Raw genomic sequence first — 72,089 nt, forward strand, 5'->3', positions numbered from 1 at the left:
TGTGTGTGTGTGTGTGTGTGTGTGTGTGTGTGTGTGTGAATGGTGACAGGGTAGGGGAGTGGAGTTAGCCTGAGTGCAGCGGTGGTGAATGGAGTGGATTGATCCTGGATTCTGTTTGCAGCAACAGAAAAAAAAACAATTTAAAGTTCAAACTGTGAACTTATAAATTTCTGTAAAGGTAAAAAGATAGTCAAAAACTAATTGAAAAAAAATAATGAAATATGACAGCTCAGTAAGCTTACAGAACATTAAGTGTGGGTTTATTACCGACAGCTAATCTAATATGCAGGCTGGAGAAAATATACAGTGAATAAGAAAAGGGGGGGGGGGGTGCCAGAGGTGTCCCAGTGATGTGCTGCATTTTTTAAAGAAACACACACATTGAGATTTGGTCAAAAAGCAGCAGCAGGATTTTCCCAAGGTACCATGGAGTACTTCTACTTCAGAGTCGAAATTTCACTCAGACTAACAGGGGGTTTTGCAGATATGTATACTTTATATATTTTTTTTCTGGCTGGAGACCTGCAAAGAGGGAGAGAGAGAGAAAAGGTTAGGTCAGTTTTAGTGAACAGGATATTAAATGAGTAAGACATAGGAGAAACAAGGAGAAAATAAAGACAGCAGTGAGGACTACTGGGCAGTAATGTATTTTAAAGTAGCAGTGAGGAATTTAGAGCTGTGCTGAGTCAAAAAGAGCAAGAGCAGGTGAAGTCCCTGGATAGGGGGAATGAAAAACAGAAAGAAGAGAGTGTACTACATCCCTTAAAATCCAACATAAACACTTAAAAACGAGATTAGATGGAGGGTCTTCTTAAGACTGACTAGGAGGCAATATTTTCAGCACCACAATTGTAATGCATGCTCAGTATGTGCAGTAGTAATAATTTCAAAAACATAAGCTTAATGTATACAAAACTTTCAGCAACACATAATTCAGTGTGTTAGAAGAAACGATATTTACAATAACATAGGCTTTACGACTTCAGTGTGAGAGAGACAAAAGCATTCAATAGTTTCTCAAGTGCGGAATTCAACTTGATGGTGCAATGCCTCGTGTATAAACTTATGACTTTGAGCCTTAGAGTAGTCGAATACGCACGGTCTAGTTACATATTATATACAAAGAACACACTACTGTGCAAAAACAACCACTTGTGTTGGTGAAAAGTTACCGAAAGTACACAATTTACAGTTAAACCGTTTTTAAATGAAAGTTTAAATAAAAAAAGAGTACCGAAGGAATTAAGACTTTTTAAATTTCGTAATGGACTACAGAGGAACAGTACTGAATTCAATGAGCTAATTAGCATGTTTGATAGGAATGGATTAGAGCTCATGAATATTAAATGGCATTCAACTCAGATTGTTTATTTGATTAAATTACTGTTTTAAATAATAAGATTGTTGATAATTTACTTTCTGATTTAAATAAATATAGGTAAGGTCAAATTGTTTAAATGTAGAAGATAAATATAAATCTATTACAAATCATAAGGAGAAACTTCTGAGGAACTATAATGGCTAAACTCTACATCATACCATATACCTAAAAATTTTCATTTCTCAGATTTACCTACTAGATGTCAACAGATGAATATGTTACCACATCACCCTGACTCTGGTACAGATGTAGAAGTAGGCCACATGTAAGATAATCTGGGTACTAAATTCCAGCAATCAAATGGGCAGTTTTCTAATGATTTGAATGAATCCCCCCCCTCACCCTATAGATCTGAATGTTTGGGTGCCAGACCCAAAGAACAGAACCCACAATTATTTTCAGGATGATCGTCACTATTGAAGTGACACCCTGACTGCTGCAAAAATGGGAAAAGGGGGGTTTGGATGAGTAGATAGCTATATAAACCTGATTTTTTATGTTTTGCATGTGGGGTTGGGGTGTCACATCAACAGTGATAATCTCCTAGAGCCAATATTCACATCAACAGTTAACTGTAGGAATTTTGTCTCATTTATGTGGGACCTTCCAATATAAATATCACTGTATTGCTGTCACCCCTTCTAAATAACCCCCTAGCTCATGTCAGAAAGCTTAAGGAATAGTATCCACAGACTGAACTGTAGTTACAATGCTCCTATATTACAATAGGCCTCTGTACCACACTAAGTTCACCCATCCAAGACAAGGACATCCACAGTGACTGTCATTTAGTTGCAAGTATGCCCCATTACAGCAACCACATGTATAGGGCCAGCCATAACAAAAACAGTAATTTAGGTGAAGGGTTTTCATGGCACCCTGATGTCTACTGCTTACTTCGCACACATCCTGAAGACCTCCCCATTTACCCCACCCTTGCCTCCCCACACCATAAAACAAAAAAACTTTTTTCTTCCTTTTCTCTCATTTGGCCGTACCCTTCAGATTTTTCTAGAAGCCATGGTTTTCTAGATGCTTTGAAGTATATTTTAGAGGATTTTTTTTTTACGACTTTTCATCCAATGATGACCAAAACAACAATCATAACTAAGAAATTAAATTCAGTGGGTTACTGTTCAGCTTTACTTCTCTTGGCATCCTTTTAACACATAATAATGGGCCAAGACTGCACAGTAATAACTGTATAGGAAATAAAAGAATTAAGTTGGAGGTAGTGTGGCCACCAGAAGTCATGGGGTTGTAGATGCTCTGAGGTGAATTTTAGTGCATTTTCCATCCTTTTGATTCAGTGATTGATTGAACAAAAATCATGAATAAGAAAAGAAATTTGGCTTTACATTTTTCTTTCAAGAAATAAGTAAGTTGTACCAAGACTTAATATCCAAAGCCGATAAAGCGGTAGCTTATAATAAACTAAGAAAGCAAATATTTGTCAGAATACATAAATCCTCTGCATCTCTCTGATGTTCAATTAAGATGAAAACAAATCCACAAATGCCAGTCATGCATTTCAAGAGGCTGCTGTCACATATACACGCAGCATGCCTCCTCATACCTACCCAAAAGGTAGCTTTCTTCTGATGTTAGGCTGGGACAAAACTGAAAGACAAATAGAATACGGTGACATATTTCAACCTGTTGCAGTCAGGTGTATATTAACATGTCTTCTAACCACTGCCCAAGATAGTTGTCTGTCTGTCTGTGTGTGCATGTTGAATGTTTGAAGAAAGAGAAAAAATAATGATCAAAATAATGTATTCAAACTTATTGTACCTAGACAGCACACTGCCCTCACACAAGCTATAGTGACCTTGCTTATACACAATATGTGCGAGAAAAGTAAAATAAATGACAACCCCACTGCCCATGACCCCAACACAAACTAGGGCAACCTTCTTTGCACACCTCTGAGCAGGGCTGGTTTGATAAAGGTGTGACTGAAGGCAGAAGCTACTATTAAGCTCATGTCAAAATTCCTTTATACAGTCTAGGCTGTGGGGACCACCAGACCCCTAGACCTCTAAGGGTCTGAATGATCAGTGTGGTGTTATATGCCTTATTTTTGACAGGTAATTACTTTTTATCTGCATTTTTACTAATACTAGAAGAGTTATGCAAGTGCCTGGTGTTGCTGTTTGCATCCATCGATAAAATTATTGATATTTTTACAGACATATTCACTGACACTACTCCTGAAAAGGCAAGTCTATCATAAGATACACATACAGCATGCTCACCTTCAGGGAAACTGGAACAACACCAGGTCACCAAAGCATAAGGGTAAAATCATTCAGGGACAAGGACATGCCTAATTCTTAAAGACAAAATCCACAGCTAAGAACTCAACTGGAACAAAACTTTACAATGTGCCAATGAACAGTTACTTTCACACACATCCTGCTCCTGATAAACCAGCAAAGATACCCACCTAGCATGCACAAGGCTGGTGTTCATGATGGTAAGTAAAATAAATTGTGGACAACTAGTTACTCAAATACAAAGTAACCCCTCCCAACATACACATACAAGCATAAGTTATACTGCCACACCAGATCAGTTGCTGATGTTCAACAGTGATCAAACAACAGCTGGGGCAAGTTGGTTGTTTCACAATGGTCTCTGTATCAGTGAATTATAATCACTTTACTGACTGTACAACTAGATGTCTGACTGTCGTAAAAAAATAAGGTTAATGGCAATCACAGTAATTAATGCTTGTTTTAGACAATCGCCTAGTAATCACAGTAAAATATTCCATCTTACTTCAAAGAAGCATACATTTGTCCTGCAAAGTCAGCTTACTCACACCAGCAGCATACACACGTATATAAAATAAATTCACCATTATGCACATGCAAAAAATTTAGCATTCCCTTGTATGAAACATTATGGGTATACAAAATAATAGTTTGGAGGTTTACAGTGGTAGCTTCTTTTTATTATGTTTAATATATAGATAGATATTGTGTCATTGTTGCCGAGTTGTTAATGGAGTAGTGTTTTATGGGCATTGTTTCTCCTAAAACTCACTTTAGTATACAAGTGAAGGTTATTTACACTTTCATGGTGCAGTGTGATGGGTACTGTAGTCACTAATTCACATATGCTGGAGGTATGTAAAGCACTTATGCTCTTATGATTTTGCTGGATGTTGTACTACACTTTTTGAGAAGCAAAGCTTAACAAGACGTGCTTGTGGTACGTGACAAAAAAAATATGTAGGTAAATAGAACTGACAATCCAACTGTGATAGTTAGTGGTTTTGTATTGTTACACAACTATGTGATATCACCACCACTAATTTGTATATTATCCAGGAGTCTTTTGTCATGTAGATATAATACTATTCCTATAATATCAGTCATAATAAGTTAGCACTGTGCATGCCCATCCTAGGGGCGTACAACTTTGTATAATGCACACTGAAGATACTTGTGTAATAAGCAACAATGAAAACAGGAACATAACTATACACTTCTTGAAGCAGTACATAACCACATTACTAACTACTACTATGTGATAATGCACTCTTCCTTAAATAATTAAAAGTAAAAAAAAAAAAAACAAACATTAACTATATACATCCTACCAGGACCCCAAGAACCACCAGGAATATATAACAAACACCATAATACTCATTGTGCATGTGGTTGTTGCACTGTCCGCTAAACATAATGCATGCTGAATACATTTTATAGTAGCTGTATACGCCACTGCTGTCAGCACACCTACATCTATGTTGTTATATAAACTTTTCTGCAAGTATGCAGCAAATCCTCATCGTAATTTGTACAATATATTCATAACAGTAAATGCTATTTTCTCAGTTCCCAAAACAAAAACTAGCCTGACAAAACCTATCATAATAGGGGGTCTATATCAGATTGTCGAAAGCTGACAAGTTTGAAGCACAAGTTCAAAGCACTAAACTTTGAACTTGAAAGTTCAAAATCTGATAATGTCGAATGTCAAAACAAACAAACAAAAAAAATGGTCTATGCAGGGGAAAGCCCCCCCCTGCACCCCCCCCGCTACTTAAATATACCAACTCTACGATCGCAGTACAGTAAAGGGAAATCTTCCCTTCCCGCACTCTATGGCAATCTCCATTCTACGTTTCAACGTTATTAGACTTCGAACTTTCAAGTTCGCAGTTTAGTGCTTCGAACTTGTCAGCTTTTGACATTACGATATAGAACCTACAATAGTATAGAAGACAAACACAGATACAAATAAAAATAGAAGTTATGCACTTACCATAATGATGGATCCTTTTCATTCTAATTCTATAATATGACCATTAGATATGGAACTGCTTGTCAGGTCAGATTTGATCTGGCCAGCTGCTAGTGTCCTTATCCTCAAGTTCTTTTAATTTTTTTCCCCTGCCATAACCTCTTCTAGCTTTAGATAAAGTTTGTCTGAATGGAATGACTATTCTATGAGAACATATGAGAGAAAGATGAAACAGAGAGATAAAAGTAAGGTTCTAGATGCTGCTGTAAACTGTGAAGAAAAGTGCAATTTAGTAGGAGGAAAGAGGCTGGGATATAATTGTAGACAGACTACAATAAAAAAGATGCAGTGTTACAATAAGTACATGATGTCCATATCCTACATCATCCATCCAATCTGACTGTTAGGACAGAATCCAAAGCTACCTTCTTCCCAGGTGGCAACATAACAGATACCTTTTAGAACTGAAGCACCCTTCTATGTGGCACACCTTTTAGAACTGAAGCACCCTTCTATGTGGCACACCTCATCACTAAGGGCTTTCCATCCAGAAAAAAGGAGGGCATTGTCCCACAGTACTCATCCCTCATTAGACCCATTATAGAGTACAACGTCCCATTTGGTACCTCACAAGACATCTGCAACAGCTGGAAAGGCTGAGAAATACCTCACTAAAAGAATCACAGGCCTAAAGCAGATGCCCTACGCTGACAGTCTAAAAAAACTTCAGCTATACTCTGTGGCATAGTCTACTCAGAGGTGATCTCTGCTTATCATACAAGGCCATGTCAAACCCTGAGTTGTTAGACATGCTCCACTTAAAGAAATCCCAATCCCTCAGAGCCACACACTCCAGTGATCTAAACCTTGTCATCACAATAAACAAAACATGCTGAAGAAATAGGTTCCTGACCCAGAGACTCCCCATACTCTGGAAGAGACTGCCCATACATGTCAAGCAGAGGGCCTCCTTGGGCCTCTTCAAAAGGGACCTTGACGATTGGATGGGACATAGGAAATTCGCCCCAGGGATCACATCAGTCGCCCTGCTAGACAGGGGTCCAGGGAAGTAAATATTGTGGGAAGAAATATCCAGGGAATTGTTATGGCTAGGCTTGTATAGGTAGAGCAGATAGCCTAGTACCAGCCTATGAACCAAGGGAAGCTCTGGACCTGCACATCACATCTAATTTAAGTTTATCAAAGATATGCAATGTAAACCATGTTGCTGCAACAAAAATTTCCTCCACAGAATTTCTGAAGGCAGCCATGGAGGTTGTCATACATTTAGTCAAATGAGGTTTTGGTTAAGTAAGAAGAGTCCCACTGTTGCGCGAGTAAACAAAGGTAATTCAGTCAGACAACCATCTGGATAACATTTGCTTGAATATTTTTTTCCTCATCTTGTTTTGAGCAAAAGTGATAAAAATGTCAATCTTTCCTTAAGGTCTTGGTTCTGCAGAGATGAAACCTTAGCTGCCTATAAACCTCCAGTGTGCAGAAAATATTTGACTATTAGAATGGTTGGGGAAGAACACTGGTAGATGAACTGGTTCACTTTAGAATCTGAAGCTACCTTTCATATGAAGGGTTTGTTCTTAAGGTGATCCTATACTTATGGAACAGGAAGTAAGATACAGAAAAAAAAAACAAAGAACAAGAGTTTTTGAACACAAAACATTTATGTCAACTCAAGAAGCTGGAACAAAGATGGGGTTTCACTAAAGCTTAAGACAAAATTAAGGTCTCCTGGAGGAGAAAGGTCCTTTACAAGAACACACAATAACCCCTTCAGGAAGGCTTTACATAGCTTATGTGAGGTGAATGAGGGACACTGGAAACCATGATGTTAGTTGGAGATGGATGTTAACTGCACTTTACAGTTGAAACTTGTTTCAAAGGGTTGAAAGGAAATGTAATACATTGGACAAAGAAACTGTAAGAGGGTCCAAATCTTGATTGACAGACCATACATAAGTGTTTCCATTTACTTTTGTAGACCTTGCAAGCAGAATGTGGGATGCTGAAAATATGAATACCTGTTTTGGAGAAACAGTAGTCCTTGGCAATTATAGGAACTGGAGATACCAGGCAGTTAGCATGAGACTGACGGTCCTGGTGAGGCACACTGGAGGAGGTAAGAGAGAAAATATGCGAGTCTAAGCCAGGCAGGCTTCTTCAAGTGAGGTCAGAGCAAAGGGAACCAGATTTGCCTGGGCCAGAGGGAGATAAGAATTACAGTTGATTTGTATTAGGATGATTTCTGAAGAAATTTTGAAATGGGGGAAATAGGTGGGAAGGTAAGTAGAATACTAGAGCGCCACAGGCAGACTACAGCATCCTGTGAAGACAGCATCTCTGGGCTTATCAAGACAAAACAGATGCTGCACTTGTTGTGGGAGAAAGAAAAACAGGCCCATTTGTCTTGCTTGATGGACAACCAAAAGTCTAAGTACAGAGAGAGAGAGAGAGAGATGCCCTGTGTCCACAGATGGATATTTGAAGAAACACTGGTTCTGTTTGGTGAGAAAACGGACTCCTGAATTACTAGTTTTGTGGGTCCCCATGACCCTGTCCTTGGCATCTATTAAAGATGCCACATCTGCCACAGTCATTTCCTACCTGAGGAGAAGTCAAAGGGTTGTAATTTCTGTTCAAGGATGGAGTGCTCACAAATTGTAAACGTATGGCAGACAGCATCTTAATTTACCGTTCACATCTTGAGAGCTTTTCCTTTCACTGTAGGTCTGAAAAGGGTGGAATCAACAAAAGGAACATTTGTGAAGGATGCCTTAAAAGTTGTCCAAAAAGTCACACAGCAAAGCCATGTAGGACTCCATATGGTGTCAGTACCTGTTGGAGATATTTATTTCAGTTTGATTACCGGGGAGGTCCACTGGGCTTGGGGGCCTGTTTTCAGTGGAGGCCCGGGGAGAAAAGCTCCAACAGGAAACAGTTTAATTACATGAAAATTCAAAGACAGTTTGCATTATAAATAACAGGTTGCTATAAAAAGAAAACACTTAATTTCTATTTTGTTCAGGAGGAGAAAAAAAAAAGGCTTATAGCATAAAAATCAGGATTTTACTATTTAGTTACCTATGCTAAGTATATTTAAAAGAAGTTAGGAAGGTAAAGAGGTTAGCCTGGAGAGAAGGGGAAGATAGCTTGAGAGGTATGGGCTGAAGAGTGCAGTTGCATTTCTTGTTTAGATAGAGGTAGGAATGAAGTTGGATTTTGAAGTTATTAGGGTTGGTACATGTCCTTAGTGTGGAGGGCAGGGCTTTACATTTTTTAGCTAGAGTAAAGGATAAAAGAAGTTGACCTGCTTGGGTTTTTGTACGGTGATCAGGATTTGGTGAGAAGATCTAAGGGGGGGTATAAGGTTGTAGAATATTGGAAAGAGCAGGGCAGTTAGTAGGATGGAACAATAATTTGTGGGCTGTGGTGATTTGGAGAAAGTCAAGTTGATTGGGAGTTCAAGCCAGTTTAGAGAGTGAAGGGAGGTGCAGTGATGAGGAGGATTTGGCATTTGTGGCAAATCTGGAGATTGTTGCAACATTGTTCCAATTTGGAGGCAAGTGCGGATGATAAATTAGTGAGCAGGGGAGCACCATACAGTAGGGAGGGAATGAGGTAGGTGAGGAAAGAGTTAGTCTGGTGGGAGGAGAGAGGAAGTGGTTGTTTCTGTACAGTAAGCCAAGTTTTATGTGTTTTTTATGTTTAGCTGGATAAGAGTATTAAATTTTAGTTGGTCATCAATTGTAACACCAAAAAGTTTGGCGGAAGGTACAATCTCGATAGTGGAGTTGTCAAGGCTGGTAATTTTGAAATTAGTTTTTATCAAGAGAGGAGGATTTAGAGGGGAAGAAAAGGAGGGTTTTAGTTTTGTTTGCATTTAGAGAGATGCTTTTGGAACATCCAGTTTTCAGTGATTGAGAAGGCATTGTGTTAGGGCTTGGAGCTCTGTTAGGTTGGAGGCACAGCAGATCAAAGTGGAATCGTCAGCGTATTGTACAATTTTGGTGTTAGGAATGGCTTTGTGGAAGTCATTAATAAAGATATTAAATAGTAACGGGCAGAGTATGGAACCTTGGGGTACTCCAGTAAGGGTAGGAAGGAAAGTAGAGGTGGCTTGGCCCCATTTCACAGCTTGGGACCCATTTGAAAGGTAGCTGGAGAACCAGGAAAGTTTTATGGCAGAGGTTGAGATTAGAAGGTGGGTATGAGAGATGGTGTCAAAAGCTTTGGAGAAGTCTAGTAGACCAGAGGATACTATATTACTGGAGTCACGGGCTGAATTGAGAGTGCAAGAAGGAGAGAAGGGCAGTGTTAGTACTGTCCAGGGCGGAAGCCGTGTTGGGTAGGAGAGAGTAGTTTGTGTTTGGTAAGGAATGGTAAAAGCTGCAGGTGGATGTATTTTTCAAGGATTTTGGAGATAGGGGAGAGGATGGCTATGGGGCGGAAATTGGAGACATTACAATTTTTGCCACCCTTGTAGAGAGGAAGAATGAAAGCAGTGCGCCATAGTTTAGGTACATAGGATTCAAGTAAAAGACCTATTAATTCAGATGCTGACAGGTAGAGCGATAGCGTCAGAAGCTATTTTTAGGAAGGAGGATGGAATGCTGTCAGGGGGCATTGGAGCAAGGCTTTAGTTTATAGAGAAGTTTCTTTATTAGGTCGGTAGATACAGGTTTGCGTTCAAAAGAGGGGGGAGAAGTTAACGGAAGATTGAGCAGGGAAGGGAGGAGGGTTATTGTTGGCGAAAGTCATTGTTAGCTCAGCAATGGAAGAGGTGAAGAAGGAATTTGGTATCAGGACAGAGGTTGTTTTTTTGTACCTAAGGAGGGAATTAATAGAATTCCAGAATTGTTTGGGATTCCTTGCATGGTTTTCTTGTAGTTTGAAGTAGTAAGACGTTTTATCTCTAATGACTTGTTTTTTGGCAAGGTTTCTCAACTGCTTATACTGTCATCAGCTGCATTATAAAGCAAGAGCATGGAGACATTTCTGATGTTTAACACTATCCCCAGAGTTCTCAAATTGTTTTACAACAGTCCTATGGGGGCAGCTTTTGCAAAGTATACACAAGCCTATTATGTTAGGTCCCTTTTGAAAAAGTTTATACGTAAAGTAATTTAAAAGGTTTAAGGGCACTTCCAATTCTATTACCATGTATTCTCCGTTACAGGGAGGGAAAGCAGAAGCCATCTGAGCGCTCTCCTGTGGTTGCAGTAACAATCCTAGTGTTCAGAGAACATTTTGACCTATGCTACCTATCTTTACGAGGAAGCAATATTGTATCTGGTTTGTGGGGAATGGTTTCTGTTATATCCTATTCCTGACATGCCCTCCTGGTGACCAGAACATTAGACAATCAGCTGGATGAAACAGCAGACTGGAAGAGGGAGCAGAATGACGCAGCTCAAAAATGATTTCTTCATTCTGGCAAGGTGGTTTGGTGGGCTAGGATCCCCTCTGCCTCAGGAGGTGTCTTCAGGAAGGAATTGTGGCCCTCCATCATCCAAGTCTGTCTGATGTGAGGGACTCTACAGGTAGTCCACCTCTCCTCTTAGACCCATTCACTTCCTAGTGACTTCAGAGTGGGATTGATTCGAGTCCCCAGATGATTTTGTGGGAACTTGTATTGGTTCTTTTAGGATATCTGCTCTATCCCTGGCAATCATGATAGGATGGCCAGGGAACAGTGGGGTATTTTGGAGTGCAGCCAGTGCCTATGGATTTACCTGTAGAATACTTCACTAGAGATACTACTATAGTCTCCATTACACATACAGGATCTGGTCAGCAGTCTCCAAAATCACTTGAGCAAAAAAAATGCATCAGAGAAGCTAAATGATCTACCCTGGAGACAAGAGGACAGGATGATACCCAGGCTAGGTGTTTTGTGGAAGGCCCTCATCATAGGTTCCTAGTCAGCTTCAGAAGTAATTTTGAAGGACCTAATTTCTCAGAAGCAGCAAAAGCTGGTCTGAAAGAGATAAAATTAGTTTATAAATCCAGAATGATTGGCATAAGCTTGGACGCTATGGGCTGTCTTCAGTGGTGGGAGGGATCATTGTAACCCCAACAGAACAGCTATTGCCCATCTCAAGCTGGGCATCCCCCAGCCAGTAAGATGCTGACCTGCCACAGTCTGCCTGCTCCAATGGGTGTTGGAGTTTTGGCAAATACTGAAGAGCAGACTAAAATCCTGTGCCAAGCAATAAAAAAAGCAAACTGCCAATATTGTGACTGGCAAGCTGGAATGGCAGGACACTATGTCCTGGCCTCTCTGATTATCTTCATAGGTTTATACTAGGCTATCTGCCCTAAGGCATTTATAAGCAGAGCCCAAATTTTTGTGGCTTACGCCACCCCTTATATGAAAAAATACTGTGCCCATTAGTTTGTTGTGCCTCTGTCCAGCAGTGACACAGAGATGATTCCCGGGGTAAACCTACGATCTCCCATCCACAGGTCAAGATTTCTCTTGAACAGAGCCAGCGAGGTGCTCTGCCTCACATGGACCGGGATTTTATTCCACAGCATAGGGAGTCTCTGAGTGATAAATCTATCCCTCCAGCACATCCTATTTATGTCCGTGCTAAGGTTTAAGTCGCTTGCTCTAGTGGTTTTGGTGGATTTGCATTTTTTGAGGTGGAGCATGTCCATTAATTCCGGGTTGGACATGGCCTTGTATGTCAGGCACATGTCACCTCTGAGCAGACGGTATGCGACTGAATAGAGCTGGAGTTTCTTCAATCTGGCAGCATATGACAGATTTTGGAGTCCCTTTATCCTTTTGGTGAGGAACTTTTGGGGTCTCTCCAATTGCTGCAGATGTTGGGTGAGATACATCCCGAATGGGGCATTGTACTCGATCATTGGTCTGATAAGTGAAGAGTACAGGGGAACAATGACCTCACTAGATCTGGATGTGAATCCCTTCATGATCAGGTGGGCAATGTAGAAGGTCTTTCTAACCACTTTAGCAACGTGAGTGTCAAAAGAAAGGCCACTGCCAACCACCTCTTCTGTGCTTAGTGGATTGCCACCTATATGGTAGCTTGGGGTTACCTTGTTTTTCCCGAAGGGTATGACTATACATTTTTTGGCGTTTAACTTCAGGCCATGGCTCTGGCACCAGCTATCTGTTTCCGTGAGTCCCTTCTGGAGGATATCTGTGTCCGATGCACTTTCCACTATGGCGCCCAGTTTGCAGTCGTCTGCAAACTTTGTCAGCCAAAGTCCTCCCATGTTGGCCTGTACTTCTGAGAAGTAGATGCCGAACAATAGGGGGCCAAGGACCGAGCCCTCTGGGACACCACTTGTGACTGGCTTGGAGTCTGACATAGCGCCAGCAACTCTAACCCTGTGGGTTCTGTCCTTAAGCCAGTTTGCAACCCATCTTGTGACATATGGGTTTACATTTAAGCTGGTAAGTTTTTCTACAATACCCGAGTGGGGTATTGTGTCGAAAGCCTTTGCAAGGTCAAGGTAGGCTGTATGGACTGCCTTTCCCTCATCAATGGCCTTGGTGACTGTTTCGAAGAAGTCAACCAAGTTCAAAAGGCATGATCTTCCCTTGACGAAGCCAAACTGGGTCGGGTCCAATGTCTGCAAGTCCCCTATATCTTTGTTTATGAGCTCCATTATGATCCTCTCCATAGCTTTGCAAACTAGACTTGTTATGCTTATGGGGCGGTAATTACCAAGGTCCGTAGAGGCACCGCCTTTGTGGAGTGGGACCACAGTTGCCGTACGCCACTCCTTTGGCACGTATCCTGTGGTAAGGCTGAGATTAAACAGCTGCCTTATGTGCGGGTTTAATTCCTCATTTAGCTCATGTAGCACACAGCCGGGGACACCATCCGGTCCCATTGATGCTGTGTTTTTAGCTTTAGAGAGAGCAGCTTTCACCTGTGCATTTGAGATGTCTGGGAGGCTACACTCCGCTGGGATAGTTATCTCTCCTTTAGGGAGGGAGAGGGGGGTGAAGTTTGCACTGAACTTGTCTGCCAGTATGTTGGCAATGTCTGTGGGTTCAGTGATTTTTGTATCATTTTGGACTAATTCTGAGCATATCTGGGAGTTTCCACCCAGGTTCCTAACATAGCTGAAAAAGGCCTTATGATTGTCCTTTGAATCCATGGCAATTTTTCTCTCAAAATTGGCCTTAGTTGATTTTATGAGTGCTCGTATTTTTTTACTAATAATGATCAGGGGTGACTTCCCTTTTATGGATTTTGTTCTATCATGTAATAGCTTTCTCCTCTTATTGTAAAGTTTGTTAATGGCTGGGGTCCACCAGACTGGACGTTTGCCCTTTGTGGAAAGAGTCTTGGTTTTATTTGGGATTGCCTGATCCATGCAGTCCTGGAGGTGTTCATAGAAGGCATTTGTAAAGGGCTTCCGCAGCTTGGGTTGTGGTTTCCACTGGCTCAGGGGCCTTGAAGGATACCACACCAGTCTTGAGTAGTGTGAAGTCTGCTTTAGAGAAGTTCTTCACTGTGGTCTTTTTTTGTTTGGGGTGGGGGTGGGATGTGGATTTCCAGTGAGATTAGTTTATGATCAGATCTCACCAATGAGGGATATACTTCCGGTGTGGAGCATTTTGTCCCCATGTTTGTGATAATGAGCTCTAGTATATTTTCTCCTCTCGTGAGAACAGTGACTAGCTATTCCATGGTATTTGAATTTATGAACTCCAGGAACTGTTGGGCTAGAAAGTTAGGGCTTGAGTAATGTTCCCAGTCTATATTCGGGTAGTTGAAGTCACCCAATATGATGATGTTTGGAGATACATTTATACCCTCCAGTGTCTTCAGGAAGGCTGTGTGGGGTTCCTGAGTTTGAGAGGGTGGCCTGTAGCATGCTACAATTTGTAGAGCAGTTTTGCCTATGGTTAGTTGCACCTGGATGGTTTCCGAAACTTCGTGCATTGCCACCAACCTGGAGGTGTGGGTATCCTTTATGAATATGGATACAACGGCTCCTTTTGTGGTGTGGTCCGGGTTTTGGGGCCGGAACGCATGATATGAGGTAAAACCTAATAGTGCCGGGGTGCTCTCAGGAGCCTTGAACCAGGTTTCAGTTACAGCACAGACATCGATGTTCTCCATACTGAGAAGGGCCTCGAGTGTGTGCATTTTGAGATTTAGACTTCTGGCATTGAGCAGCATTACCCTCAGTTTCTTCCCATTTTTGTTTTCTAGGGTGGTAGGTTTAGAATTTGAGCCTTGCCTAAAAAAGGCACTATGGGGGGGTGGCAAGAGCCTTAGCCAATATCTGGAATCCCAGGGGTGACAGGTGCAAGCAGTCCCTCGCGAAGCAGCATGGCTTGTCAAGCATGTCATCCCAGGCAGACAGACACTGGATCCCCTTTGAATGACACCAGACATTAAGCCAATTGTTAAAGCTGATCATCTTGTCTCTATATTGTGGCATCATTCTTGGTGAAGGAAGGATACTGCTCAGGGTCAGGGTCATACCTGCCTGGGCTACATAATCAGAGAGCTCCTCTATGTCTCTTTTCATGTAGTCCAGGGAGGTACGTCTCAGGTCGTTCACACCAGCATGGACAATGACTGTCATATTTGTACTTGCCATGGAGTGACCCGAGTGCTTGTGTTATGTGGCGGATTCTAGCGCCCGATAGGCAGCTTACTGTGACCCTCTCCTTGTTCAGCCTGGTGAGTGGGACGTCAGTGTGTCTGACTATGGAGTCACCTATGACAAGTATGTTTGGTGTTGTATTTGGCCTTAAGGGCTGTGACTGCTTTGCACACTGCTTTTGTGGTTTATGTGTTGCTTGTGGGGTGTCTTGAGGTAGCAGTTGTTTGGGTGTCTGCTTTGGAGGCCTCTGCTGTTTAGGTAAATTTTACTCAGAGCCTCCGAGTATGTCTTTGTGTGTTTGTGTGTTTGATTCAGTGGTGTGGTAGCATTATGTGAGGCTGGTTTTGTGGTGTGTGTAGTTGCCTTCTCCTCCTGTCTGGTCTTGCCAGTCCTGAGTTGAGAGAGCTCAGCCTCCAGTTTGGCTAAATAGCTGCATCTCTCGCAAGTATTTGTGTTATGTGGGAGGAGGAGAGTGTTGTCTGTGTACATGAGGCAGTTATAACATTGCCTCTAGATTCCCAGATTCACCAGCTGGACCGGAGAGGAGATTGACAACTGACCTTTGGACATGCTAGAATAATATTGGGAATTCCTTAATAATTGAAAACAAGGGCCAGTGGGGAGTGAGGGTGTAGTGCTTTTAATTTTTAGTGCTGACTTATATAATTGCTTTAGTGAGCAAGTGCCAGGTAACTTGAGTGCAATGTGTTACAAGTAACTAAATGCAAAAACGACAAACAGTAACTTTCTTTCAAGTGAAACAAGGAAATAAGTACAGTAAGCAATGCAGATATCACTAGTGATCCACAAAAGTGCTGAGAAGCCGCGTATTAGGTGGAATTAACTTCCAGGGTAGTAACAAGCAAACAAGCATATAAACAAAGCTAGATTCAGCAGGCCTGGATCTAGTCTATGCTAGAGCAAACAAGGTGTACCAATTTCAGTAACATACAGTTCAAATATTTAGGCACTATAAACCTTTAACCAGAAATTCCCAGCTCAGAAGGGCAGAGTCCAGCCTCTTCTCCCACAAGAGTGCAGACCACGAACCTTCTTAATGTAAAATAACTGGCCTGAAGCCCAAGTTCAATGACTCCAGGAAAACTTCTATCATCGACCACGAACTGAAAGAGGCTCCACATCAATACTGCTGCACTGCAGAAGACCAGACTCCCAACAAATGATAGCCTCAAAGAACAGGACTACATGTTCTTCTTGCAGGGGGGAGAGAACCAGTGGGGCAGCAATTGCATAGCATCAGATTTACAGTGAGAAATTCCTTGCTGAACTCAATCGAACCATCATCAAAAGGTACAGCTTGAATCCTCTCTCCACATCTCAACATCGTCAGGCCCAGTGACCATCCCGGGTGTTTACACACCCACACTCTGCTGCTCAGCAGATACAAAGGATGAGTTTTATATGGAGCTTGAGACTTGGAGGGATACCCACTACAGGACACATGTTCATGCTTAGAGACCTCAATGCCCAAGTTGGTGATTACCATGATTCCTGGCCCAGCAGAATCAGTTCATTGTTGGCAAGCTGAACGAGAATGGGCAGAGATTGTTAGAATTATATTCTTACCACAACCTCTGCATGACCAACACATTCCTTGCCAACAAGCCTAACCATAGAGTATCCTGACAACACCAGAGGTCCCATCACTGTCACCAGCTGGATCTTAACACTAGAAGATGCTTGCTGAACTGTGTCCTTGTTACCTGCAGCTACCACAGTGCTGACTGATATTGATCACTCCCTGTTTGACAGCAAGGTGCAACTCCAGCCCAAATGAATTCATCACTCAAAGTAGAAAGCATGCCCTCATATCAACATTGTCAGGACAAATGACAGACCTGCATGAGCGTTTTGCCTATAATATTGTAGAGGCCCACATCTGTGACATCATATACAACTCCACCATGGATACCTTTGGTAAAAGAAAGGGGCAGAACCCAGACTGGCTTGGAGCAAGAATCACTGAAATTGAACCAGCACTCAGCCAAGCAAGCAGCACCGCTCAGCTACAAGAGGGAGCCTACAGAGGTGCACTTAGGCCAGAAATGACACCCAGAGGATCATTTGACAATGTTCCAAAGACTATTGGCTACATACCTGTTACAGCATCCAACTTGCCGCTGACTGTGGCAACATCAATGCCATGTATAAGGGCACGAAAAATCTCTTTGGTCCTAGTACAGTCAAGATTAATGACTTCACCTGAGGCAACATTTAGTGGCATACAGACCGAGGCAAACAGATGGAGAAATGGGCAAAACATTACCAGGAGCTCTACTCAAAAGCAGACTACTGTCACCGATGTAGCAGTCAAAAATACAACCCCCCTTCCTATTATGGAAGAGCTTGATGATCACCCTCTGTACAGGAGATTAGCAAAGCCATCAATTCCCTCGTCTATGGTAAAGCTCCACAAAAGGATGCAATTCCCCAGCAGTCATCAAGGCTGGCAAGAAATATGTTCTCCTTGGCCTCCTGCTACAGTGCTAGGAGGAAGAACAGTGCCCAAGGATATGAGTGATGTCAACATCACACTGTACAAGAACAAAGGAGACAAAACAGACTACAATAACCGCAGAATATCCCTCCTCAGCATTGTTGGGAAGGCCTTCACCAGAGTAGTTCTGAACAGACTGCAATAACTCACAGAACGTGTTTACCCTGAGGCACAGTGTGGACTTCTCACCAAGGCAGCTGTAAGAAAAGTGCTGTGAGCAAAGGAAACCAATGTACATTGCCTTCATTGATCTAACTATGGTATTGGACTTGGTCAGCAGGAAAGGCATCTTCACCCTGCTACAGAGGATTGGATGTCCCCCACCCCAACTCGGGAGGATGATTACATCCTTCCACGAGGAATGCAAGTTGTTGTACAATATGATGGCTTTTCCTCAGACCCATTCTCAATCAGGAGCGGAGTGAAGCAAGGGTGTGTACTTGCTACAACACTCAGCATCTTTTTCTCTCTGCTACTGTCCCATGCCTTCAATGAGTCCAAAATTGTTGTACACCTCTATACTAGAAGCAATGCCAAGCTGAACATCTGGATTAGTAAGGCCGCAACAGCAATGGCACGCCTAACAAAGAAGGTGTAGTACAACTCCCAAACCGACCATCAACACCAACATGAAGGTGTGCCAAGCATATGTGCTCAGCACTCTACTCTATGGTAGTGAAACTTGGACTCTGTACTCCTGCCAAGATTGCAGGAGTAATGCATTTCATCTATGCAGCCTCAGAATGATCCTGGGCATCTGGCAGGACCGCATCCCAAACAAGAAACATCCTAGAGTGGGGGCAGGGATACAGAGCATGTTTGCCCTGCTCTCCCAAGGGTGCTTATGCTGGCCTGGTCATGTCAGCCACATGCAGGATGGTCAAATCCCCAAAGACCTTCTATATGGTGAGCTAGCCACCAGCTCCAGACCCACAGGAAGACCTGTTCTGTGTTTCAAAGAGTTCTGCAAGTGTGACATTAAGGCAAGTGACATCAGTCCAACAGACTGGAAAGCCATAGCCACAGACCATGTCACTTGAAAACTGATCAAGACAGGTAGAGAGACAAGCAAGAAGTGGAGAGAGGAGCTTTGGGAGGAGAACCAAGAGCGCAGACAGAACACCTTTGGACCTTTGGTACCATAGAGTCTGCTGGTCAAAAAAAAAAAAAAAGACTTTAGTCACAACAGGCACTGCACTTCAGCCACAGACTGCTTTCAGGACGCAAAATGTGATAGTCTAGAGATGGAAAATGGCCAACCAACATACAACCATAATGAACACACACCACATTAGTCCATTGGATAAAATCTGCCTTGTTTAGATTACTATTCCTGGGCATAGCATAGATTAATACCGATATCTTTCCTATTTAATTACTCCAAAATTTCACAGTATAATACTTAATTTCACCCACTGTGAAGTCACCCCTCATTTGCAAAGATGCGTCAAGTTAGATATCGTTATTCAAATGCAAACAATGTTGGAAAGTTGAAATGACATAAGAGATATCAAAATGCATTTTTATTTCAAAGGTCTATTCAGAACTCAGTTTACAATGTTATGAACTTACACAAATGCAAAAATACGCATTATAAAAAATTTTCTGTACTGTTATCGAAAAAAACATGTTTAAGCTACCATTACAGCATGCTAGGTTTATGGCTTGCATTTTCTATAGAAAAGAAAGCCAATGCAGTGCTCTCTTTTCTCACTGGCAGATTATCAGCAAACACCTTTTCTTCATTATGTGGGTTCAGACAGCTGGACAGGAACAAAGCTGTAAGTTAAAAGTAAGCCAACAGGTCCTCATGGGTCTTTGATGTCTGGATGCTATCGAGACTTACTTCTCCCCCATGACAAGGAAGTTTCACATATATACGTACATGTATACATCCACCACCAACATTAACCTAAAAATGTATAAACAAGTCCAAATCAGGAAAAGGAAACAGATGCACAAGTTAATCTGATGCATGCACACCAGTACTATTATGCACCAGAAATACTGTAAATGCTCTATTTTATCCATCAGCTCCCACACAAGACTATAAAGGTGCAAATGTAAAACTGCTACTTGGCAGAAAAAATATTTATACTTTATTATAAATTTTAATTACACCAAGGATAGTAGATATGACACTTCTGTTACCCGCAGAACACCACATATTAAAGTTCAGACTTTCTGGCAGGATAGCATTGCCTAAAATAAACTGTAGAAATGTTGAAAAACAACCTTTCAAATGTGGGTGGGGAGTCTTTATTATTGAAAATATATGGCTACAAACAATAAGTGGTAATTGTACCAACTTTTTACCCATATATGTACCAAGAATGCAAAGCTGCAGAGAAGGCAAACTGTACACAAGCTAGCTGCACACAGGATAAAGATCTAAATGTTAACCATGTAACTATGTCCACATTAATCTGTCCACATTATAATCTTTGTATGCTATTACATGTGCAACTGCTTGCCTTTCAGAAAGTGTGATGTCTACAGTTACTGTTGAAATTCACTGCTATGAATAACCCATTAACACTATAAACATTACTCCTCTATCTAGATCATTGCTTTACAGCACCCCATCATGCTGAAACAATATGAAATGTAATATGTTAATAAAGTTGTATATCCAGCTCGGTCATGGGTGAAATGGGTCCACCTATGATAAATCTTCCCAGTTAAAATATAAGCCACTTTTCCTAGTGTGTATATATACCAGACATTAACACTTTGCTGGCACAACTGACAGCTGGTCACCCCAATGACCTACAGGTAGGAGAAAAATTAAATGCTAGTATTGGAACAACTTTACATAGTAGTTTTGACCTGAACTTCCAAAAAAGTGAGCTCTTGAATCTGTATATGGTTAGTGACCACAACATATTAATTCCTAAAACATAGCATTACAAAATTCTAAGTGAAAGACCAGAACTGGTAGAGGTTTTTAGTTGAATCCAGAACAAAAGCTGCTGTTAAAAAAGGAATTAGTCGGGCATATAAAATATTGCATTATAACTACAGGAATCAATCTGTGGAGGTTAGAAAGGATTGAGGGGGGGACTAGATAAGCAATTCACAAAGAAACAAATGGGAGGATACATGTATGGCTCCCAAATATGCAAAAGGTGTCTAGAAGACTTAGAATTTTTGCTTGAAAGTGTTGAATATGTGTTTTTAAACCCCAAGCAGACTACAGTTTATTTTTTTCCTTGGGTAGATTGCAAACGAAGTTGTGATGGAGAAGGAGGTAAGTGAGAGGACAGAGTGTGTAATGAGTTGTCAGAAGTCCCTGCGGGCTACTCTCAGAAACAATGGGTGAGCAAATTGGATCGACTAAAGAAATTTATGTTGCGATACAGGACCAGAATTCCCTAGACATAGTAAATAAGGCCTTGAGTTTTACTGGTGGGTGCCAAAAAATTACTAGAAAATGGAAGTCAAAGTATAAACCAACTACATTAGAAGTAATGACTACAGTAACAGATAAACTAGAGGTGGGACAGGATCTTCAGAAAGGGGTAGGAGCAAATTACATAGAAAAAAATGGAAGTGTGGGAATGCAGAATAATGTTTTTGGAGGAATGACGTTTAAAGGGAAGGCAGGAACTGAATAAGCTATGTAATGCTCATTTGGCAATGACTATACGTATGTGTGATGTATAATGTTTGCAAATGAAAATCATTTATATGCATGACTGCCTAGATCATAAATTCAATATATTTTTGTTAAAAAAAGATTACAAGTTAAAGATTAAATCAGAAATGGACAACTTGTACAAGTAAATCACAAAACATAGATTAAAAAAGATTTGTGTGCGTGGCACAGCAAACCCTATACAGTCAATGCTTGTTGGAGATTACTTCTCACACTCTTTGCCAATCAATGGAATCAAATTGAAAATCATAACTCAATTTCTGCCAGGATGGGACATCCCCAGGAGTTCTACTCCAGTTCGTACAATCAGTTTTCAGCAGCATTATACTTTGGTTGAGGACTTCAGCACTGACAGAGCATCTCAGAGAGCAAGCCACAGAGCTTTACCATATACAGAGTGTCATGAGCCTCAGGAAGGCAGACTGCAAATGGGGCACTGCCTTAGAAACCCTTAAAGGGAAAAAAAATGTATGGAGAAATGGGCTACAACCCACAGCAGCCTGTATGAAAAAACAAACATGCAGATCAAAAAGGGGATCACAATAATAGGATCAAAGGAAGTTACTAGATTATTGGCCCTAAGGCCCTTACAGGCCTAGCAGGAATTTAGCCCATGTTCTGACAAGTCAGCACCCGATACCCCTGTCCAGCAGGGACACAGGTGGAATCCCAGGGGTGTATTTTTTCTGTTCCCCATCCAGTTATCCAGGTTGTGCTTAAAAGGGTTAATGAGGTACTCTACTTGACATGGAACAGGAGTCTATTCCACAGAAGGGGAAGTCTCTGGGACACATCTGTCCCGCCAACAAGTCAAGCAGTCCCATCAAGGCGGGGGTCTGAGATTGCTTTGTATGCCAGACAGGTCACTACTTGAGGAGTCTGTAGGAGACTGAATTGAGCAGTGATGGTGAACCTTTTGGGTTTGGTGTGTCAAAAGTTCCTAACAAAATTCAGTGCAAGCCACATGATCAACGAAAACAAAGCAGTGTCTTTGTAACTTGGGTGTTGGTGATCACTGGCGTGTCACACAAAATGTCGTGCATGTGTCACTTTCACATGCATGTCATAGGTTTGCCACCACTGGAGTAGAGAGATGGGGCCTTTAGCCTATGTAGGGTACATGTTTGAGGCCCAGGATTCTCCTGGTGAGAAACCGCTGTGGTGTCTCCAGCTGTTGCATATGCTTTGAGAGGTACATGCCAAAGAGGGCATTGTACTCAATAATAGGTGGGAAGACTACAGAGATGTTATGACCACCTTATACCCTTACTAATGAGGTGAGCCACGTAGAAAGCTTTCTGTAGAACGGAGGCAATATGGTGGTCAAACCTCAGTTTGCTATCAACCTGGGTGCACAAGTCCCTCATGACTGATTGTGTGCTTAGAACCTTGTTATTAAATGTGATTGTGGGAACACTCCCCAAAGGGGATGATGATGCATGTTTTGGCATTCAGTTTGAGGCCATGTTTCCGGCACCGGTCATTTGTTTGGGTGAGACCCTTAGGATATCCACATCACTAGGGGAATTGATGACAGCGCCCAGCTTGCAGTCATCTACAAGCTTGGTCAACTACAGCACACTGGTTTTGGCCTGCACCTCAGAAAAGTATAACCCAAACAACAAAGGCCCCTCAAGACCGATCCCTGGGGTACACCACTCTTACGGGTTGACTGCTTAAGGTGGCGTCCTCCATTTTTACTAGGTGGGTTCCATCAGTGAGCCAGTTTGCTACCCATCTGGTAACATACGGATTGATGCCTAGTTGAGAGAGTTTATTATAGCAGAGTGCGAACAGTATTGAAGGCTTCGGCCTGGTCAAGGTAGGTGGTGCACACAGTCTTCCCCTTGTCCATGGCTTTGGTGACTGAGGCATGCCCTCCCCTTGACAAAATCAAACTGTATGGGATTGAGTTTATGTCCTTGTTAATGAGGTCCACAATAATCTGCTCGACGGCCTTGCAGATCAGGTTAATTAGGCTGATGGGTCTATAATTTCCTGGATCGGAGGACACTCCACCTTTGTGCAAAGGGATGACAGTGGCTGTCCTCCACTCAGCTGGGATGAAGCCAGTACTGAGACTTTGGTTGAACTGGGTGCCTAATGGTGCTGCAAGTTCAAGTAGGATGAAGCCTGGGATGTTATCAGGTCCCTTGGAGGCTGTATTTTTTCCCTTTGAGAGGGCAGTGATGACTTACTCCCTAGAGATAAGGGGAGGGGGGCAGGCGCTAGGGATGTCCTGACTTACTGATGGGGGGCAAAGGGGTGATGTTTTCACTGAACCTGTCTGCCAGCAGGTTGGTTATATCTATGGCATTTGTGTAGGTGGTTGTCTGACCACCAGTTCTGAGCAGATCTGGATACTTCCCTTGAGATTGTGGACATGTGAAGAAAGCCTTGTGACTGTCTTTAGTAGATGTGGCCAGTTTGAACCTTGCTTTGGAAGATTTCACTAGTGCTCTTATTTGTGTTTTCAGGCTAAGGAGAGATTAGGCACCTGCTCCTTCTTGGTCTTGGACAGTATTTTTTCCTTTTATTAGAGAGTTTATTGCAGATGCCCACCAGACAGGTTTACTCTTCCTTGAGGAGGATGATTTTGTCCTGTTGGGTATCCCCCAATTACATGCAACTACATAAATGCTTGTATATTACTCTGGTGTAGGTTTGGACATATGTGCCAGTTCCTATGGTGGGGAGGGGGCTGTGAAGCTGTTTATACCTTCCATCAGGAGGTTGTAATCAGCTTTGGAGAAGTTTTTTGTTTGACCCTAGCTAAGGGAGGGTTGAGGGAGATGGTGACCGGGGAAGAGGACACTGTAGGGATGCTGCAGTGGTTACTCATGTTGGTTAGTACCAAGTCCAAGATATTTTCACCTCTTGTGAGGGTGTCAACCAGCTGGTCCAAGGCATTTGCATTTATGAAATCAAGGAATCTCTGGACATTTGTGTTTTGGCATGAGCAGTTCTCCCAATCTATGGTTGGATAGCTAAAGCCACCCAGGATCAGGGTAAAGGGTTGAATCTTGATAGATTCAAACAGGTCCAGATAGGTGGAGTGGGCATCTTGAATCAAAGTTGGGGGCCTGTAGCTAGCTATGATTTGAACAGCGGCCCTGTCAATGGTTATCTGCACCTGTAGTGTCTCCTGTGTGTCAATACTGTTTGACCAGACTGGAGGTGCGTATGTCTTTTACATTCACTGCAACACCTCAGGCTTTGTGCCCACTGAGTGGCGCACAGCTACAGTTATTCCACTCCACAAGGGGGATCCACCTTGGATCCCAGAAACTACCATCCCACCAGTCTGACGAGCCTGATCTGCAAGGCCATGGAAAGCATCATCATGGAACTTATAAATGACATTGGCAACCTTCTGGACCCCACCCAGTTTGGGTTTGTGAAGGGCCGATCTTGTCTCCTGAACCTGACTGACCTTCAAATCAGTCTCTAGAGCTGTGGACGTGGGTAAGGCGGTCCACACAGCCTATCTGGACCTCACCAAGGCCTTCGACATCATCCCCCACTCTGGAATCATAGATAAACTTACCAAGCTGGGCATAAATCCCTAGGTCACTCGATGGGTTGCCAACTGGCTTACTGACAGAACCCAGACTGTAAAAGCAGCAGACTCCAAATCCAGTTCCAGACAAGTGACAAGTGGAGTACCTCAGTGTTCAGTCCTGGGACTACTCTTGTTTGGCATCTAGTTCTCTGAAGGTCAGGCCAACACGAAGGGACTCTGGCTAACAAAGTTCACAGAGGACTGCAAACTGGGAGCCATTACTGAATCCCCAAATGTGGATATTCTACAAAAGGGCCTTACAGAAACAGATGCCTGGTGCCAGAGCCATGGGCTCAAGCTTAATGCCAAGAAATGTATAGTTATCCCCTTTGGAAAAAAACATGTACCCATGAATTACCACATAGGTGGCAGTACACTAAACATTGAAAGTGTGATGAGAGACCAGGGACACAGGTGGACAACCACATCACCACAACAGTCAGGAAATCCTTCTATGTGGCACACCTCATCACTAAGGGATTTTCATCCAGAAAAAAGGAGGTCATTGTCCCACTGTACTCATCCCTTATTAGACCCATTAGAGTATAATGCCCAGTTTGATATGTACCTCACAAGACATCTGCAACAGCTGGAAAGGCCACAGAAATACCTCATTAAAAGAATCACAGGCCTAAAGCAGATGCCATATGCTGATAGTCTAAAATCCAGCTATATTCTGTGGCATATCGTCTACTCAGAGGCGATCTCTGCTTAACATACAAGGCCATGTCAAACCCTGAGCTGTTGGACATGCTCCACTTAAAAGAAATCCCAATTCCTCAGAGCCACACGCTCCAGGGATCTAAACCTTGTCATCCCAATAAACAAAACATGCTGGAGGGATAGGTTCCTGACCCAGAGACTCCCCATACTCTGGAAGAGACTGGCCATACATGTCAAGCAGAGCACCTCCTTGGCCCTCTTCAAAAGGAACCTTGATGACTGGATGGGAGATTGTCAGTCACCCTGCTAGACAGGGGTCCAGAGAAGTGGGAAGAAATATCCAGGGAACAGTTATGGCTAGGCTTGTATAGGCCCTAGGGCCGGTAGCCTAGTACAGACCTATGAACTCCACCCCCATCTGCTTTGCCGCCCACAGTTTGAGGTCTGAATGCATGACAGGATAAGTAACTTGTTATAGCTGGGGCACTCTCTGCAGCTTTGAACCAGGTTTCTGTGACTGCACAAATGTCAGCATCTTCCAGGGTTAAGAATGTTTGCAGTGAGTGCAGATTCATGTTTCTACGCCTATTGTTTAACAGCATGACCTTTAATTTGCGTTTTGATGAAGTTTGTTGGTGGTTTTAACCTCATGGCATTGCATAAAATAAGCACTGTGGTTTGTCAATCATGTCTTCCCAGGCTGTTAGGTACTGGATCTCCTTGGAATTACACCAGAAACTAAGCCAATAAAGTCAATCATTTTCTGTTTTTATTGAGGCATCATTCTGGGTGACGGTAGAATGCTGCTTAAGGTTAGGAACATACCCGCTTGGAATATGCATTCAGTGAGCTCTATAGTTTTATGTTGCTGTATTGCTTTGTATTCATGTTACATTCATTTAATCTTGGAGCTTATCTCCCTGGGGCTCTACTGAAAATGGACATGTATCCAGCTGGACTAGCCTGGTCAACAAATGTAAAATAAATAATAAAAAAAAAATCTCCCTTCATATAGTCCAGGGAGGCAAGTCTCAAGTCATTCATGCCAACATGGACTATGACAGTCATAACAGTACCTGCCACTTTTGGCATGGGTGATATGGCAGATTCTGGCACCTGACAAAACTAACAGTGACTTTCTCCCTATCCAGCCTGGTGAGGGGCACATCTGTGTGCCTCACAATGGAGTCTCCTATGACCAATATGTTGAGTTTATGTTTAGGCCTTACTGGCTGTGAGACACAGATGTCTAGACTATGAGTGGTGTGTGATGTGGTGGGCAGAGGTTCTATGTATTTTTGCCTCAGAGGTCTCTTGTTTGGGTAAGTTTTTGTTGAGGACCTCCGCATATGTGGAGATGTGTTGTGTAGGTGTGGGTGGTGTTTGAGTTGACAACCTTCTCAGTACCAGATATACTGGCTTGCAAGGGAGAGAGCATCGACTAGGTTCTTAATACAATTGCATCTCTCACAAATTATGTTTCTAGGTGGTGGTAGTAGAGGGTTGTCCATGTATATGAGGCAGTTGCTACACTGTCTCAGGATGCCCATATCAACTAGACTGGCAGAAGAAAGTGTAGGAAATTATCCATCCATATTTGTCAGAAACTGAGGAAGAGAAGTCAGAGAGAACCAAGAGGGTAAGGGTGGCAGGTCTAACAGCAGTACTAGTAGGTGATCACAGTAAGGGTGGCAGGTCTAACAGCAGTACTAGTAGGTGATCACAGTAAGGGTGGCAGGTCTAACAGCAGTACTAGTAGGTGATCACAGTAAGGGTGGCAGGTCTAACAGCAGTACTAGTAGGTGATCACAGAAGTGCTACTAAGGAAGAATTTGTAGCTGGAATGTCTCACAAAGGGTTAAAAACGGTGCAGCTACAGCTCTGGATGCAGCAAACCTGTATCAGACTATGCTACTCAGTATTAACCACAGACAAAAAACAGAACTCACAGTATGAAAAAAAAAACAGTTAAACAGTAATGAAATGCAGTAAAATGCAATTAAACAGCAATGCATTGCAGTAAATATTGATAAAATACAGTTACAGTAAATAGTAGTGCAACTGTGATAAATTAATCACAACAGTAAAAAACAGCTCTAGTACAAGCCTACCCACAAACAGTAAAAAAATAAGGAAAATTAAATGTAGTTGAACACCCAAGCACAAGCAAAATGAATTAGGAATTGGAACAAGAGATCTCATAATTCAAGGTTAAGAGCTAGAGGGGTGGGCCTTCAAAACTGATTTCACTGTACTTCGTAGAATGTGCTGATGTAATAAGACTGGAGGAGTGTCCAATATCAAGTTTACAGTAGAGGCTGGCAACTCAAAAGCCACCAAGCTTTAATACCACAACAGTTGGGCAGGTAGGAGGGATACAAGATCAGAACAGAGGTAAGGATTGAATTTGCAAATGTTTAAGCCTAGTACATTTTAAACAGATACGCAGCAAATGTTTTAATCAGAAGTGCAGAAAACAGTTGAAAATACATTCTTGTTTGCTGTGGTCACTGCAGCTTTGTGCAAACAAATACAAACGGGTTTAAACACTGGCCATTTAAGGCAGAGAAACAGGAACCAGCCAAATTATCCAGAGCCCTGTGTAGTAACTCCAGCCAGATCAGACCAGACTGAACCCCCCTCCTATGAAGAAACAGCTAGGCCTCTCTAGACAAAACATTGTACTACAAGCTCCAAAGGTCACAACAGTAAGAGAGATACTCAGCTCTATGCTAGTGGTTTTAAAGTACAGGAACAAGTAAAATGCACAGAACAAACAGGGAAACAAAGAGGAGACAAAGATCAGAACAGAGGAAAGAACTGAATTCACTAGGCCTAAAAATAGTTACACAGTTTAAACAGATATGCAGCAAAATATTGTTTTAGTTCATCAGAAGTGCAGAAAATAGTTGAGAATATACGTTGGCGAAAATCATGCAGTATTAAGGAATTACACGGAAACAGTAAGAAGGGAAATGGAAACCAAAAGGGCACTCAAAAAGGATGGACAAATTCAGTCAACAGAATATCCGATATTCTACTATTATTTCAGTAAGGGGGTAAAAAGATGAACAAAACTTTTATAAAATAGAAGGGAGGGGTGAGAAATGAGGGATTATGAAGTATGCCTGCTAGACGGCATATTTTCTTCTGTAGTCATGAAAGAAGGCTAAGTGTTTAAGATCTGGTGGTCAATAACCAGAGTGGGGTGCTACAGTTAGTGACTGCCAGTAGGTCTAAGCTCATCATTCAGCAGAAGATGGAAAGAGGTGATGGGGGAGATTGTGGACTGTCAGATTGATGCCTACACTGCACGCCACAAGACTTTCCACACCAGAGCAGCACCACTGTCTTGTCTGCTATCTGAGGCATGTATAAGTGGAGAAGCAGTCACGTTAGTGGCGGACCTCTTCCTAGCTTTAGCCCAGGCACCACCCCCATCATGGTGTCTCCCTTCTTGTGGATCAATTCCCTTCCCAGTTGACTACCCAGTTTTCCTCACAACCACTTTCCTCTCTCCATTTGTATATCCACTATCAACACCTGTCCTCTTTCTCCCTCTTCTCTCTGTCTATATACCCACTCAAACCCACCACCCTTTAGTCAGCCTCTCCCCTCTTGGTCTTTGGGTTTCGTTCATAGGTTCATACTAGGCTATCTGCCCTAGGGCATTTATAAGCCTAGCCAGGGTGTGTTTGGCTTTCGCCACCCATTTTAAATGAATTTTGCTATGCCCTTTTTCGAGTTTAGTATACTGTGCCTCTAACAGTGACACAGAAGTGATACCCGGGGTAAACCTATGATCTCCCATCCACTCAAGATTCCTCTTTAAGAGAGTCAGTGAGGGACTCTGCCTAACCTGGACTGGGATTTTATTCCAGAGTGAAGGGAGCCTCTGGGTTATGAATCTGTCCCTCCAGCATGTCCTATTTATTTCAGTGCTGAGGTTCAACTCTCTTGAGCACGTAGCTAGATGGGATTTGGATTTTCTGAGGTGCAGCATGTCCATTAATTCCGGGTTGGACATGGCTTTATATGTCAGGCACAGATTGCCTCTGAGCAGGCGGTATGCCACTGAGTAGAGCTGGAGTTTCTTTAACCGGGCAGCATATGGCATCTGTTTGAGCCCTTTGATCCTCTTGGTGAAGTACTTTTGGGGTCTTTCCAGTTGCTGCAGGTGTCTGGTAAGGTACATCCCAAAAGGGGCATTGTACTCAATTATGGGCCTGATGAGGGATGAGTAAAGAGGCACGATGACCTCCCCTGATCTAGATGCGAATCCCTTCATGATTAGGTGGGCTATATAAAATGTTTTTCTAACCACTTTGGCCACGTGGTTGTCAAATGAGATATTGCTATCAAACTTGGGTCCCCAGGTCCCTAATTATGTCTTCCGTACTTAATGGATTACCACCTATGTGGTAATTTGTGGGCACTTTGTTTTTGCCAAAGGGGAGGACTATACACTTTTTCGCATTTAGCTTGAGGCCATGGCTCTGGCACCAGTCTGTTTTTATGAGGCCCTTTTGTAGGATGCTTGTGTTGGCTGGAGAGTCGATTATGGCGCCCAGTTTTCAGTCATCTGCAAACTTGGTCAGCCACAGTCCTGGTTAGCCTGTACCTCCGAAAAATATATACCGAACAAGAGAGGTCCCAGGACTGAGCCTTGTGGGATGCCACTTGTAACTGGTTTGGAGTCTGACATGGCTCCAGCAATTCTAACTATGTGGGTTCTGTCCTTGAGCCAGTTTGCAACCCATCTAGTGACATAAGCTCACCAGCTTAAATATAAACTCTCATCTATAATGCCCGAGTGGGGTATTGTATCGAAGGCTTTTGCAAGGTCCAGGTAGGCTGTGGACCACCTTCCCCTCGTCAATGGCCTTGGTGACAGTTTCAAAGAAATCGACCAGGTTTAAGAGGCAGGATCTGCCCTTAAAGTCAAACTGGGTAGGATCCAGTGTCTGTAGGTCCCCAATATCTTTATTTATGAGGTCCATGATGATCCTTTCAATAGCTTTGCAGACCAAGCTAGTCAGGCTTATGGGGCGATAGCTTCCAGGATCTGTTGAGGCACCACTTTTGCGGAGAGGGACCACTGTTGCTGTACGCCATTCTTTGGGTACATATCCTGTAGTAAGGCTGAGATTGAACAGTAGTTTTATGTTTGGGTTTAGTTCTTCTTTGAGTTCATGTAGGACGCAGCCCGGGACACCGTCTGGTCCCATTGATGCTGTGTTTTTTGCTTTGTAGAGGGCGGCTCTTACCTGAGTATCTGAGATGTCAGGGGGGCAGCACTCTGCTGGGATAGATATTTGCCCTTTTGGTGGGGAAGGGGGGGAGAAGTTTGCACTGAACCTGTCAGCTAGGATGTTGGCAATGTCTGTGGGTTCGGTGTATTTGTCATTTTGGACTAATTCTGAGCATATCTGGGAATTCCCACCCAGGTTCCCAACATAACTAAAGCCTTGTGATTATCCTTAGTGTCCTGTGCAATTTCTCTCTCGGAAGCTGGCCTTACATGATTTTATGAGTGCCCATAGTTTTTTGCTAATACTGATGCCTTCCCTTTTTGGGATTTTGCTCTATCATGTAGTAGCTTCCTCCTTCTATTGTATAGTTTGTTTATGGCTGGGGTTCACCAGACAGGACGCCTAACTTTGGAGGATTGGGTCTTGGTTTTATTTGGGATTGCATGATCCATGCATTCCTGAAGGTGTTCATAGAATGCGTTTATAAAGGATTCTGCGGTCTGGGCCGTATTTTCCACAGGCCCAGGGGCTTTGAAGGATTCCACCTCTGTTTTGAGGAGTGTGAAATTTGCTTTAGAGAAGTTTTTCACTGTGGTTTTCTGGGCAGGGGCTGGGGTCGGGATGTGAATATCTAGTGAGATTAGTTTATGGTCTGATCTTACCAGTGAGGGATACACTTCTGGTCTGGAGCATAGAGTCCCCATGTTGGTGATGATCAGGTCCAGTATGTTTTCCCCTCTTGTGAGAGTGGCAACAAGTTGTTCCATAGCATTTGAGTTTATAAATTCTAGGAACCTTTGGGCTAGGGTGTTGGAGCTAGAGTAATGCTCCCAGTCTATGTTAGGGTAGTTGAAGTCACCCAATATAATGGTATTTGGAGAGACCTTCATATTTTCCAGTGTTCTCAGGAAGGCAGAGTGGGGTTCCTGGGTTTGGGAGGGTGCTCTGTAGCAGGCTATAAACTGGAAGGCAGTTTTACCCACTGTTAGTTGCACATGGATAGTCTCTGATGCTTTGTGCTGTGGCACCAACCTGGAGGTCTGGGTATCTTGACGAATACTGATACTCCCACTCCTTTTGTGGTTCGGTCCAAGTTTTGGGGCTGAAAAACATGGTATGAGGTATAACCTGGTAGTGCTGGGGTGCTCACAGGAGCCTTGAACTAGGTTTCTGTTACTGCACAGATATTGATGTTCTCCATGCTAAGGAGAGTTTAGAGTGCCTGCATCTTGAGGTTTAGACTTCTGGCGTTGTGTAGCATTACTCAGTTTCTTATCCCTTGTGATACCTATGGAGGTGGGTTTGTCTTTTGAGCCTTGCCTAAAAAAGGCACTATGGGGGTGGCAAGAGCCTTTGCCAAAATCCGAAAGCCCAGGGGTGACAGGTGCAAGCCGTCCCTAGCGAAGCATCGTGGCTTGTCGAACATGTCATCCCAGGCAGACAGGCATTGGATCCCCTTTGAATGACACCAATACTTAAGCCAGTTGTTGAAATTGATCATCTTGTCTTTATTGTGGCATCATTCTTGGTGAGGGTAAGATGCTACTCAAGGTCAGGGTCATACCGGCCTGGGCTACATGCTCAGAGAGCTCCTCTAGGTCTCTTTTCATGTAGTCCAGGGAGGTACGTCATTCACACCAGCATGGAGAATGACCGAGTCATATTTGTACTTGCCTTGGAGTGACCTGAGTCCTTGTGTTATGTGGCGGATCCTAGCACCTGACAGGCAGCTCACCGTGACCTTCTCCTTGTTCAGCCTGGTGAGCGGGATGTCACTGTGCCTGACGATAGAGTCACCTATTACAAGTGTATCAGGTGTGTTTAGCCTTAAGGGCCGACACTGTTCGGCACACTGGCTTTGTGAGCTATGTGTTGCACGTGTTTTGTTTTGGGGTAGCGGTTGCTTGAGTGTCTGCTTTGGAGGTCTCTGCTGCTTAGGCAGATTTTTATTTAGAGCCTCAGAGTATGCTTTTGTGTGTTTATGTGTTTGGTTTGCTGTTGTGGTAGGGCTATGTGAGACTGGAATTGTAGTGAGTGTGGTTTCCTTCTCCTCCTGACTGGTTACGCCAGTACTGAGTTGAGAGCTTAGCCTCCAGTTTGGCTATATGGTTGCATCTCTCACATGTGTTGGAATTTGTTGGGAGGAGAGGGTTGTCTGTGTACATGAGGCAGTTGTAACATTGCCTCAAGATTCCCAGATTCACCTGCTGGACTGGAGAGGAGATTGACAACTGACCTTTGGACATGCTAGAATAGTATTGGGAATTCCTTTATAATTGAAAATAAGGGCCAATGGGAACAAAGTACTCAAGGGAGTTTGTGAGGGTGTAGTGCTTTTAATTTTTTAGTGCTGACTTGTATAATTGCTTTAGTGAGCAAGTGCCAGGCTTTAGAGTGGGGATAAGGTGTTTTACTGAACAAGAGAGGTCCCAGGAATGAGCCTTGTGGGACGCCACTTGTAACTGGTTTGGAGTCTGACATGGCTCCAGCAATTCTAACCATGTGGGTTCTGTCCTTGAGCCAGTTTGCAACCCATCTAGTGACATAAGCTCACCAGCTTAAATATAAACTCTTATCTATAATGCCCGAGTGGGGTATTGTATCGAAGGCTTTTGCAAGGTCCAGGTAGGCTGTGTGGACCACCTTCCCCTCTTCAATGGCCTTGGTGACAGTTTCAAAGAAATCGACCAGGTTTTAAGAGGCAGGATCTGCCCTTAAAGTCAAACTGGGTAGGATCCAGTGTCTGTAGGTCCCCAATATCTTTATGAGGTCCATGATGATCCTTTCCATAGCTTTGCAGACCAAGCTAGTCAGGCTTACGGGGCGATAGTTTCCAGGATCTGTTGAGGCACCACTTTTGTGGAGAGGGACCACTGTTGCTGTACGCCACTCTTTGGGTACATATCCTGTAGTAAGGCTGAGATTGAACAGTAGTTTTATGTTTGGGTTTAGTTCTTCTTGGAGTTCATGTAGGACGCAGCCCGGGACATCATCTGGTCCCATTGATGCCGTGTTTTTTGCTTTGGAGAGGGCGGCTCTTACCTGAGCATCTGAGATGTCAGGGGGGCAGCACTCTGCTGGGAGAGATATTTGCCCTTTTGGTGGGGAAGGGGAGAAGTTTGCGCTGAACCTGTCAGCTAGGATGTTGGCAATGTCTGTGGGTTCGGTGTATTTGTCATTTTGGACTAATTCTGAGCATATCTGGGAATTCCCACCCAGGTTCCTAACATAACTAAAGCCTTGTGATTATCCTTAGTGTCCTGTGCAATTTCTCTCTCGGAAGCTGGCCTTAGATGATTTTATGAGTGCCCATTTTTTGCTAATACTGATGCCTTCCCTTTTTGGGATTTTGCTCTATCATGTAGTAGCTTCCTCCTTCTATTGTATAGTTTGTTTATGGCTGGGGTTACCAGACAGGACTTTGGAGGATTGGGTCTTGGTTTTATTTGGGATTATATGATCCATGCATTCCTGAAGGTGTTCATAGAATGCGTTTATAAAGGATTCTGCGGTCTGGGCCGTATTTTCCACAGGCCCAGGGGCTTTGAAGGATTCCACCTCTGTTTTGAGGAGTGTGAAATTTGCTTTAGAGAAGTTTTTCACTGTGGTTTTCTGGGCAGGGGCTGGGGTCGGGATGTGAATATCTAGTGAGATTAGTTTATGGTCTGATCTTACCAGTGAGGGATACACTTCTGGTCTGGAGCATAGAGTCCCCATGTTGGTGATGATCAGGTCCAGTATGTTTTCCCCTCTTGTGAGAGTGGCAACAAGTTGTTCCATAGCATTTGAGTTTATAAATTCTAGGAACCTTTGGGCTAGGGTGTTGGAGCTAGAGTAATGCTCCCAGTCTATGTTAGGTAGTTGAAGTCGCCCAATATAATGGTATTTGGAGAGACCTTCATATTTTCCAGTGTTCTCAGGAAGGCCGAGTAGGGTTCCTGGGTTTGGGAGGGTGGTCTGTAGCAGGCTATAAACTGGAAGGCAGTTTTACCCACTGTTAGTTGCACATGGATAGTCTCTGATGCTTCGTGCTGTGCCACCAACCTGGAGGTCTGGGTATCTTGACGAATACTGATACTCCCACTCCTTTTGTGGTTCGGTCCAAGTTTTGGGGCTGAAAAACATGGTATGAGGTATAACCTGGTAGTGCTGGGGTGCTCTCAGGAGCCTTGAACCAGGTTTCTGTTACTGCACAGATATCTATGTTCTCCATGCTAAGGACAGTTTTGAGTGCCTGCATCTTGAGGTTTAGACTTCTGGCGTTGTGTAGCATTACTCAGTTTCTTATCCCTTGTGATACCTATGGAGGTGGGTTTGTCTTTTGAGCCTTGCCTAAAAAAGGCACTATGGGGGTGGCAAGAGCCTTTGCCAAAATCCGAAAGCCCAGGGGTGACAGATGCAAGCCGTCCCTAGCGAAGCATCGTGGCTTGTCGAGCATATCATCCCAGGCAAACAGGCATTGGATCCCCTTTGAATGACACCAATACTTAAGCCACTTGTTGAAATTGATCTTGTCTTTGTGGCATCATTCTTGGTGAGGGTAAGATGCTACTCAAGGTCAGGGTCATACCGGCCTGGGCTACATGCTCAGAGAGCTCCTCTAGGTCTCTTTTCATGTAGTCCAGGGAGGTACGTCTCCGGTCATTCACACCAGCATGGACAATGACTGAGTCATATTTGTACTTGCCTTGGAGTGACCTGACTGCTTGTGTTATGTGGCTGATCCTAGCACCAGACAGGCAGCTCACCGTGACTTTCTCCTTGTTCAGCCTGGTGAGCGGGACGTCAGTGTGCCTGACGATAGAGTCACCTATTACAAGTGTATCAGGTGCGTTTAGCCTTAAGGGCTAACACTGTTCGGCACACTGGCTTTGTGAGCTATGTGTTGCACGTGTTTTGTTTTGGGGTAGCGGTTGCTTGAGTGTCTGCTTTGGAGGTCTCTGCTGCTTAGGCAGATTTTTATTTAGAGCCTCAGAGTATGCTTTTGTGTGTTTATGTGTTTGGTTTGCTGTCGTGGTAGGTCTATGTGAGACTGGAATTGTAGTGAGTGTGGTTTCCTTCTCCTCCTGACTGGTTACGCCAGTACTGAGTTGAGAGCTTAGCCTCCAGTTTGGCTATATGGTTGCATCTCTCATGTGTTGGAATTTGTTGGGAGGAGAGGGTTGTCTGTGTACATGAGGCAGTTGTAACATTGCCTCAAGATTCCCAGATTCACCTGCTGGACTGGAGAGGAGATTGACAACTGACCTTTGGACATGCTAGAATAGTATTGGGAATTCCTTTAAATTTGAAAATAAGGGCCAATGGGGAACAAAGTACTCAAGGGAAGCTTGTGAGGGTGTAGTGCTTTTAATTTTTTAGTGCTGACTTATATAATTGCTTTAGTGAGCAAGTGCCAGGCTTTAGAGTGGGAATAGGGTGTTTATTATGAGAACTAGATCAGTTCTAAGGGAAAAAGTGAAGAGCAGACTTTGTGGAGCAGAGAATGGTTTAAACCCAATTAAGCGGCGCTGCCCAATGCTGCGCTATGCGCAAAATCGCGCAAAGCCACGCTAAAGTGGGTTTTATACAGGGGGACTTGAAAGAGCTAGAAATTGGCCCAAAACGGCCAATAGAATAGAAGCCTCCCTTTATCCAAGAAACAAAATGGGCAACACAGGAACTTTCCAAAAGTCCAGAATACAGCAAAGCCCCTGCTTCCTTCTTTTCATCCTCCACTTCTTGCTCTTCTGCCCTTTTGAGGAAAAAAGAAGGGCATCTGTCCCCTCAAAATTACCCCCCCACTCCCACTTACCCTCACTGCATCCCTGCACATGTTCCTCAGCTTGCTCATCACCCTCACTGCATCCCTGCACATGTTCCTCAGCTTGCTCATCTCCCTTTCTGACTTTGCTATACTCCCATTTCAATTAATAAAACTTCATAGGAACATTGTTAAATGTCCCTTATTGTGGCTCAGTCTTCCTGCAGAATCACCAAATTGCTCCTGTGCATGCACAAACTTGCATGCATGCAACATGAACCATGAAAACATCTCTTCATTGGCAATGTCGTTCCCCATGCAGATTTCTTAAGTTACTTAATGCTTATTGTGCAAAATATATCTTCTAAACTGATAACTACCTTCAGGCTGAATCACCTCTCTGCATCCGAGGTAGTCCTTGCAAGGTTGTGCAAAGCATGCTTATGAATCCCAGCATTTATTATGGAAACAAATAATTACAGTAAAATGCATGTATACTTGCAAAATAAACAAAGAGGACATCAAATAACACAAGAGATGGACTGGAAACAAAATGGTTATGTCCTAGCAGTAAGCCAGTAAAAGCTGCAGTAAAAAAAAGTGTAACTTTTAAACATGCAAAATGGTTTTGGTAGAGTTAAAGATATCTGCTAAAGAGCTACAATGTTGTCTGTCTTTTGGCTTTTTCCCGGTAAGTGGCTGCCACAGCGGAACTCCGGTCCACTAATGAATGGCAGTAGATTTTTACAAAACGCCAAGGTGCCAGCTCAATGCCCAACCTTCAATGAAGGCACGCCCATTTACACACACATCTTTCGAATGCTACCCAACCACGGGGAGGACATGCAGACTCCACACAGAAAGCACTCCAAAGCCTCGCCGAGATCGAACGGAGAACCTCTTGCTGTGAGGTAACAACGCTACCACCGTACCAAAGTGCTACAATACACAACGTAGATTAGGTCTAAAGCTGTCCTCCAATAAAATCACTGCAAGGGGGACAAAGTTCACATATACTTATAATTGTAAGTGTGCAATGGTGGCAAGAAAAAGTAACAGTATGTTTAGCAAGACTTACTACCCCTTAGTTCTTCAAACTCTGCAAGGATTATCATTCTCACAGATACATTTTCTGCCAACTGCTTTGCCATAGCTACTTAACAGCAAAATAAAGGAAGCAATTATCTACCCCCACACACACACCATTGACAATTGTCCAATATTCACTCTTTCCTAGCCAAAGTGCTTCAGAGCAAACATCTCAGCCTCCACATTTTAGCACCCATCTAGTTTCAACATGGTTGGGCAAGCAATTAATGCTGACTCCTCTGATTCTATTTTAATGGATTCATGCTGGCACAAAGGTAATTTCAGCGAGTTCCAAACTGGTTTAGCTGGAAGCATTCAATTGAGCCTAAACAAGGGGTGCCATCCTTGCATTCTCCCAAGTGGGGGACCCCACCCCTAAATTATATATACCAATTCCAATAAACTCAACAATGGGGAAGGGCAAAGTTGGTTTCATGGAAAGTAGGTTTTCAGCCGAATCATTTCAGAGGATTGTGTCTCGCAAACATCTAGCAGAGAGATTATATTCCCATTCCAACAGCCATGGACTGAGGCCTCCTAACTGTCACTCACTTCACATCTCACAAAAGTTTCCAAACTGGTTTCTGGGCTATTTAACCAGTGAGTCTTTCAGGCAGACAGTGAACCTCCCTTCACTCTGGGGTTCCCCAGAACTCTTGTTCTTGGGCACCTTTAACCTTTTTATTAACTCTCATCTTCAATGTCTCACCACCATCTTTCAATGTTTCAAAGTTATGAAATCTGTCAAGCTCTTTCCAAATTCCACACCTGTCTAGAGAAGAAACCCATTTTAAACCAGAGTAAAACAAAAACTAAATCTTTACTGGTAAGTCTTGCAAAGGTTCTAGTCTCCCCACTAAGATGTTTGACTCCCATCAGCACCACTCATTCCAAGTCACTCCCACCTTCAAATACTTATGTTTTCATATTCAGTCCAACCTATGCCTTCGCATTTTTAAAGTTCAAATCCAAAATCAACCACTCTTTGCATGTAGAAAGATGTCCAAGTTCTTAACCCTTACAGTTTTCTGCTGTTGGCAAAGGGGATGTTCATTCCAGAACTAGAATGCAACCTTCTGCTTCTCAAAGCCTCCAGCAAATACATCACATTAGAGTCCCTCTAACAAAATCTGAAATTTTATCCTGCTATCGCCACAACTAGGCATTACTGAGACATCCATTCTTGTGGACATTGGCTGCCTGTAGAGGAAAGTCCTGGCCGCCTTCTGTTTATTTTTTCATCTTAGAAAAAAAAATTCTATCCTCAGATTAAAAATCATCCCACACCCATTTTTGAATAAACTCTCCAAGTCACCCACTACTGTAGCAAGTCCACTCTACAACCCATATGGCCAGAGTTCAAACAATAGCTCTAGCACTGAAGAGAGATGAGAGGGGAGGGGTTAAGTGAGTAGCTGACGCTGGCTTGCCTTTAGGGCAAGGACTGAATGGTGACTTTGATAAGCTAAATTAACACCTGTCAGCAGAGGCTGGACAGCATCAGAAAGGCCACAATTAAGACATGGGCTTGGCAAACCCAAGCAAGTGAATGCAGCTCTCATTTCTTGTGGGTGTAAGAAAGCATATGCATGGGGAGGGTACATAATTCCCCACAGTAATGAAAATGCTCAGCTACAAATTTTACACCAGCATTTACAACTACTCAGGTGTAGTTACAGTTTCTCCTTGATGGGCATTCAGAAATGCCTATATAAAGAAGGGTTTTCAGTCCGACATACAGGTGGCACCTATGGTGGACAACTTTGGGAACTTTCAGTTCCATCTGCATATCAATAGTTTTACAGGCACACTAAATGACTGCAGTACCACTTCTGACCTACAGGTAGAGCTGTGGTGATTGATGGCTTTCGCTGAACTTGATGGGCTACATGGAAGCCTTGCTAACCATTTAAACAGTCAGAACACTGAATGCTGCGCTGCTGAGAAAGAATGAGCAAAAATTGGGATTTCAAAGAATATTCCCTTTTCTCTGGGGTTATGGGGACTTGCCTTCCACATCAGTATGCAGTGTAGCAAGTTTAAAGGAGAAGAGTAGGTTAGATAATTACTTTTCTCCCATTTTTTTTGTCTTGTCAATTCAGGAATCAGTATCACTAGTCCTGGCATCTCAACAGCAAATACAAGGGCTTGGCACTTGTTGAATTATACAAGTAGCATATAATGCTCTTAATTAACCTAGAATGTCATTGAACCTTATTCCCTACTTCTTGTATAGCAGGTTATTATGGAGCAGGGAATGCTGTGGGGGTGAAGTTAGAATTCAGTGTTGGGGTACTGTATGATGGCAAAAGCCATCCGCTGCGCTATCCCCACTGGAATCCAGACCCTATGGAGAACTGATACTTCTAAATGCCACAAAACTACTGCTAAAACAAGCAACCCGAAATTCCATGCTGTACATCAATAACAATGTTACATTGGGAAGGCCCCTATGTACACAAATCACCACTTTCTTCCTCCTCACACCCCCTTACTTGCCTGAACTAAACCCATGGTTGCACAGCCACAGGAAATGAGAAATACCCTGGAAGGGAAAAGCAGCATGAACGGCGGTCTTGGAGGAGTGTCCGTATTACAACAGGAAAGATGGAGAAATTTAATGAATAAATGAAATGGGGAAATAACATATGATGAATGTCAGCCAGCCACAGTGGAATTCATCTGAATAGGTCAATCTGAAATACATAAGACAGAGGAGTGAAGACCTGATTCTATAGAATTAAGTGATTTACAGGTAGAGGGATCAGGACAGTGGAGATATTGCACAGAAAAAAAAAAGGTAATAACCTGCCAAAAAAAGTAGATAAAAAACAAAAAAAGACTGTTACTGGTTGGAAACAAGACAAGTAGGACATTAATAAAATGTACAACATTCAACAAGTAATGAAATGAAACAAACTAGGCAGACTAAGGGACCTCTCTCAACCTCTAAAACTTTAGGTATTCAGGAACAGGCAGAACGTTCAGGGAAACAGACAGACAAGGGCATTTTTTTATGAAGGGTGGGAACATGCTGGTTAAGTATGCTCTACTTAGCATTCAACAGGTAGGGAAACAGGCAAAAAATGTGTGCTGGGCAGTTTTTAGTTCTACCAAATGATCAATGTCTAGTCTTTCTACCTTAACAAAGTAGTTTGTTCCAGAAACAACTTGACTGCAAAATGAAACTGCTTTGAATTCTGAATACTTCTTCCCGGCTTTTTCTTCTGCAGCAGCTTTGATCTAAAAACAAAAGAAACTGTTAACTTAATCAGAGTCAACCAAACTATGCCAATACATCCTTCATGCATTTAGCATAACATGTCTCTTGTTAGCAGTGCATTACAATGTTTTGAATTCAAAAGATAGAGATGTGCCCAATGAATCACAAACTCAAGTTACATTAGTTTTCAACAATGGACACTGTCCTGCTCCATGTTACTCAACTGGAATCTCACAAAAGGACAAACTTTGAACTGCATAAATTATAACCAGGACTGCACAATTTCATTCATAAAAACAGTTCAAACTGCCTGTCCAGTTTCATGAACAGCAGAAAAATGTTTGCTGCAAAATCATTTAGGAGTTTCAACCAAAGGGTGTCTTATTTCACTTTCATACCTTTGAGAGAGCATTACTAAAGCAACATACCGTCAAGAACAATTACCAGTTTGACATTGGTAATGCAAATCCACAAACAGCATGCTTTGTTCATAAGGGCGTAGCAAAACTGATCATACAAAAATATCTACAGTCAATTTTTGCACTGCCAACACATCTGGTTTAGTAGTAATACAGAACGTTTAGTAACTATTTCATCATTGCTTTTAAATATTAAAATGCTGTTCTACTCAAGTTCTAGTACTGCCTTCCAGATCTGTCCCAATTATAAAGGAACCACTGAAAATAAGGTCTCCCTACAGTTTGATGTAAAAACTGAATAACTTTACATACCAATACAAAATGCATATACAATTCCCCAAAAATGTAGGTCTATATTATCCAATATAAAAGTGAATTCTGCGAACTGCATCTACATCGAAAATGCAGTTCTGTGAATTCACTCTTGTGGGGGGCTTCACCGCCATACCCCCTGCTAATTATATATACCAACTCCGAGACTGCACTACAGTAAGGAAAGGGCACATTTTCCGATCTTCACTGTACCACAATCTCACCATTATCAGTTTGCTGAACTGCATTTCCGATGTACATGCAGTTCATGGAATTTGCTTTTCAATTAGATAATATAGACCAAAAATGTTCAGCAAAAAAAATTTATTTATTTTTTATTTTACATTTGTTGACCGGGATAGTCCGACTGGATGCATGTCCATTTTCAGCAGAGGCCCAGGGAGAAGCTCCAAGGAGCCTAGAAATTAAATTCATTCATATTAGAATATGTACACGTACTATGGTGTAGTGCAACCTAGAGTCTGCTGAGGGACCTGTAGAGCTGTAAGGTCAGAGAAATCACACATACCTATGTGGAAAAAGCTGCACTCTCTTCTTATAAAAGAGGAAGGGCTGCAGAAACAGTACAGTAGAGACATTTGCCTAAGAGTTGTTTGACAGAATGAAGTTTCTGGGAGTGGGGGAGGGGCAGGAAAAAAAAAAAAAAAGAGAGAGACTGGGTGTATGGAGACCAGAACCTAAACAAGAGATGGAGGAAAATGGAAAACCTTGAATTGTCAAATATATGTTAAGGCAGAGTTGAAAACTACAATCTTCACTGAAAATGTGAGAAACTATTCTGAAATATTAAAGTAAAGGTGAATATTTTATTTTAGAGACATACTGTGTGTTGTGTAGGAGTTAATAAATGTTACAGATGTGAATTTCCACTCATTAAGGGAGTTCGGCCCATAATGATTGTGGTTAAATGGTGAACAATGCGGTTCTTAGTGGACTTAAAACAGCAGAATACATGATATACATAATTCTCCAATTTGTGGAACTTCTATACCTTTTTACTTTAGACCTTGGAGCCACACTCACCACTTTGTAAATATATACAGAGTGGAAGTGCTTAAATACAAGAAGACTGTTACCTCACCTTCACACACATTTTACTATTCCTTGCTTTCTTCGGTGATTTTCTCACAAACACAATGTGGTTTACATTAATGGTTAGTTACCTTTATGCAGAATGAACTGTAGAGTCTAAAATCATTCTGCAAAAAAAATACCTTGGTAGACAAAACTATAAAAATGTTGGGGTCTTTATGCTTATCAATCTGCATCTGTGTTCTTGTAGACAGCTCATGACTAAATTTATTTTATTTATTTATTTTACATTTGTTAACTGGGTTAGTCTGGCTGAGCTTTTGGCTCATTTTCAGAAGAGACCCAGGGAGAAAAGCTCCTCAGGACTAGAAAACAATTTATTAAATTTTAGTAACATAGTAGTAACAATCAGCTATAGGATCTTACAAGCAGAGACCTGGAGAGAAAAAAAGTTCCTCAGGCAATTCAATTATACAGAGTATTAACAATTGGCAGACAAGTATGCGAGTTGCTACAAACAAGGTTTTAAACAATTAGCAGAAGAATATGTGACTATTTACAATATTATTTAAGCTGCTTAGAGCAAAGAGAGTTAATAGTTAGGCAGACGCTTATTAAAGTGGGTAGGATCTAGTTGTGTCGGAGTTTGGAAACAAGAAAGGAAAGTAAGAATGGCTAGTATGAGATGTAGGGGGTGTAGAGTGTAGGAGACAGACTAGACAAGGAGGTTGTTTTTAGACTGTTAAGAATTAAAAAGGGGTTGGGAGGGTGGCCTAGTGGTTAAGGTGTTTGCCTTAGAAACACAAGGTGCAGGGTTTGAGTCTTACAAGGAATAATTGGCTAGGCTTAAAATGGCTCACAAGGGCAGTTAGCTTAGTACTAATCTATGAACCTATGGAGATAGAGGAAAGAAGAGGTAGAAGAGGCAGGGGAATAGTGTTAAAGATACATTAAGAGTGAGGTGGTGAAATAGGTAAAAGGATAGTGGTTTCAGAGTGGTTGGCTACAGTGGCAAGACCACTTTATTTTTAGGCATTTCCTGGTGGCTAATTTGAAACTTTTGCTATGCTGGAGGGATTTTATTTCCAAGGGGAGTTGGTTCCAGGATGTAGCTGGGTTATAGTTAGAGAAGGCAGCCTACTTTGGTTTTGGGTTTGTAGATGTCTAATAATTCTTGATTTGAGCTGTGTAGCGTCCTAGCAGGGAAAGGCTGTGATAGTGGAGAGGCTGGGGCAGAAGGAGGGCAGATGGAGGATAGCGTGGATGATTTGTAGTGGGTATAGTTGGAGCAGCTGAGGGAATTCTAGCCAGTCTAGTTGCTGTAGTGCTAAGCAGTGGTGTGACTTGTAGGTTTGGTTAGCTGCCATCTGGCTATCTTATTATAGGTAGTTTCAAGCTTGGAAATAAGTGTAGAATTTAGGTTTGTGAATATGTGGCAGCTGTACAGGAGTGTTGGGAGTACCAACGCCTGGGAGATGGTTATTCGGGCAGTGTTAAGTATTTCTTGCTACGGAAAAGGGGCCCAAGTTTCTGATGAGTTCTTTTTACAGAGTTAGTAATATGGAGATCAAACTTAAGCTGATCATCTATTGTAACATTTAGTACTAGATTCAGCTGAGATGATAGTGTTGTTGCAGGATAAGATGGTAAATGTACTTTTGAGTGTGGTGATGTTTTAGGGAGGAAGAGTAGGAGCTTAGTTTTTTGGATTAAGTATTACTTTGTTATCACTAAGCCAAGTCTCACGGTGTGAAACTATGCCTGGGTAGTTGAGTGGAGGTCAGCTGAGTTGTCAGCAATGGTTATAACAGTTGAGTCATCAGCATATTGCACAAGAGATGACTGGAGAAAAGAGTAGAGCAAGTTGGTGAAAATATTAAGAGAGTAGTGGTCCAAGTACAGACCCTTGGGGGACTCCCCATTTGTACAGTGAGAGGGAGGATAGTGCAGAGAGCCATTTAACTGATTGCTGGCAGGTAGAGAGATAGCTGGAGAACCAGGAGATAGTAGGGGAAGAGAAATATAAATTTGAGAGTTTATCTAGAAGGAGTGGGTGACAGACAGTGTCAAAGGCTTTAAAAAGTCAAGGAATAGGCATGAGACAAGTTTATTGCTATCACGAGCAACGGAGACTATGTTGATGAATGATAGGAGTGCAGTAGTTGTACTATGCTTGGGACGGAAACCATGCTCTGTGGGTGTGAGTAGGTTTTCCTGGTGAAGGTAATGCATTACCTGCTTGTGAATGCATTTCTCTAAGATTTTTGAGAGTGGAGAGAGTATGGCAATCGGTCTGAAGTTGGGATATGTCTGAGGAGTTGTCCCCTTTGTGAATGGGTAAAGAAATTCTTCCATACAGTGGGGACATAGGATTCAGAAATGATCAGTTGATTAAGATGGATACAGGATAGGCAAGAGGTTCAGAGGCAATCTGCAGGAAGTAAGAGGGTAGCTTGTCAACAGATGGGGGAGCACGGTTTAAGTTTAGAGGGTAATGACTTTACATAGTTAGTTGATACTGCTTTTAGAGAGAAAGGAGTTAGGAGGGTTTGGAAGAGGTAGAGTTTGTGGGGGTGCTAGTGTAGTTTCTGGGGGGGGGGATTTATTATGGAGGTTGAGTTTATAAAATGATTGTTAAATTTGTTGGCTATGTCTTCAGGTGTTGCATTGGGACATGGGTTAAGAGACGAAGGGTTTCCTGGATGCAGAGTCCGTTTGATAGAGCTCCAGAATTTCTTTAGGTCTGATTTAAGAGTAGAGGGAGGATTGGCATAGAAGTTTATTTTGTCATAATGGATGACTTTTTTTATTTTATTTCTGAGTTTGTTATATTTCTGAAGAAGAGAAGGGGTCCTAGTTTTAGTCCACATTTTCCCAATCCTATCCCAGTCTTTGAGGGTTCTGGTAGATTTAGTGAGCAGTATTAGATTTGATTCTAATTGTGCAAAGAGGAGGAAGGGAGTGAAGAATGTTTAGGAATGTAGTGTTGAAGGACTGGACAGCTTCATCTAAAGGAAGAGTGGTGAGGTAAGACCAGTTAATTTGACAGTTGGTGAATAAAGGAGTTAGGATAGAAATGAGAAAGTGAGCGGGTGGTAATAAATTTGTTAGGTTTGGTAAGGCGGGGAGTATGTCTGGTAACTGTTATAGGGCAGTGGTCACTGAGGGCATTTGGAAGGGTTTGGAAGTTATGACAGTTTTGAGGGTGGGAGATCAATATCCAGGTCAAGAGGAGCTAGGTAGGTGAGATTTATAGAATTTATAGATTTATAGAAAAGGGTCCAAGGACCAGCCCACTTACCTGGTTAATAAAAACCCCATAAAAATAAATAAAATATTCTGTGCATCACACATCAACATGTGTGTTTAGATTTAGCTTGTGTAAGTACACACAAAAATGATACCCAGCCCCTTCTAATTAAGCGACTTGCTCAAAGTCACACAGTAGCCAAATGAGGGCTGTGTGAATCAAACCCTGTATGTACCATAAGAACTACACATCACAGCCTTAACCCTCTATGCCAATTACCATAATATGAATAAATATATTCCCTGCAAGCATACCTACTAATACAATGCACACACGTACATATATAAAATAAATATAATATGCGTAGTTTGCATAGACAACAAGCCCGTTTGCCCACCTCAAAGGACATTCAGGTTACTGGCATTTAGCTGCAACAATAGATACATTACAACTCTATGTACAGGAATGGACTTGGATGAAGTGGTGCCCTAGGCACTGTGTACTGTTACTTACACACACACACACACACACACACACACACACACACACACACACACACACACACACACACACACACACCTCTGTTCTCCCCATTCCAGGCTTCCCAACACCATGCATGTGGCGCATTACATTTTACCTTACTCCCAACTTTTTCAAGGCATCATGACTTTCTATTTATTATGAAATGCATTTTAAAGCTTTTTTTTTTTCTTTACACAAACCTTTCATTCAGTGATGGCTTGAACAGAAATTATGATTAAGGGAAGAAATTTAATGTTGCTGTTCAACATAATTTTCCTTTACTTTCTTTCACTACACCCTTCCTGATAAAGCCAGCACAGTAACCGCTTAAGAAATAACTCAATTAAGCCACAGCCCTCAGAAACTATAGGGTTACAGATGTTTGGGATGCATTCTAGAGCATTTTTCCAAGTTTTTAATCCAATGACTAGTATGAACTAAAGACAGGATTTCAAGGAAAACACAAGTTGTGCACAATGCTTAATGATGAAGCCTGACAAAGTAATAGCTTGTGGACAGATAAAAATTGTAGATAACCACACACCTTCATGAAAAACTGGAGGAATTCCATTTACCCTTCTGCACATCCTTGAGGTGGTGCAGTTAACCAGAGCACATGGACTGATCCACAGAGAGGGTGCGCAGACTCCAGAGAATAAAAAAACATAGCCAAGATCTCCTCCAGGGAAAACCACTGCAAAATGGCAATGCTACTTACTGCATCAGTTTGGCAATGAACAGTTGTATTTACAAACATCCTATTTGTGCCAAATCACAAAAAAAAAAAAATGTGTAAGGTCTATGTCTGATGACAAGCAAATATATGACCAGCTTGTTACTCTGAAATACACTGCAAACATATCTTATCCACCCTCATCACCCCACACACAAGTATAATGGCAATGCTGTTGGTGTGCAGGGTAAGTCATTCCTGTCACTGTCCCCAATTTCACAGAACCTCGCTGGTTTTGCCCAATACTTTTGCTGTGTCCCTTGAAAAAGGTTAAGTTTATGGTAAATAATTCAGGATTACAGTCAGTCAATAAATCCAGACAGAGTTTTATAATTCATACTGTCCAAAAAGTGCATGTTGATGTAAAATGTGTCATACTATTAACTTTTTAAATGAACTAGAGTAAGATTTTAAAACTGCTCCCGATTTTGAGCCTTTATTTTGCTAATATGTTTAGCTTTGCCCTAAATTCTTGTGCAAAGAACTTGAGAGTTATAGTACTTGGTGTTCTGCCCGTATTTATAAAACTCCCAAAGAGAGAAAACATCCCTGAAGATAATAGCATCAGCTCTTCTTAAAACCTGAGGTTATCCATGGAGAGGATTGCTAGGCTGCTGATCTCTAGGGCTCATCTTGTTCGTGTTCATTCATGGATTACTGACTTTATCCTAACAGGGTCATATCCCAACCCTGTTTTGTTTAGACTGTAATTAGAAAATGATTGTTTAGACTGTAATTAGAAAATGAATAATCTCTTTTCTCTCTCATTTTTCTCCAACCAGCAGCATCTTTTGTGAGGCCCAAAGTTCACCAACAGGATTTGCCAAGTCATGGGCACTATGGCAGTGGTGGTAAAACAATTTTATGAAATCGTGAAGCCTGTTACTTGACACAGTTACTACAGCCACTGACACCTTTGAATTTTACAGATTTATGTTAGTGTTACCCAAGTATGCGAGACTGCTGTACTAGCTTTTCTTGGTTTGACAAACATGTCAAGATAACTTGCTGTGCTTGGGGGTACACCAGGACCAGGGGCCTCAGGCAACTACAAGGTTCACTGGTGCATAAAGCCAGCTATGCATAGAGTTTGAAAAGCAAAGATTACACACACCCATACCAGCACATGACAAATATGCAAAGAAGAGAAAACCTTAATGCTCTCTCTCACGCACACACACTTTTCACACTTGTGCATCATAAAAATCCCAACATACAAACACACCATATACACAAACACACTAAAGTGTTGCCTTTCTGGGGGGGGGGGTGCTCTACTTTATATATACAGCACTACCCAGATCACACAACACTGGAGAAAGAGCATAATCCCAGACCCAGTAAATGCATGATCTCACACTAAAAATCAGAACCCTTCAATCAGCTCTGCAGTAATATATATGGTACATCAATTCAAGTGATCATGACGCCGCTTAAAAGGTTCAATGCACTGGGCTTTTCAATCCACTGAACGGAACCTATACATATATGGTTCCGCTAGTACTGGCCAACGGTAACCAAAAGTCAAATCCTATACTGTCAACACATTTTGGTTAACAACGCAGAGTCAGCTGTGCAAGAAAAGACAATCCTGATGTTGGGGAATATACTCTATCCCCAGGGACTGCGAGATTCAGAGTTAGTATAAGTTAGTATAAATAACTGGCAGGGGGCTGGGGGTGAAGGGAAGCTTGACCGATACAAAAATCACTTTTTTGTTGCAGCATGTTCTGAGGATCAGCCTTGGAAGATATGCAGTAGCATGTCATTCTTAACTATATTGAAGTAGCAACCATTTCATGTTCATGATCCTTTACTTATGCAATAAAGCACAGACTTTCAGAGCAAGCAAGCACACACTCACACAGGTGCAGTTCTTAATAATTAATCGGACTGCAGTTTTGTCTTTTCAAACTGAAAGCACTTTTGGCAGAGTGCTATGTTTACTGAAGGCCATTACCACATAACTGTAAACACACAATGCAGGATGGCTGTGAGAAGTCATTAGTCCACCACAGAACTATTTTTAGACAGGAGGATACTGCAGGTTTACTCCAAAGGAGCTTGGAGGATGCCTTGCACTACACCCATCTTTGCATGCTTGCAGTTAGGCTCCCCTTCCTCCACTCCCAAAATGTGCAGTACAGAGCTACCTCTGTACTACAGGAGGTCTGACATCCCACTAGGTACAGCATGTAGTACCTGGTCACAAGCACACATGGATTTCTGTGTCTGAGAAGCCCATTAAGATAAAGAAGCTTCACACATGCAGACATCCTCCATTTAGTTTTGTTTGTGTTCTTTCCTAATGAATTAAGGAGGCTGGCCATCATCAAAAATTCACCATTGCCCATATGAGCAAGAGATACCTGGAGCCCATAAAGTATATATTTTTTTATTTCATATGAATACAATCTAACTGGCAAACTCATAGTAATCGTTAAGGTTTATACAAACCTGATAAACAAAACTAAAATAAATGAAGCTAAAATGAGGGGGCACAATGTGGAGAAAATTTTCTTTCTTAAGTTGCTAGAATAACAGGTTTAGCATTATGAACTTTGAAACACAAACGTCTAAACAATTAGCTAAAAAACTGTTACAGAATTATTCCCCATCCTTCCTTTAAGGGAAAGGTTTAGCAAATGTGGAAAAACGCCTGAGCTACTCTTGCAAAAGGAACAGAATCTAGGATGTGCAATTATCAACCCTCTGCATAGCTAAAGTGACAACACCCTACTGCTCACTCCTGCCCTTAGGGAAACCCTCAATCACCAGCAGAGGTATTACTAAAAAAAATCTCATCAAGGGTAGTCACCCTGGCCCCAGACCAATCTGCCTTTCACGTTTGAAGTATGTACTATGAGTAGAGGATTAACAGCAAATTCTGCCTTTTCTTACCCTACTTTAATTAGATACCAGTCAAAATACGCATCAATTTCTGTATATAAAATGAAATGCAAAAATAATGGCAAAATACCTATAAACTTCAAACAAGCCAATACAATAAGTTCAAATGAAAACATGGCGATTTAGTAATAAAATAACATCACTAAAGGGGCAAAAGCCAAAAACTTAAACGAAAAGAAGCTTCTCGTTAAGTGAGTCCCTGCTAAACAGAACCAAACTTTCTACAAAATGTAAGTTAACCCAGTGATACCACCCACCATGCCTGTCACATGCTCATTGTCACTCCTTCACAATGCAGGTAGTGTGCTTACAAACTCTGCAATGTTTACTCGGGCCATGTGTGTTTTTTATAACCTATGAAGTTTACATCCCTTTTAAATAACCGCTTCACTTTATCAGCGCAGAAAGAACTTCGATTTTGTATTGAACTCGCTATACAACCTCAAAAAGTGACCTCTCCTAGAATATGGAAACCTATGCAAATCTACTGTCTTACCAGATACCTGCCCACCACAGGTTAGGCGATTGAATACGCAATATTTCACCAACTCTAAAAGATTTCAACAGAAACCAAAAGTACACTCACCTGATCACACAAACTTTGAATTTCAGGAGTGGCAGGACTGACTTTAGAAGTACCCCCGCACAATTGGCCAGGCATGAAGTCACCCATATTTTTTTCTGATTAGCAGCTAACTATGTGGATGGTTTACCGCAGTGTCAAGGATCAAAATATATAGCATTCTGTCCATGACGACAGTTTGGCGTCTACCGTCTCAGCTGCCAGTATGGGCGGGAACTACAGAAGCAAGTTATGACAAGAATGTTGTTAGAAGAGGCAAGTCTTTCTCACAGATCTATATCAGGTTTTAAGTGCGGGTCTGATGTGTTTCCAGACTTAAAGTAACTTTAAATTTTACCACTTGAGTTACTTCTGAGTGAATTGGAAAAGTCGGGAAAGACGAGCATGTTCTTGTTTTGTGCATGTTGTGCAGAATGCTAAGTCTGTAATAACTTGACTCTGCGGTATTAATGGTAAAAGTCTTTTCTTAAATTTAGGGCGTATTTATAGGGTTACCACCCGTCCCCCTTTGCGAGGGACAGTCCCTCTTTGGGCAGTTGTGTCCTGCAAAAAATGTGAAAAAATGGCAAATGTGAGATTTTAGGACAAAATTATTTTCAATATTTTATGTAATAGTTGCATAACACAGTTATTTGTTAAATAACATAAGAATAAGATAAAAGGAACTGGAATAAACTTTTATAACATCAAAAGAAAAAAAAAAAAAAATAAACTTTTGTGGTACTGTGGGTATGCTTTGCCCTGCAAAATCTGATGTTTGTTAGCACATGTCCCCTTTTTCGGCATTTGGAAAGGTGGCAACCCTACCAGGGTTGCCACCTTTTCAAATGGCCAAAGTGGGACATTTTCGGGACAAACATCAGATTTTACAGGCCGACACATACCCACAGTCAGTACAAAGGATAGAATTTAACCTTTTTGCCTAAATAAAAGCGTATTCTTGTAGCATTTTAGTTTCTTATTCTGTTTCTTATAATATTTAGGTATTTTAGATACAGAATAACTGTTTAATGCAAGTATTACATAAAATATAGGAAATAATTTTGTCCTAAAATCTCAGGACATTTGCCATTTTTTAAATTTTTTGTCAGGACACAACTGCCCAAAGAGGGACTGTCCCTCGCAAAGTGGGACAGGTGGTAACCCTACAGTTATTCTGTATATAAAACACCTAAATGTTATAAGAGACAGAATAAGGAACTAAAAGAAACAACTTTTTTTCTTTTCAAAAAAAAAAAGTTTCTGTCCTTTTGTACTGGCCGTGGGTATGTTTTGCCCTGCAAAATCTGATGTTTGTAGCACAAATGTCCCACTTTGGGCATTTGGAAAGGTGGCAACCCTACGTATTTATTCCCTACATTTATTGACACTAAGTATACATAAATAATAGTAATAGTAAACTGGAAAGCGAGAAATGTAGATCCGTTTGAAATTCCATGTTTTGTACGTTAGTCTGATACTGTTTACACAGATCACATATATTTTAGGTGGTTGGGATTGGGAAGGCCTGATGGTTGAGGTAATTTTTTTATTATTTTGCTGTTGTTTACTGGGGTTGTCCCACTGGTTTTAGCCAAAAACCCTTTTCAGCAGGGGCAGAGAGAAAGGCTACGACGATATATTTTTTGCCTTATGAGTCTGTTGTTCAACCCCACCCTTTAGGTTCAATTACTGGTCGGAGTCCAAAAAGACTCGGTCAGGGATAGGACCTTCCTTAGCTGGACTGGAAACCTAAGCGATAGGCGCTGCGGCACCCCGGGTACACACTGTTCAGTGCCCCCATAGTCTCTCCGTCTCGGAGCACCCAAACAACACAGATTACCGTTTTCTTTTCCTGTACTCGTTCACATTTTCCCTCCGCTAATTACATACTGTAGAGGAAATAACGCCATTCAATTATTAATCTAGGGGCTGCTAGGACCGTTTAAAACAGGGAGGTTCTAGATGCTGCAGACTCAGTTCCATTTTAGAGCATTTTTTTAACCTTTTGAGGCAATGGTAGCCCGAACAAAAATTCATACGTGAAGACGAGTTTTGGTGTTGTTTAGCTTTGTTTTCTTCCCTGCAAGTTTCAACAGATACTGAGAAAATGTGCACTTGGAGGATATAACTACATCAAGCCAGGGTCTGGGGCCACTAGGCAACCTGAAATTACCGGCTTCTAGATACTCTGAAGTGCGTTGTAGAAACTGTTTCCAATTTCTTGATACAATGATGACGAACAAAATGCTTAAGGAAAGAAATTCAGTTCTAGTTCTTTTTTGTTTCCAGGAAGAAATAAGTTGTATTTATTTACTTTTGCTTACCCGGAAAGTCCGTATGGGATCTGAAATGCCGATTTTTGGTGTAGAGCTGGGAGAAAAGCTCCAAGAAATGGATAAAACACACTTTTAACAATTCAAAAGAAAGACAGTCAACCAACGTTATTTGCAAAATATTTCAAAACAAACTGGCAACAGTCAGGGCTTAATGCTCAAAACTGACAAATCACCTGCTGACAGTATGAGAAGATTACTGTTTGCAAGAATACACACATCTTATCTGGAAAAAAAATGCCTCCTTCCCTACCCTGCTCAAACAGAGATTTGGATCAAAGAGAAACCACAAATGGCCATAGCAGTTTCATTATTTCAAGTAGCTGGTCTCATACTAGTACACTGCATGACTCCTCACCCCACCTCCAAAATACAGCCACCATCTCTATGCCTGTCTGATGTTGGACTTGATAAAACTGAAAACAAACAGAACCTATATATCAACCTGTTGTTAGACATAAACATCATTTTTCCCCCTGCATTCTCACAGAATATAGCCATCTGCATATGCATCTGATGTCTAATTGTGAGAAAAGTGATGATGCATTTTATGCCTTATTTTTCAAAGATGATTTTAACTGAGCAAATGACAAGGGTCAGTTAAATTCACCCAGACAACCCACATTCCTGACAAGCAGTTGTATATAGCCAGTTCTGTGTACATTTCAGACCTTGATTGTGATAAAAGAGAATAGTCATGCAATGTTCTTTACCGCACATAAATAGTTGCCACACATTAAACTATTCCAATTTGTTTCTCACATTTTACTTAGTCCTGCAAAGCCAGAGCAGTGAGCAAACAACAGCAAGCAGTTGAGTCATTTCCTTTTTTTTTTGCAATTTGATTTTTATTAGCATTTAAAAAAAAAAAACACTAATACAAAAACAAAACCATAATTCACACAATACAAATAGGTTCAAAACAGATAAATGAATCTTCACACAATCCTACTTAAGAACAAATGCATTCAGTACTGATGTAACAAAAAGAAATATTTAGCTTCTTTAATCAAGTGAATGGGATACTAGCTGATTACAAACACAAAAAGAAAGTGCAGAAAGGCTTTGCTGAGAGGTATTTGTTTGTACTGGATTGTGAAAATATAACAATATTCCTAAATCCTGTTTGACTTAACTATATACAATATATATAAGCGATTGTCACTAAGTGGGAGGGGATTAGTATAAAGAAACTAGAGTGTAATGCCTACACAACTGTAAGAAAAAAATAACATAAAGGGTCGCAGTAATTGTAATTCTACAAAGGTTCTGCTGGAGAAAGTTAATGAGGGGAAGAGGTATTTACAGATAGTTGGAGGAGAAATGGACAACAACCTAAGTAGGATAATGATTTTGAACATCCAGAAGGTTATTCCAATATTTCTATATGCTAAAGTTTATATTCCAATATTTCTGAAAGTAACTTAACTACTTTTTGCTTGTAGTTTTTAGTTTACTTGCCAAAACATGTTTAACAGCCATCGATTGAAAATCCTTCCAGGACATTTTGGTTCTGTCTAGCCAGTTAAGGGTAATGTAAGTTTTGAGTAACGCACACTTGTGTCACTATGATATGTTTAGTTTCTGATTTAAATGAACCTGGATAGATATTTAATAGCGCCATTTCCCAGGAAAGGGTTAACTTCATGTAACCCATTTTCTCCGGTCGTGCTCTTAGGGAGCACCAGAGTTTATACACGTTTTTACAGGACCAAAAAATGTGGAGTATGTCTGCAACAGAATTAGGGCAAGTTGGACAAAAACGCGAGCCGTTTGGGTTAATTTTATTTAGGAATGATGGAGTGTGATATGCGTTATTGTTTATTATGAACTGGGTATAAATTAGTTTTTTGAAAGGGGTTAGCTTTATTGTAGCATCAATCGCATCAAGTTTTTGGCTAAGTGTAATTTCCTTATTTTTTCCATCCCAATATTTAGAAAATAGTAACTTGTCTTGATATTTTATTTTTATTACTAGACTATATACTTTGGAAAGCATTTCAGACCTTGATAGAAGTTGGGTTATTAGAGACTGATAAAGATGGTACTCTGTGGGGGGTAATTGACCTTGTGTCAGTGATCAAAGAAATTAGATAAAAAATGTGTTTGATTGTTATATAGTATTTCTTGTTCACTGACAAAGAGGACATGATGTCATTAAATGGTAAGTCTTTAAGTGAGTAGAAGTCCCAAACTGTACATTTCTTAATGAGAGGGTATGTATCAAGATTTAACATGCTGTTACCCAATTTAAAATTTGGATTAAGATGAATTGGCTGGGCCATTGTTAGGGAGTATCGTAAGCCAAGGGAAGTTATCAGTGATTGGAACCCATTTATATTTTTTATTAATATAGGGTGAATTTTATGCTCTTTAAGAGTTTTATTGTTCAGAAAGAGAATTGCTCTAGGATTGATATTAGATACTTTTATATGGGCATTGTACAATTTTGTCCATAAGGGATTCCAGTCCTTGTTTGATTGTTGGAAGTTAGCAATGTGTATAATACAACTGGCATTAATTATTTGGTAATGTGACAGAAATTCCGGAAGGGCCAATCCTCCTCTGTCTTTGGGAAGTGTAAGATTATTGTAGCTGATTCTAACATTTTTAGGGTGCCAAATAAACTTTCCTAGTGTAACTTTTATTTTTGAAAAAAAAAAAAGTGTTCGGTATGTTTTGATTAAGAGCGAAGAAGTGGAAAAGAAGTTTGGGGAGGATATTCATTTTTATAATAGCTACTTTTGAGAGAAGAAAAAGATTTAAATGCTTCCATCTTGTGCAGTCTTCATTGATTTTAGTCCAAGTTTTGTACAAATTACAAGTTATTAGCTCTTGTTGGGGGTGAGTGAAGGTTATACCCAAATATTTTAGGGAATAGTTAACTTGTTAACTTTGACATTTCTGGAATGAAAAATTCTTTGTGTCCGGGGGGGGGGTTTAGCGTAAAGATTATTGATTTGTTTGGGTTAATGGCATAATTTGAGATTTGAGAAAATTTGTCTATAGAGTTTAAAATTTTTTCAAGTTCCGTTGAGGGAAGTTCTAAATAGATGTTTAAATCGTCTGCAAAGGCAGTGTATTTCACTTGTATTTTATATAGGTAAATTGAACGGTGAAATGTTTTCTGACTTAAATTTAACAATAGAACTTCAAGATAAATATTAAAAAGGTAGGGTGAGAACGGACAACCCTGTCTTGTTCCGTTTATAATCTGGATTGGCATGGAGTTTTTTTTTGTTTATATTTAGGGAAGTAAAAGCCTTAGTGTAGAGGGTTTTAACCATTTTAATAAATTTGTCAGGGATGGAGAAGTATTTCAGGGTTTTAAAGAGGAACTTTAAGTTTACCCGGTCAAAAGCTTTTTGGGCATCAACAGAAAGAGCATATTTGGAGGATTTGTCAAGATTTGTTATATATGTTATGGCTTCAGTGGTTAGAGTGTTGTCCCAAATATGCCTATTGTTCGTGAAACCAAGCTGGTCATGTGAAATAATATGTGGTTATACGCTTTTTAGTCTATTTGCTAAGATAGAAGATAAAATTTTTATGTCAATGTTAATTAAAGCAATTGGACGGTAGTCATTTGTGCTAGTAATGTTGTCATTAGATTTAGGTATGAGGATGGCCTTAGAATTGTTATGATATAAATCCAAGATGCCAAATTGAATAATGTAATTATAAACTTTAAGCAGAATGGAAGCAAGAATTTGCTTGAAGGACTTGTAAAACTTTGACACGTGACCATCTGAACCTGGGGCTTTCCATGGCTTCACTTTGCTTATGGCCATCAAAATTTCATCTCTGGTTATAGGTGCCTTAGGAAAGTGTAACTCATTTAGGAAAGAGTTTTGAAGACCTGGTGATTCAAGTATTTGGAGGCCATAAATTTCCTCATATACTTCCTGGAAAACCTGAACAATTTCCTTATCTGTGAAATATGATCGACCCTTGTAGATTATGTGATTAATTTTAGTAGGCGGGGGTCTGATGTTTATAATCCTAGCGAGAATTTTCGAAGGCGTTTGCACCCATTCAGCATACTTATGGATAAGTCTAGATTCCATAAGTGAGTATTGATTGAGGTGTAGTTCGTGAAGTTGCTTTTGAATGTTGGATATTTGTTTCTCAATGTCTGGAGAGAACTTAGTTTGAAGTTCTAGTTCTAGATTTTTTAGTTCTGTTTCTAGCACCAAAGTACGGGAATTAGATTGTTTTTTAATTAGGGAAGCTTTTTGAATAAGGGTACCCCTTAAAGTAGATTTGGCAGTTGCCCATTGAAGATCTATGGGCACATCCAACATATCAAAAGAGGTAAATGTCTGGGACAGGAATTCTTGAATTTCTCTATGGATAATCATGTTGTTCAAGAGATTTGGATTAAGGGACCAATTTATAGGGATGGAGTTCAAATGGTTATGTTTACAAGTATTTAAATGAAGATTAATTTTTGCATAATTAGAAACAGTTCTGGGGTCACTACTATATATTATATCATAGAAGGCAAAACATGTTGATATTAAGAAGAAGTCTATCCTGGACCAGGATTTGTGGAAGGCAGAGAAGAATGTGTAGTTACTAATGTTAGGGACATTCCTAAAAAGTTCAAAACGATCAAACAAGTTATAGACTTCCAACATATCTCTTATAGTATTAGTAGTATTTAAAGGTTTTTTATTGGTTTTACAGGTTCTGTCTAAATCGGGTCTAATTGTAGTATTCCAATCCCCCCAGGATCAGTAGATGATTGTTAAATTTTTCAATGAGCAAGATGATTTCATAAAGGAACAAAGACTGGTGTATACAGGGACCGTAGACATTTACTATAAGTATTTATTTTTTACAGGACAGTATAGAACAGGTTAGACAGCACCATCTCCCATTTGGGTCCCAACCAGAAGTTATAATTGATCCTTTGAAAGATTTTTTTTAACTATTATTGCTACCCCCTTGAATACTGTGCTATCCCCAGCCATTACAATCTGTTTTATCCATTTTTTTTTTTATCATCGTTTGACCATTGATTTGTAGTCATGTGCGTTTCCTGGATGAAAGTAATATCAAACGAAGATTTCTAGTTTAGATGTAAAACTAAATTCCTTTTTTTATTATTTTGCAACCCCTTTATAGTCCATGAGTCTATCAATAGCATTTACCCAAGTAACTAGTAAGATAAGGGTTTGGTATTTTTACTATTTAAAGTGAAGAGAGTTAACGGGCATATGTGTTGTAACTTAATAATAACTAGGCAACTAGAATGAAGGTAAAAAGAATTGTTTCCCTTAAATGAAAAATGAATAGAAGAAAAGTAGAGAAAAGTAACAGTCGCCTCTCTCAGATCACTACCCGCGCTTAACCACATTCTACAAACATCTGAAAGAGAAAGGAAGAAGACACTATTTACATATTTAACTACTTTACAAACATTTCTTAACATTAATCCAACTTTCTCCACACTCACGTGCTTTCTGCTCTAATGTAACAGTATACAAAAAAAAACAGAACTTTTTAACATTTAGTAAACATCAGCAAATACTGTCTGATACTAACAGGGTTTTACTTAACAATATAATACATCTTGTTCATACTTATCCTCATATGACCATACAGCAAAGTCACCCTATAGTATCTATCCTGTATGATTACAGCTCTGACTCAAAGATGCCTTTATAAGGAATTAACCTCTAATTTAGGGAATTAATAGCGCCTCTGACTGGTAAGACATATTTGAGGCTCCTTTTCACTTATCCTTATCAAGTGGGCTTTTAGACCTGTACTTCCTAAAGTGTATGAAGATGCCTGTTGCCCAGCAAGGTCTTGTAGTTGGAACCAACCAGATATTATATGACCAAATTTGACTACTTTGAATAGTAAACTATGGAAAGATAAAAAACCAATGGTGCTATTCCTCTTTCTGCCTAAATGAAGTAGAAATATTATTATATAGGATGTAGATTAGGCCGTTTAAAAGTGTCTACTAAACTTTATATTGCTCCAAAGGCCAGATAATCTATATATGCAAAAACCAGAGACATATATATGAACACAGATAGTCAAAATCCGACATGTATATGAAGTGATTTGTTACCGTAATAATCCTGAAACAATAATAGTTTACCATATAACAGGTATAGGGTGACGACAAGAAATAAAACATTTGTCTATTTACAAACTAAGTCAAGCGACTACATATGCATGTAATGCATCAGTAATATTGCAAAAGAGTATTGATTAAAGACAGGAATAGCCTACTCGTTACACTATAGGTATGAACATCACATAGTGTCCCTTACCCCTGTCATTTTGTTTTCACAACCAAATATAACTCATATAACTCAACCCAATTCTCCGAGAATGCATGTAAAGTTTTTCTGATCCCTATAACAATTAACAAGATGAAGAGATGCTGTTAACTGTTCAGCATAAAGGGCTAGAAAATCATGTTATCTGTTACTGATACAATCCTGATCTGTACTCAAGTAACAATGATAAAAGTAAATTTGTAATACCACACCCATACTGTCTCACACACACACGCACGCACACACACACACACACACACACACACACACACACACACACACACACACACACACACACACACACACACACACACACACACACACACACACACACACACACACACACACACACACACACACACACACACACACACACACACACACACACACACGCACATATACAGACAACGACACACACAGAGCTTCCCAAAATAACATGTTAATAATACATTCAAAAGTGCGTTACTTTGATTATACACCATTGAAAGGGACCAAACCCAGAAGGACTTTGGGGATTAAGATCATGAATGTAAGGTGTATACGTGTGCTTAACTCTGTTAACTAAAGCATACAAGTATTCCCCAAGTATAGGTTCTACAGTAATTCAAGTACATTTAATTGGGAAACTAATGCTTAAAATTATCTGCAGTGGTATTGTTAAAACTTAGTAACAATTTCACAGGGTACATGGTATTTATGAATATTGCAGCTATTTATTCCCTTTGGCTGTTTTATGTGTGTGTGTGTGTGTGTGTGTGTGTGTGTGTGTGTGTGTGTGTGTGTGTGTGTGTGTGTGTGCACGCAGGCGTGCGCACACATGCATCATATGTACAATTCTCCGTGAAATACAGTAACTGTAGTTAGCATAGTGTTACATTTATTTTGAATTTTTCACAAATTATCCCTATATACAGAGTCTTACCTATGCATTTTTTCAAACTATTTAGACCATAATATGTGTCTCGTGCTCTGTTTTGCAAACCACTATCTTGGGTCTCATGTCTAAAGACTTTCCAACTAAAGAAACTAAGCAATGTAAGATGAAATTCTAGACTTGATATGTAAAGATTTCTACCACTATATTATGTCATTTGGGCTCCCTTTCTCAGATAAACGCTGCACTATTAACCATAGACCATAGGTAGAGAACAGAACAGCCCATACGAAGTTATAACAAGTCTCTTCATCCTCTACAGGGAGTCAGATTTACTTCTTGCCATATGTTTGAAAACCAACCATTTTTGTGCTTTATAAAAACAAACATTTAAAGACTAATTATAAAAGAGTAGTAGGCTATCTCCTTATGAATCTGTGTTGAACAATTTTTGATAGTGAAACATTTCAGTCATGCTTTGTAACAGAGATCCATAGTATAGTCAAAACTTTATTCAAGTAGAATCTAAATATGTTTTTTTTTTTTTAAATTCCGACCTATTAGCTTATACATAGCTTAACAGCAACCTTACTGAACATTTTGTAATAACAGTTGCCTGACATATTTATCAAATAAAAGCCACAGGTAATATAGCTTTAAAAAGAAAAATTGCAGATACTGCCACAAACCATGAATTTGTTAACATGACAATCAAACACAAATTATGTTATATACACTATTACTGCATCTTCATTTAGTTCAATGCACACCATTCCCTTCAAAAAATGGACCATTTCTTTATTTAATACAAAATATGGTATTAACTTGTCACTAATCGTCTTGCAAACCTCTTCAGACTTTCTTAAATGTGTAAATATTCATTCTAACCTTTCTGATCTTCGGTAAGGTCTCTTGTGAGGTATTTGTAGCTGTCTGTAACCTTCTTTATCTCCATGTGTATTTAGTTGAATTTCTTTTCTTTTTTTTACCAGGACTCGGTTGTTCTTGCTTCTCGGTTCATTTCAGAAAAGCGGAAGTCTCGATTTAGCGGTGGTGCACATTGTTTCCCATGAAACCTGCGCATTTGAAGAAGGAAAGTGATTCCAGTGGGACCAGACAACCTGCTGCACACACAGGCCACGAAGGACCTTTAGAGCACCCAGAGATCTTGGCCTACTTTATGAGTGTCGAGATGGGAGCCTTGAAATGGCCTCAGGAAACAGAACTCATTTAAAAGTAAGAAAAAGCTGTTTTGATGAGATTAAACAAGTGATCTGTTGGAATAAGAGCTGAGATTGCTTGGATTAGTTGTTTGGACAGGTTTGCATCATTTGTAAGTAAAAGGAACTTATATGCACTTTTCTTTTCTTATCTCTTAGAAAAAACAAGATTGTTAGAGCTTACATAGTAGGAAGTTGTAATTGTTGCAAATAAGAGGCATATAGAAGAAACAGTTTGATGTAATTTAAGAGGATGTCAGAGTTTCACCAAAAGCCTTAATAAATGTAGCCTTCGCTTCTTGTTGATTTTTTATAGAGTACATTACGCTTTTGTACTGAAATGATAGAATGGCAGGGTACTTCATCTGGAACTTGATGGATTTGTTAATTAGAAACTTGCAGTAGGGCGAGAGTTTGTCTTTCTTGTTTAATAGGGAATGGCAAGTCCTGAGCAAAAGTAATTTTTAAACCTCTCCAGAGCACGAACTTCTTAGATTTAGCAGCTTGAAGGATTGACTGTGCATGGGAAGCATTAAGTAACCTTGTGTAAATTTGTCTAGGCATATCCATTGCTTGAGATTTTCTCAGTGCTCTGTGGATTCTTTCGATTGATTATGTTTGTGCAAGATCTTTGTTGTCTAGTAAGATACCAATAATTTCCTGAGCTACAGAGGACAGTTGTGATTGTTCAGACTTCTCTGGCACACCTCTGATCAGCACATTATTACGCCTTGTTCTAGCCTCCAGATCAATTATTTTTTGCTGCATTTCTTTTATCAGAGTTTCATTTGTGGAAGTATTTTTTGAAGTTCCTGTGTTTTGATTTACTTTTGCAGTATTTGTGCATCATTTTGATCTAATCTGGTAATGATTTGTTCCAGGTTGTTGCCAAAAAGTGTTAACTTTGAAGAGAAGGTTTGTATTTCTGACTGAAGTGGTGAAAGTGCTGCCTTAAGATCTTCAATTGTAAAGGGTTGCTCACCCTTATTTTTTTGAGGCTGCTTGGTAGCCTCAGACTGTGATTTGGCTGTTTTCTGCCTTTTGGTAGATGTTTCCTTCTCTGGGGATGAGATTAATGAAAGTCTAGTTTTTGAGGATTGTGTTTCCATTGAATCCATCTTAGAAATATTTTATTGTATCATCTTTTTTTTTCTTTATGTTCCTTTATTTGTTGTGCTTCTGTAGATTCTTTCTATTTGCTATCCGGCCTAGACACATGTGGCTTAGAGTACCAATACCCCTTTGGATGAAGAGAGAATGCATTAGCCTTTCCAAACTGCAGTTTCACCAAAATTCTTTGGAAGGTAGGTAGATTATATCCAGTATTGTTTGGCAAAACCCTTTTTTTGATCCTTTTATGATGTGGCAACAGCCGACAGGTGATTCAAGTACATTATCTGATAGTGTTAAGAGCACACAGAAGACAGTGCTTCCTAGTCAGCAGCCATTTTTAATTGACAGTTGAGTCATTTCCTATGCAGGCAGCTCTAGCAATTATAACTGCTTTGTCTGTGCATACCTCAGATATCCAGTTAAATAGTCCATGTTACTTCACAGAAATGTGCATTAGCTCTACAAACCAATAGTTACTGTTTGAGCGAACAGGAAGGTTGTTTACTTTCAACAGACCACTCCAACCCCCTGCCCAGCAGTTTTACGTACTTCTGTGTGCACTTCTCATGATTGTAATAAAAACGATGGACTTGTAATGTGTTGTATTTCAACTCTGTGAATTTCCACACAATAGTCATGCATAAAGTATTCCAAGTTGATTCACATAAGTCATATTAATCTTGCAAATGTACACTAGATCTGTAAAGCTAGAAAGTGAGTGTTTAAACTGAGAAAACAAGAGGGTCATTTTTTAACATAGACAGCTCCCACCTTTTATCCAACAGTTTATAGCTAAAAATGACAGGTATTCTATTGCATTTCACTTTTGTTCTAGTGTAACTGGCAGCACGGTAATGTATTCCAAGTTAATGCACACTAGTCTGGCAAGCCAAATAGTGGCTGTTTGTACAGCGAACAACAAGAGGATCATTTAATTTCTACAGGCAGCTCCCCCACCCAGCGGTTATAGCTAAAAATAGCTGTGTATCGTATTTTAGCTATGTTCCATAGACACAGTATTCCAAGTGGCTTCACATAATTCTCTGTAATCATGCAAATGCATTAGTCCTGCAAAGCGGACAGTGACAGAGGAAACGACAAAATTATCAGTTACTTTCTGGAAACTGTTCCTGCGCCCATCCAGCAGTTATAGCTGCAAGTAACAACCATGTATTATACTTTATTCCATGGAAACAGTAGCCACACATAAAAATCTTCCACGTTTCCTCATACAGATCACAGTAAACTATCACAGTCAGAATAATAAACAAAGAACAGATCTTAGTTATATTCCCACAGACAGGTCAGCATTTTTAAGTTACTCAAATTCACTTAGTAGAACAACCAGTTTTGCATCAACAAACATTTTTTGAGGAATAAGAGGCATGGAACTCATATGGCTTGCATATTTCACTGTAATCTTCAGTGGTTTACCAGGAAATCAAAAAATTATGAGGGGCAGGGTAAGCATATTAAACAAAATCAGGCATGATCTGCAAAATCAGGGACAGGTACGAACTAGGACAAACCAGCCTACAAACATCCAAAAATATTTTATTGTTTGCCATAACAATATTAAAGAAATAGCCTCATGCTATCACTGAGCTTTCTCTTCATAATGGACTTAAGATATTTCCTTCAGTTTTAAATGTATTTACTACTTGCTCCACCTCAGCCATGATTTCCCTAATTCATTACCTAGGAAAGTCATTAGCAAGATAAACAGGAGGACAAACTGAATGGCCAAATCTAGAGGACTTCCTTCCTAGGGCACCGGTCCCTGATATTTATTTTTTATATTTAAAAAAGTCTCTTTACTCTAAAAAATAAATAAATACAGGAAAAGTGACCCTACCAGAGCAGCAGGAGTGGTGTCCTAAGCAGCTGTTTAGTTGGCCTATGTGAAAGGCTGGACATGGACTTGGTATAACAAGCTACAGTGAGTAGTTAGTCCATGCCTGAGTCAAAAACCTACAGCTCAACCATTTCCCATTTACTATATGTTAATTGAAAATTGCCAGAGCCCAATGCCTGATTCCAAAAGGGGAGTTCTGCTTGCTATGCAGAAAACATTCAGAGCTGTACATTGGCAGAGATCGCCAATGCACAACCCAGAGGTAGCATAATAGCCCATTGATGTAAATGGTCTGTTTTTGGAGAAACTATAGCGCCATCTGCATGTGGGATTCAGTACTACTGTCAGTACCTGGTGAGAAGCCATACTCCCCGCAGTAGCAGATTCAAGATGCATGTAGAGATGTACTACCACTGTTTGGGAGTCATGGGGTGACAAGGACTCTGAATTTTTGACTGGGTGATATGCAGGTTATCCCCATAAATTATTGGGGACAGCTCCCACAGGTTAAAAATAATACAAATTCCCTTCCTGGTTAGTGGTCCTGCATACCTGTCCCAATCCATATAATGGGAGAATGCAGGCATGGTAACCATTCTACCTGTCATGCCTGAATTTCCTCATCTGTCCTACAGGTGGTGCTGCTGTACAGGATGACCTGATAACCATGCAGCATCACCTGCATTGCAGTCTTGGTATTGCAAACAGGCTGTCTACCTGCGGTAGCTAGCATGCAATTGCAGTTTTTTTTTTGTCTCAAACTTCAACTGGACTCAAGTGCAGAGTCATGGGGTAGGACTGAGTTATGCTACGAATAGGTAATGAGATTCATTAATACAGAATATCTTGCAATCCCATTACCTGCTCCTAACATAAAGGAGCTCCCATCCATTCACTTCCTCTCATTAAGAGGTACTGAATTGTTAAGGTACAGAATTTGGCATACTCAGGTATGTTCTATATAGATATTCCAAGAGAAAACACTGATATGAGTGAACTCTTTTTACTGCTGTAAAAAAAAAATTCTTAATGGGATGACATCTGGATGCTTTTTGTGCAAGATCTTGATGCAGTAAGGAAATGTGCCCTTACCTGATGTTGTGCGATCTCTGAGATGGTATAGATAATTAGCAGAAGGAATTTGTTTTAGTTTTACTTGTTTTTGCCCATTTTAGATTCACTCTAAAATTATCACCTTTTTTGTACATTCACTCTTTTGAGTATTTTATATTTCCTGAAACATTCATATCTCTCTCTCTCCTTCTGTCTCTCTATATCTATATGTGTGTGTGTCTTGTGTATATATATATATATGCATACAGATACATAGATATATATTTTATGGGTTCCGTTGGTTTGGTAAACTGCACAGATAGTCAGTAGGTGTGCAAAATCGACAAACCCTGGCAAAGGTAATTTTCCTTTCCTCAGGGATTGTGCAATCTCAGAGTTAGTATATATAATTAGCAGGGGTTGTGGGAGATGCTGATTTTTTTTTGAAGTAATATTTGCATATGCAAAGAAGCAAGCTCAGTGCATGCGTACTAGGAAACCGATGTTTGTTTTCAGTGTAGAGTAGTTTTCCTTCAGGATTTCGATATTTGTGTTAGTTGACCAACTGAAGGTAAATCATATATACACACACTCACACTCTCTCTCTCTCTCTCTCTCTCTCTCCTCTCCCTCTCCCTCTCTCCCTCCCCTCCCTCCTCCTCCCTCCTCTCCCTCTCTCTACACACACAAACACATATGTCTCTCTCTCGATATATATATATATATATATATATATATAGAGAGAGAGAGAGAGAGAGAAAGAGAGAATGTGTGTGTGTTTGCACGTATATACATATATGTGTATGTGTGTGTGTATATGTATGTACATATATATGTATGTATACACACACACACATATATATATATATATATATATATATATATACATATATTGTTTGCCTTTCGGCTTTTTCCCGGTAAGGGATCCCCACAGCGGAACTCCGGTCTGCTAATGATTGGCAGTAGATTTTTACGAAATGCCGAGGTGCCAGCTCGACACCCAACCTTCAATGAAGGCACGCATGTCTTTCGAACGCTACCCAACCGCGGGGAGGACATGCAGACTCCACACAGAAGGCACTTCCAAACCAAGCCGAGAATCGAACGGGAGAACCTCTTGCTGTGAGGTAACAACGCTTCCGCTGTACCACTGCGGAATACATGTATATATATCATTCCCGGGGGGGTGGGGAGAAAAAGCAGGTTCAGGGGTAGTGAGGGCAAGACTGTGGAAGCTATCTACTATGATACCCTGAACATTATGGAATTCCAGCCTCTTTTCTTTGAGGAGTTTATGTATTCTGTCTTTGTATTTAAATGTTTTTACCTCTGTAAAACATACTGGTGTCTGGCTTTGTGATACTGTATGAATATATTACATTCATCCTTGCCGTTGTAGTTTAAGTCATGACTGAAAATGCTCTAAAAAGAAATTAATACATAAAAATTTAAAATTAGTTTGATAGGTCCTTGTCTTAGGACTATGAACTTGCCATGGTAGGTGAGGTTTGTTTGCCTGTATGACCCTTAGTGTTGTTTTGTCTGGAGGTTTGTGCTGCTGGTAGGGTCATCCTTGCAAACTGATGTAAAATGGGGAGCCAGGCAAATAATGACCCATTTGACCCTCATAATCCTTTCTTCATAGAATAAGAGCATTTCATGAAGTACAGAGATCATGACATCAGATCCACTCCTGGAGCCTGGTCTGGGGATGGTATTTACCAGTCAGAGCCTGGTGGTCAGGTGAACCACATAACCAGGCCAGGTTTAGCCTGAAGAAGGTGCATGGAACCATTTTGTGGGCTTATAACTTCCAAGATAAAGATTATCGGTCAGGTGCAGTACCTGTAAAGTGTCAAGCAGTTTCAGGACTTAGGATGGATTATACCCTGGCAATGAAAAGTGGCTGTAGGGATGTGGAATGATACCTCCTTGCAGAGTGAGGCACCCGAGCTTGTGCAGGAATTTGAAAATTACCACTCTGATATAGTTAGTCTTATTTCTAGATACAACATCAGTTTTGAACCAGAATTTTAAATTCCAAATAAAATCTTCCCGCCTCTAGAGTTGTTCAAGGGAAATGTAGCAGGTGTGAGAATATGTTTGCATTTTGTGCCAATACCAAGAATTGTAGAAAGGAAAGTCTTGTCTGTGTTTTTGGTTATGAATACCTAACAAATCAGAATATTTAGCCGTTCCCGTGGTCATGGGTGTAGCACTTGACAGAATAACCACCAATGGCTGTGTAGTTAGACTGGGAGTTTCAGTGCTCATGTGGTGATGCTTAGAGAGGCTTGGCACATAGTAATGATTTGATTGATGCACTGTTAATTGAACTCTGTGCTGGTCATAAATTGTCTGTTAAACACACCATATTCAAACACAAAGCTGCTTATAAGTGTACTTTGTATCATAGCAATTTAGGCCAGTGATTTGTAAGCAACTTTGTAGTTGCATTATCAGACCTAAGGTCACATGTTCTGGGCTGTCCACTTGAGAAGTGCTGAGCTGTCAACTGCGACCTGGTAGTGAGTTTAGTCACATGACTGGATACTAAGATATGAGAAGTTACCTTGGGAATGCCTGTCATATGTTTACTTATAGGTTGTTTTCAGCTCCTACTTGCAGGAAAGCTTTCTGATATGCCAGGAAAAATTGGGAATCTATATTCTGAACAGGCCGCGTTCAAGATCTGGGTATCAAATATGGTGGCAAAGAGTAGTGACCACAAGTGGTCAGTGTTCATTTTTGTGGTAATCCCAGGATACCCTTACAGATGATGATGAGGGAAGCTGTAATGTTAAAGAAAGTCTTCATAGGTTCATAGGTCATTGCTAGGCTAATGGCCACTAAGACCATTACAGGCCTAGTCTCCCATCTCAAACCATTTGGGTTCTGAGTATCATGGGTATCTATACTGGGGTGGCATGTTAATAGGGAGGTTACTAAGGATTTGTAGGGGGGAGTGTTAGCATAATACTTGTCTTCTTTAGATCTGACTGATAGCTACTGATTGACCAGGAAGGCAGAATTTGCCGCAGTCACTGAGAAGGCTTCAGAATGGTTTCAACTATCCAGAGAATAAAGGGTATGACACAGTCTAGTCTGTTCTCAGAAACGCGTAGCTCAAGTGAGGACATTCTCGGGAGGCAGACCAAACACTCAGAGGACTTATAAAACCTGCTATCTATACCCTGTTTTGAGAAGGCAGTGCCAGTAGTAACTGGATGAATTAGGTCCAGTTCTGTACCTGCAGGAGGAAATGGGATCTTGCCAGAAATGCTGAAGGCACTTTATATTATTGGGGTGCTGGTATTAACACAGCTTTTAAATTTCTTTGTATTAGTTCCCTGCAGTTGACAATCAACTGCCTTTCCTTATTGTAGCTAGGATGTCTCTTAATCACATTTTTCCCCACACTGAAAAAATAGTCCCTTTTGGCCACACTTTTTACTGCCGGTGGTGGGTTTCTTTCTGAATACCGAGGCATGAATATGCACAGTATTGTGTTCAGTGAGTCTTATTTCTTACTGCACTCATTTTCATTTGTCCTCCCTCTCCATTTTGATCAAATTCCTATCTCAAAAATTCTATCCATTTTTTTCTAAATCAGATGTTTTTCTCATTTTCTTACAATCCATAATCAAAATGAAGCTTATCTATTTTTTTCTGTTTCTTTAATTTTTAATTTCTTTGGCATCTACTCTGGAAAAAAAATGCTGTTTTACATTCTACAAAAAAAAAAAAAAAAAAACCTTACACTATATGTTTTGTCTTACATTTTATGAATACATTAAGTGATATTTTTTGTGTTACCAGGTTCCATAACACACCTTCCATTTTCCATTCTTCTTTAACACACCTTCCAATTTTCATTCTTTTTAAGTTTCCTAAGCCTTCCTTGTACCATTTTTGCCAATTTTGGTGTACTTTCTCAGTATCTGATTTCCGTAATATTGTTTTTTGTAATTTTCCTGCACATCGTTATACACATTCTCTCCCGTTTCTGTTTACATCGCATTCAGAAATCCTTATATATATATTTTCATTCTGAAGTCTGCTAAATCACCATTACTCCTCATTTTAATTACCCCAAATAAATATAATGAACTCAGATACACTACAAGATTAATCCCAATGCACCCCCTTCTTTCACAGTAAAAATACACCACCCTGTTTAATGGATTCATACATGATCCTCATCCAGTACCACAATCACTGCCACTAATTCTGTGTCTTTTTTTTACCAGAAGTATAACTGCTCCATAATGTGCCACTTTCCCTATTAATACAGAGTTAATTAAGTAAAAAATTTATTAAATGTTGTTTGGAAGTTGCTGCAGAGGATTAAGGCTATGAGCTGTTAACAAGCTGTTTCATGTGATCCAGATTTGTTTTTCTTAATCTGCCTTTGCCTGCTGTATGACTGTTACTAGTCACTTAACCAACCAGTGCTCCCAGACAGAGTCAAAAAAAGGTCCATGTAAATCAGTGCTCTACACCCAGTAACAAATATAAATACAACTTGGAATTTCTCTAGAAATTCCCTCTTTCTTTCACTCCTTCTGATATATTTACATTGCTCTGTGGTACGCTTCACTGATTCAGAAGAAATCTTTACAATTTTGACTTCTGTTTACATAAATGCCCTGATCTTTACTACATTGCCTATTCCCTTCCTTTTTTCTTGATTTAATCTTAATCCTACATTATGTAAATTCTTCTCTGCCTCCAAAATCACCTATTTTATCCAAATTTGATTCTTCCCAGTTAGTACTAAATCATCAGCATGTGACATGTATATAGAAGTTAACCTTTTCTGTTTTATAGCCTGCTTCTTTCACTTGTTTTTGATTTCTTTGTATTACTGTACTCAGCACCCTTGCTCCTGTCCTTTTCTAATCCTAATATTCTTCACAAACCAACCCTTTAACCATTGTCACGACATATGTTGTTTTATAAACCAATTTCCATAGATTTATAAGTTTACTACACATACATAGGTTCATATATACTTACTAGATTATTGATATGTGAAGGTCTTAAGAAGTCTAGTCTTATACTGACGTGGTAGTTTTTAACCCTTGTATTTTGCATACAAATAACCCAGAGATAGGCTGAAAAAGGATATGTTGGGACATTTACATGTTCCCCTATCCATGAGGGTCAGAGTGCTAAACCTGGAATGAATTTGTGACTTCCCATTCATTCATCCAAGTTATGTTTGAATAGAGTTAGACAAGTACTTTGCTTTATGTGGAGTGGAAAATGGTTCCATAGAAATGGTATTCTTTGTGATACATACCTATCCCACCTACGTGGTCTGCTTATTTTGTAAGATCACTTGTGTGGGTATTTATGATATCTTAGACTTGTGAATGTTTAACAGGTTTGACAGAAAAGGGTCTGTTGAAGTTCTATATGAGACAGATGTCGTATTTAAGTAGCCTATATAATACTGAGAAAAAAGGTGAAGAATCTGAGGTTGTCTGCATAGTTTTTACAGCTTAGGTCCTAGATTTTTATTTTAATGAGAAGATGTTGTCATAATTGTGACAAGTGTTTGGGCGGATATATACCAAAAGGGACATTATACTCAATGACTGGCTTAATGAATGACGAGTTGCATACGCTTCTATAATTTTTCACTCTTGGTTTTGACTCGCATTGTTATATGCACTCTCAACATGAGATGCCACAATTATCCCATCCTCTTTTCTGTATAAAACTAATCCTTTACTTCCTTTACTGTAACTAACAATTCCTTAACCTATATATCCTGTACACCAAGTAGTTTCTCCCCTACTATATCTTAAACTACCCTCACCATTTTGTTTATATTTTCATGAAATGTTATGGTCAGAGTTACACAGGGCTGGATTCTACAACTGTTTGGCATGCCAAACTGAGCCGTTTATGGCATGCCTTATTCCAAAAAGACAGGGCTCCACTATTCTCCATTTGGCATATGCTAATAGGGAATGGTGGAACCCTACATCTGATTATAAAAAGAGAAATAAGGTGCTCCCCAATGAACGAATTCAGCACTATATATTAATGAAGTTGTGTGACAGTAGATTGTGTGTAACTTAAATTACCTTTCTCTGTGTGTATAAAAATAAGATGAAAGGAAATGTGTGAAATTTGCAGTTTAAAATGTAAAGTGTGACTTTCTCAGGAAGGACGTAATTGCTTTTATTAAGTCATACCAGAGTTTGGAGATAGGACAGCCAAGGGCCATAAAAAAGCAGTTACAATGTACTTCAAATGTACACTTGCCAGAATTGTGAAAGGAAGTAGCCATTAGTATGTGAACACTTGAAAGATCCTCTTTACTGTTGGCTTTTCATTTATTAAAGTACTTGCCCTTATTGTAAATGACTTGTTCTGTAGTAAGCCTGTCCTGATTCCTAAAGAATTGCTCTCAGTGTGAGTTACTGCAGTGTAAGGCCTGCCTATAAGGTAGGCTTACACTGGAGTGAGGCACTTACACTGAGAGCAAGATGTTTGTAATCAAGGCAGGCCTACATCAGAGTAAGTCACTAAAACCAAGATCAAATCTTTTGGTATCAGGCTCATTGTGTGGGAAAGAACTAATGTAATTGGAT

The 72,089-nt window shown here is 40.6% G+C and overlaps 1 protein-coding gene across 1 annotated transcript; it reads right to left on the bottom strand.

Annotated features, from left to right (window-relative positions):
• Positions 1-19,281: 19,281 nt before the first annotated feature.
• LOC122804686 (cystatin-B-like) lies at positions 19,282-50,906 on the bottom strand. Its single transcript, XM_044074700.1, has 3 exons — positions 50,753-50,906; positions 40,886-40,987; positions 19,282-19,689 (listed from the first exon to the last, which is right to left on the bottom strand). Exons 1-3 carry the CDS (start codon positions 50,837-50,839, stop codon positions 19,564-19,566), a joined length of 315 nt encoding a protein of 104 aa, XP_043930635.1. The 5' UTR covers positions 50,840-50,906; the 3' UTR covers positions 19,282-19,563.
• Between the last annotated feature and the right edge of the window lie 21,183 nt (positions 50,907-72,089).

Source organism: Protopterus annectens, chromosome 6.part0 (genome assembly GCF_019279795.1).
Source record: "Protopterus annectens isolate FY-2018-M chromosome 6.part0, PAN1.0, whole genome shotgun sequence".
NCBI classification, from domain to species: domain Eukaryota; kingdom Metazoa; phylum Chordata; order Ceratodontiformes; family Protopteridae; genus Protopterus; species Protopterus annectens.

What these genes read in the sequence shown, in the direction of transcription:
- LOC122804686 (XM_044074700.1), bottom strand. Translation starts at nt 50,839, where the DNA reads ATGGGTGACTTCATGCCTGGCCAATTGTGCGGGGGTACTTCTAAAGTC. An exon ending in TTCAAAGTTTGTGTGATCAG is followed by an intron (nt 40,988 to 50,752) that starts GTGAGTGTACTT and finishes TTTTGTTTTTAG; the next exon opens with ATCAAAGCTGCTGCAGAAGA. An exon ending in GAACAAACTACTTTGTTAAG is followed by an intron (nt 19,690 to 40,885) that starts GTAGAAAGACTA and finishes ATACATTTTTAG; the next exon opens with GTTAATGTTGGTGGTGGATG.